The sequence below is a fragment of the Pseudochaenichthys georgianus genome, chromosome 12 (assembly GCF_902827115.2).
Source record: "Pseudochaenichthys georgianus chromosome 12, fPseGeo1.2, whole genome shotgun sequence".
Taxonomy (NCBI): Eukaryota; Metazoa; Chordata; class Actinopteri; order Perciformes; family Channichthyidae; genus Pseudochaenichthys; species Pseudochaenichthys georgianus.
Genome location: NC_047514.1, coordinates 14,560,613 through 14,621,560, shown reverse-complemented (window position 1 = coordinate 14,621,560; position 60,948 = coordinate 14,560,613). Strand labels below are relative to the sequence as shown.

General features: G+C 40.8%; 2 protein-coding genes and 1 long non-coding RNA gene across 5 annotated transcripts in view; 1 reads left to right on the top strand and 2 right to left on the bottom strand.

The window, feature by feature from the left end:
• Positions 1-1,023: 1,023 nt before the first annotated feature.
• Positions 1,024-31,004, bottom strand: gpsm1b (G protein signaling modulator 1b). 2 transcript variants are annotated; one of them, XM_034095443.1, is made up of 14 exons: positions 30,769-31,004; positions 20,324-20,545; positions 19,158-19,293; positions 17,174-17,316; positions 12,232-12,355; positions 11,011-11,126; positions 10,607-10,762; positions 10,404-10,512; positions 10,160-10,274; positions 8,671-8,741; positions 7,320-7,490; positions 2,919-3,081; positions 2,621-2,826; positions 1,024-1,899 (listed from the first exon to the last, which is right to left on the bottom strand). In XM_034095443.1, the coding sequence occupies exons 1-14, from the start codon at positions 30,828-30,830 to the stop codon at positions 1,699-1,701; spliced, it is 1,995 nt and encodes a 664-aa protein (XP_033951334.1). In that variant the 5' UTR covers positions 30,831-31,004; the 3' UTR covers positions 1,024-1,698. The 2 variants fall into 2 exon arrangements, with proteins under 2 accessions (XP_033951334.1, XP_033951335.1); XM_034095444.1 differs by having other exon boundaries at positions 2,919-3,078.
• Positions 31,005-35,219: 4,215 nt separating this feature from the next.
• LOC139434877 (uncharacterized) lies at positions 35,220-35,941 on the bottom strand. The gene is made up of 2 exons (XR_011644182.1): positions 35,884-35,941; positions 35,220-35,311 (listed from the first exon to the last, which is right to left on the bottom strand). It is a non-coding gene; the product is annotated as an uncharacterized lncRNA (long non-coding RNA).
• Positions 35,942-54,129: 18,188 nt separating this feature from the next.
• The window catches only part of lhx3 (LIM homeobox 3), a 9,119-nt gene continuing 2,300 nt past the window's right edge, over positions 54,130-60,948 (top strand). Inside the window, exons 1-3 of one of the 2 annotated variants that reach the window (XM_034096339.1) lie at positions 54,130-54,199; positions 58,984-59,155; positions 59,276-59,478. In XM_034096339.1, the coding sequence (XP_033952230.1) occupies positions 54,130-54,199; positions 58,984-59,155; positions 59,276-59,478 (445 nt within the window). Of the gene's footprint in view, positions 54,200-56,801; positions 56,899-58,983; positions 59,156-59,275; positions 59,479-60,948 lie in introns of those variants that run through there. The other variant, XM_034096338.1, reaches the window with a different exon arrangement.

The following is a 60,948-nucleotide window of genomic DNA, read 5'->3' as shown; positions in this document are numbered from 1 at the left end:
GTACAAGTTATGGCAAAGACAAATAGATGCATACAAGGTACTTTCTAGAAATGTTAATTCACAAAAAAACATTAAATATGCACTCCCAATGCGTTATTTATCAAAGATAGATGAATCAAACCACTATGACCCTGGAACATGATACATCCTAGTTCAGCACTTAAATCTCTAAAGTTCATGAGCTTTGAGCTACAAAAATGAGGTATGCACTACTTTTGAATAAAAAGCTAGCCCATATGGTCAAAAACTGTTCTTACAGTACCGTTACACAGATGCTCTGTACAGCAAAAGGTTTCAAAACCTCAGCCGGTTAAAAATATCTCTCGGCAGTTTGTACCTTTTGCTGAGTTTTTTATGGCAACAAAGGGATAGAAATGTTCACTGACGTGACACAAAACACTGTATTCTTAATGAAAATAATTGCAAAAATCTCCAAATTTAAGTTAAAAGTTGAAAACATTTTGGCTCCACACCAAAGGGAGCGTTCCTCAGTGTGGTCATACTTGTACTTTATCACAATATTACTATAATAATGTTGTCCTACAAATATTTAAGAATATGGAACGCCTTTTATCGCCAACAGGTGGTGCTCTGTATTTCACAGAGGTAGTACCAGGTTTTGACCACAGGGAGGCAGCAGAAACTAGAATTAGTGTTTTAACATTGTTCATGGTGTTCGACTCATCAAAGTATGACACATTCGTCTGCTTCTATTCCTATGTTAGGTCATAATAATAATAATAATAATAATAATAATAATAATGGCAGTAAGCAGTAGTATGCTTATGCTATCAGAAGTTGAAAATGTCATGGCCAGCAGATAACATTACAGCCGAAAATAAGCGGAAACATGTACTTGGAGACAGAATCAAACTCTATTCTCCAATCTATAAAAGAAGCTTTGAATTGTTTGCTCAGTCACCTTGGTTACTGTGTGAAGAGATGCATTTTTATAAATGCAGAAATGCACATAAATAACACTTCAGATCCAATCAGTCCGCTAATTTAGAAAAAGAAAATGAGTTTCTAAAAAACAAATAATTAAGCATGGTTATCAAGGAGTGGAATGTTTAAACTGACCAAAGCAGTTTATTTGACACTAGATGACGATCCTCTAATACTGTTACTGCGCACATAATACCCATTTCTCTGAGCAGTGGGAACCACAGAGATTGAATGATAAAAACATTATTGATCAGAGTCGAATGAATAGATATATTTTGCTGAAAAAGTGACAATATTATGTCTTTATAAAACCAGTCATATCTCTGATGTTCTTATCAACTGTTTTCCTATCATTGAATCTTTGTGATTCCAACAACCACAGCTGTAGGTCTCACATTAACTCTGTATGCCCATCGCGTGCTTCTACAAAACACATCTGACACCAGGGAATACAATCTTGGGTCTGAAAAAAAAATGCTGATTAAGGCATTATATTGAGTCCATATCTGTTTCATGTTACCCCCAGCGAGCTTAAACTCTGCTTGTTTCCCCGTTATATTACCACACACATTTAGAACATAATACATCGAGCAACATTTGACAGGGCACCAACTATTGCACATGAAATTTGTCTTGTTACTAAAAAAATCTTGTTAGTTCACCCTTCAGTGCCGTTTTTAAATGTTGCCTCATCCCTCTTTAATTTCTTCTGCTTTCTTTGACAGGAAGTATTGCAGCATTATTCAACAAGTCCTAGCTGGGAAAACCACCAGGGGGCTCCGGGTCAGGAGACGGGGGGTCGTCCTGGTCGTCTGAAGGCAGATGGACACGCTGCTCGTCCATACGCTTGGCCTGCACCCTCTGGATTAGACTGAAGAAGTCTTCATCAGGCACTGTGGGGGCGTGGGGGCCTCCTTCTGGTGGGGAGCAGCGCTGATCATCAATCCTGGAGGACTACAGGAAAATATTGGAGTGTTGAAGCAAGTGTGACACAATGGGGTTTAATTTAAGCTAATTATATTGGCAACCTCTTCTATTCCCCATACAGCAATCTTACGGATTCATAATACTTATAACTAAGGATCTATGGCAGGGGTGTCCAAACTACAGCCCGCCAACCACTTTGAATCGGCTCTCAGCAAATTAAAAAAGTATGACTTAAGTACAATAAACTTCTGCTTGTCTTATATTGTACTTCTTAAATATATATGTTTAAATATATTACACAGTAGTCATGTGTTAATAAGTTTTCAGATAAATTCAGTCCATTAAAGTTAAAAACATGTTCTAACAAATCTAAGTTGATAATAAAAAATCCCAATAACAAATATACTGTACATAACAAACTTGAAATATACCCTTGATATTTCCTCGTATTATAAGCAATCTGAAGCTTCTGTTTTAAGGAATGAGCTGCTAACAAAATAAATGAAACCCTATGGAGAGCTGTGATGTGTAGGCTTACATCATTTCCCGTATCAAGACAAATGTACCTACATTGGGTTGATCTTTCCAACTTATAACTGAACTTAAGAGGCAATATACCTCACCCCTAGGGAGTGGCCCAGCCCTTCGTATATTTTTCTGTATGTGTCCCTCGTGAAAAAAGTGTGGACATCCCTGATCTATGGGGATTTAAATTTGAGTTCTAGTCATGTTTGAATTGTGGCCTTACCTGGCACTTGATGAGCATGTTGAAGAAGTCATCGCTGGGTTCTTGATGATCTCCCTCACCCACAAGGTGCCCCATGTTGTTATGGGTAATCCTCAGGCCTGGGAGGTTACCAACATTAACCCGCTGGTCATCTAGCCGGCGGCTCTGGGAGTTAGCGATCAAATCGAACAGCTCCTCCGTCTGTGGGGAGGTGGTGATTGACGGATCTAGGAGAACAGAGAAGAGAGCAGTTATTAAACAAGAGGTCATTCATTCTTAAAAATATAAAACAGGTATGCAAACGCTTTCTTTCACTGACCTTTCATCTCATTCAGGGATGCCACGGAGTTGGCAGCGTCTTCTCCATTGTCTCCGTTCTCAGGCTCATCAAAATGGCAACGCTGGTCATCCATGCGGCTGCTTTGGAACTTGCTGAGGAGGTCAAAGAAGCAGTCTTCATCGGAGGGGTCCCGGCCCAGCTTCTGAGGGAGAAGATGTGATTTACATTATGTTCTACCGTTATGCTGAACCGTTACCTAGATCAGAGAAGTGCGATCTGTAGATGACTAAACTCGGTGACAGGAGTGGCGTGAGGGAGAGCATTTTTAAGGTGGCCGGCATGTGAAATCATGGGAGAACTCACATGGGATGGCATTCCTGGTGAGAATACCTTGGCCCAGATACTGAAGGGGTTACAATGTAATAAAATGTCATGTAAAAATAAACATCCCATTTGTATTAAAGTTAAATGGCCCACATAGTGGTGCCTTGTAAGAGCAGATAATCATTTCAACAGATATAGATGAAGCCGCTGATCATGTTATAACTTTAATGGGATAGAATATAAAGGTAACATAATGTATGTACAGAAGTGTCTTTGTTATATTTGTACTGTTTGTTTAAATCTCTGGTTTGTATAGTTGGTCTAATAAAACAAACGTGACTAGGTAACTAAGTAGTCACTGGTTTAAATGTAAACGTCAACTGTTTTGGTTTAAGATTCTGCTAGCAGCTCTGGAAATGAGCATACAGCTCAAATCAATCAGCTGATCAATAATGCAATCACTGGCTGACGGAATGAACTTCCTCACGGCTAGTCATGTCTCGTAGAGCTGCTCTCTGAAAGACGCTCCCTCGAGTGTCACAGTCTGGCTGTGTGTTTAAGCTTTGCAACTGAAGTGGATAACATTATGCATGGAACTGTGTTGAGCTACAAATACACTGAGCCTACAGAGCAGATGTTTGACCAGCGCTACAGAGACATACGGGCAGTCAGACTGAGATGTTTACGATACTGAATGAGAAGAAATCGACTGGACAGCAGCAATGACATTAGTTTTACAAAATAAAAGAGCAAAAATGAACATTTCTGCTAGCTGTTTAAAAAAATCCTTACACTGCGGACTAATTTAATTGTCAGATAACATGAAAACAAAATAATGTAAAAAAAACGTTCATATTTTTTTTTTTTAAATAATAAACTAAAAGTACAGAGAAGTCTGATTTCCTCTATCTTATCCTCACAATTTTAAGGGCTCTGCTTAGAAATGCCTGGGGTCTGTTCCAAAATGGGGTTTAGTAAGAAATCTGTATAACCCTGCAGAGTAAACCCCCCCCCTCAAATCTGAAAAAATAGCAAAGAGTCTTCTTGTGTTTCGACGTTCAACAGAAAACTAAACACATAATTAAATAGTTTCTAAATCCATTTCAAAATAGTTTTCCATTGAGCTTCAAATCTGAGAAAATGAAGAACTTTGAAACCATGAATCTCAAAGCAAGGATAACATCTCCAAAGGTTGTGGCCAAACACTACCTATGCTTAAATTGCAGCACAATAAAGCACGTATTACTTAGTTATCAACGTCTTTACTCTACCCCAACAATATTCACAGTTACATTGTACCATCTGGTCTAGCATATGAAACCTATAACACTAAAAAGTGGATAAAGTTAAAACTCTTACTGTGAAGTAGGTCAGGGTCGACTAACCATTTATTTTACTCAACTCTATTACTATTTCCTCTGCTATGGAGGCTTGTATTGTAAAACCAGACTATGCTTCAGACAAAACAGAACTGACTCTTTCTGAGAAATAAATCCCCATTGCACAAACTACCTGAAAGTAGAGCAACATGTCTATGCGTTGAGAAAAAACAAACAGGTACTTGTTTAATGAAGCCAAAGGAAAATGAAGATAATAACCTGGAGCTTTCCTTGCACTATAGAGTTATTCAAGCGGTAAAACATGGATGAAATATCTTACCAGCAGCACCTCTTCTTTGTCATTTATCAATGGCTCTTTCTCATGTCTCTCTGTGCTCCCTTTCCCCCTCACTGTCCACAAGCCTGACTCACACCTCCTTCTCCCCTACTTTCACCCACCACTTTACTCTCTCTCTTTTTGCTCCCCCGCTGTACTCGACGCCCTCCCTCTAATTTCCTCTCCTCCTGTATCCCTCTATTCCAGCCCCTGTGTGAATCCCTGCCATCCACTCTCTGTCTATCTCTCTTCTCCTGTCTCACTCCCTCTCACTCTCTGTGGCTATGCTGCCGGGCATTTTTGTCCCGTATCGCCCACTGTGGGAAAACAACTCATTATGAGAAGCGGGGGGGTTGACGCTGTGGGGAGGGCAGCAGCTCTGTGATCAAGGTCACGTTATCAACAGGGGGGGGGGGGGAGAGCTGGTCGGCGGACAAATGGGAGGAGGGGAGTGAGTGGGTGGAAAGATGGGTGCAGGGGTACAGTCATGAGGAAATTGCATGCCAACAGTGGCAGCCTGCAGAGATCAACAACCTCCAAATCACAAGAGCTACCAATGTCAGCACTTTAGTGCTTTCTATAGGAAACCATTCACAACGGAGGATATCTCAAAAAGAACCCTTCATGGAGTTATGTTCTCGTTGCACATTAGTCAGCTGTGATTTATAGCAGTTTCTGTCTTTGGCCCCATGCTCTGTGTGTGGATCTGCTCACTTCCCTCTCTGTGTTGTCCAATTAATCAAGTAGGCCAAAGGGGCAGAACAAGAGAGAAAGGAACATGTGATGGTGAGAGAGTGAGAGAGAGAAGGTAGAAAGCGAGTGAGAGAAGTGTGAGGGGGAGTGAGTGTGTGAAAGGAGAGTAAAAGACAGACAGTTTTTTCGACTTTATATCCTAATTGTGCTTTCTAACCTTATACTTTCATATATCTATTACAGATTTAAAAATAAATTAAACTTAAAACCCTTTATCACATGATCGCGTGCTATCCCAATCACCTGCTCAAGCAGTCGTGTAATTAAAAAGTATTACCTATTGTAGCGGTACTTTGTAATGCTTTTTTCAACTGGTGAGTTTGCCGACTTGTTGCCTTACACAAGCAACTTTTTGTCTTAAAGCATGATATCATGCATGTTGCCATTCACTGCATATTTAAGAACCTTTCCCAGAGTTGGTTTCATGCAAAGCAGCATACCTTTGTTTACCAATAAGATGTTTAGGGTTGTTGCACCCTAACATGAACGTGAACTGTGAAAAATGATTTGATGGTTCTAAATCATTGGTGCGTCAATTCATACGTCAATTCCAACTTTCCCTGACGATGTTTTCTTAAAGAAATCACAAGTTCTAGATTTAGGAAAGAGTGGCCCAACAGCACCGACATACAGCTGGCTTCAAAAGATTGACATAGTTGAAAAAGGGTACGCTTTAGTGTCATCAGGATTACCACCATTTAGCTCTCTAGTCCCTCGTGATGATCTATCATCATGCAGCCCGTAATCTCCGCTCATGTGAGCTTGCTGATAACAACAATTAACATTGTCACAGAAGCAATGCATGATTAGGCGCCGTGGGGGAACAGAACTTTAAGGATATAACAGCTGTGAAAAGGTTTATTCATTAAGAAACTAGTTCACATAAAGTGGACCACTGTTTACATTTAATGAGAAGAAACCTTTTATACTGCATCTGACTCCTAACAAAACCTCCTGGGAAATCAAGAGGAATGTGCCTAATTTAATCTCTCTAATTCCTCTCATTTTCTCTTTAAAGCAGAAGCCCTGAAGACATGTTGACAGGGGATGGACAGAACAAACAAAAAGGGACAAAGTAGTAATTCAGCAGTCAGCATTTTAAATCCCTGTGATGCTTTCTAGCAGAAAGATTAAAACCTATTTTCTCAGGCGGGCTCTCAGGGCTGCTGTGAGTGAATTAAAAGACTAGCATATCTTACATTCATGGGAAATGTGAACTGGGGCTGTTATCACATAATTGTGGTGGGCTGCTTAATACTCTGAGACATGAAATAGAATGTAGAGATCAGCAGTCTTTTCAAACACTGACTCAAAGTAGTACTTGAGTTGTGATAATATTGGAACCTGGTCTCAGTGTTATGAGGAATGCTCAAACCTTACATTTCATTATCATGATTATATCCGTTTCAAATTATTTGACAATATGCAAAAAACGTTTTACAGTACAGATAAAAAGGTAGTATGACGGTATTCTGATTGTGATATAATAAGATAATAATAACTAAACTAGAGTGTTAAAAAAAGAGAGATATTGCTAAAGCCAAAAATAGATTTGAAACAAAAAAATTCTGAAATAGTTTTACATCTTGGATTGAATTTAGAGACAGCTACCAGTCAGTTAGCTTATCTATGCACAACGACTGGAAACACCATAAGGAACACACTTGGGTCCGAATAGGAAGCAAATTAGAAAATAAAGCTACTCACTGCCACTGGAGGCGGGACTTGCACTGTGATGTCATCAGTGTCTACGGGAGAGTCCAACCACAGCCTTTCATCTGATGACTGGCTGTCAGGATAGCCTTTTCTCTTGCCTGGCTGCGACAGCTGACTCTTGGATCTCGCGGGTAAACTTTCCAAGTCTTGGTTCTCACCATTCTGCAGTAAAAGAACATATTGTTGGAGCTGCTTCCATCACTCTTTGGGGAGAGGGTGTGTGTGTGTGTGTGTGTGTGTGTGTGTGTGTGGTGTGTGTGTGTGTGTGTGTGTGTGTGGTCTAGCATTACTATACTTGTGGGGACCTACATCTGTTTACATAGTCACGTGTGGGGACTGGCTTCCCTTATGGGGACAAATTGGAGGTCCCCATAAGGGGAATCATTAATTTTAGGGTGAAGACTTGGTTAGGTTTAGGATTAGGGTAAGAGTAAAGGTTAGGGTTAGGCATGTGTTGGTTATGGTTAAGATAAGTGTCCAGGAAATGCATGTAAGTCAATGTAATGTCCCCTGAAGTGATGTATACATGGTGTGTGTGTGTGTGTGTGTGTGTGTGTGTGTGTGTGTGTGTGTGTGTGTGTGTGTGTGTGTGTGTGTGTGTGTGTGTGTGTGTGTGTGTGTGTGTGTGTGTGTGTGTGTGTGTGTGTGTGTGTGCGTGTGTGTGTGTGTGTGTGTCATTTGCTGGGGGGTTTAACACTGCGGGAGTGCAGCGGACAGTTACATTGTCCCAGTTACAACGATTCAATGGAAGCACTGGGTGTAATGAAGACACAATGGCTAAGCTTCATGAGTGCGTGTGTGTGTGTGTGTGTGTGTGTGTGTGTGTGTGTGTGTGTGTGTGTGTGTGTGTGTGTGTGTGTGTGTGTGTGTGTGTGTGTGTGTGTGTGTGTGTGTGTGTGTGGTCTAGCATTACTATACTTGTGGGGACCTACATCTGTTTACATAGTCACGTGTGGGGACTGGCTTCCCTTATGGGGACAAATTGGAGGTCCCCATAAGGGGAATCATTAATTTTAGGGTGAAGACTTGGTTAGGTTTAGGATTAGGGTAAGGGTAAGAGTAAAGGTTAGGGTTAGGCATGTGTTGGTTATGGTTAAGATAAGTGTCCAGGAAATGCATGTAAGTCAATGTAATGTCCCCTGAAGTGATGTATACATGGTGTGTGTGTGTGTGTGTGTGTGTGTGTGTGTGTGTGTGTGTGTGTGTGTGTGTGTGTGTGTGTGTGTGTGTGTGTGTGTGTGTGTGTGTGTGTGTGTGTGTGTGTGTGTGTGTGTGTGTGTGTGTGTGTGTGTGTGTGTGTGTGTGTGTGTGTGTGTGTGTGTGTGTGTGAGCGATAAATCACCTTATCTGAAGAGTACTTCCACAGCTCCACACTGTCCATGCTGTTCCTTTTGGTGAATTTGGGTCTTGCTCCTACAGACAAAATGCATAAGAAAAATAAACATAGCTTATTACATAGCGTTAAAATAACTTGTCTCACAGCTGTAGAGACTCTGAAGTCTTAAATGAAATCACGGATGCAAGGCGCTCTTTGTCTTTTATCATGACAGCACTGGTCCCATGATGTTCAGAAAGGATAATGAGGTTTTAGGCAGACAACCAAACAATCTGTTGAGTTCATTGGACTCAGTTTTGATTGGTTGAATAAGAGTCTGTTTGCCAGCTCCGCACCAGACAGGGAAATGTAGGACACGGGTGTGAGTTTCGCCCCGGAGGAGGGTTCACTCCTGAAAGCAAACATCACACAAAAGCCAGGCTGACGTACCGATAAAGATTATACAGTTCATTCATTCTATGCATTTCAATCATGCAAGTTGGAGGGAATCTATTATAATAGTAATAATGAATCCATGTTATTATGTGAGGATAGTGTTGACAACAGGCTGCTTGAGAATCAAGAAAACATCTTCCTGAGACTGGGGGTTAGGTCAGGAATGTTCTTCTTACCCCAAAAATGTGTACACACCCATCGCTTTCTCTCACATTTAGCCTCAGTTCAGACATTAGAGACCAAAGGTGTCTGTGTTATGTCTGCACTCACCTTAAGTTGGTTTTACATCTAAATGGCCACCATATGTACACAGACAGTACTCCAGTTAGCTTACAAGCCCACATATGTTATTTATGTTAAATATGAACTTAAAAGACCAGAATCTAAATACTAGTGTATGTTGTTTGAACATCTGTTATCATAGGGTTTTGGAGTTTCTTATAGTTGCCAATTTACTAAACCCCTCAGTCAAGTTTTTACATTTGAAATTCCTGATATAAACAATTTCCTAGAGCTCAATGGCTGTTATTTTCTGATCCTATATCTGCGAGATGGGTGAGACAGCTTTGCTTAACCACAGTGTGCAGAGTGCAAACTGGTCAATTTTTTTTTATGTGAATGCAAAACCTAACTGACCGAAAAACACAAATACAAGCACACACAAAGCGTCAGGCTTTTTCCACTGACACACCCTCTCTCTTGAATAACTTGCCTACCAAATCATTTTATGAGAACTTGGAGGAGAGTCAAAAACATATATTATTATTACAGTAATAAATGTTCATTCATTCTCAAATCAGTGGCCCTTTAAAACCAGATTAAAGTCTTATGTCAAAATGGTAGTATTGCTTTAAAAGGTAATGTACTTGTACGTATTGCAGGTACAATTATTGCACTCATATAATTGTCTGCTAAATATGAAGCTGCATCTAATTAAGACTTGAAACATGGGGCAAAAGCTAGTTTGGCGCCATTTGGAGGAAACATTTGCCTTTCAACACCTTTTAAAGCTCAAGACATTTCACTCCTTTCAAATGGAAAAAATGACTTCAAGGGTCACCTTGCATCTCAAACTCTGAACTGGAGGGTGAAAGGTCGCTCTCGTTGACCCCCAGAGACTCCATGAGCTGCTCCACATTCATTCTGGCAGTCAGTTCGCCGTTTCTGTCTCCAATCTGAGGAAGAAATGAAGAGCAGGGACAAAGAAAAACAGATTCAGATGGGGAAAATTAGGTTGATGCTCTTTTGTTTGTTTTTTAGAATAACTGCGAGTGCAAAAACAAACGTCTAAAATAATGCCTCACCTCGTTAGAAATGTCCAGGTGCTTTCGGGCGAAGTGGAGAGCTTGTTTGTGGTTCCCTAAAGACACGTATGCATTTCCTAGACTCCAGCAGGCACGGCCCTCACCAACTCTAATGAGACATGCATACAGACATATGTTAAAAGCCACTCCTGTGCTTATGCTTGTCTGTTTATAAGCATTATACTGTATATTGCTCATTGTACCTATCAGTAAGCTCCTCGGCTATGTACAGGTGTTTCAGGTGGTAGTCTATTGCCTTCTCATACTGCTGCAAAAGAGTGTAGGTGTTCCCAAGGCTATAACAGGCCTGAGCCTCCATCACCTGGTCCCTCAGCTGCCTGGACAGCTGCAGAGTTTTCCTATTGAAAAAGAAAAAAGGAACACATGGATAAAGTGAGAAAAGAAACCTTAAAGATGAAAAAGGTATCAAATAAGTTATTGAGATTAATAACATACATTTTGAGGTGTGTGGGAGTGTTTTGATCATGCATCAGAATTGTGTTTTTTTTCATTTTCTATTTGTACTTGATCAACGTTTTCACTTTGTGCATAATTTGGTTCACTTCAACTTCCCTCCACTAGATGTCAGACTCCCCACTTTCCTCACCTGTAGTATTCTGTGGCTGTGTTGAACTGGCCCAGGAATATCAGGGCATTGCCAAGGTTACTGTAGGCTCTCCGTTCTGCAGCTTTGTCTCCGAATTCTTTGGCTATTGATAATCGCTGTGAATGACAGAACAGAAATGTCAAGTCGAAACAAATTAGCTAAATATATTTCAAACTGGCTCTTAATTTTATGAGGTACATACCAAAAACCATACATCTCATGTAACCGTGCTTTGCCTTGTGTACAAGCAGAGCCGATAAGACAAGTCCAAGATGTGCTGCTGCAGTGCTGCATCAAATCAGCTTCTCTGATTTCATTTAAAAGAAGTGCAACCTCTCCAAGGCACAATGATAGATGTGTAATGGGGAAGCGAGGAGAGCCTGGCTTCTCGAATAAGAAAACAAGTGGTTTACAATGGAGAGAGTGACAGAAAACAAGGGGCGAGAGAGTTTAAAGTCCTGCTTTCCAGTGATTCAACAAGAAACCAATTTCCTCCAATTTTTTTTCCAATAAGATGTCATCAATCTCTACACAATGTGGTCAAGGGAAAAGAGGATTGTGGTCCACTGAAAAACCCACCATGTAGCAGGACTAGCTATATATACACATGACAATACATGAAAGAAGTACTCAAAATGGCTGTGTGTTAGTGAGTCTTGTATTTTGCATGTAATGAATCTGTGCAGGGCAAACCAGGTAACATCTTTCTCAAAAAGAAGTCCTTCAACTGAAATGAACAGCCGTGTAGTCTGACTGCACCTCTGAGCTATTAGCTATGCAAGATGTTTGAACAAGCAACAGTAAATCAAATTGTGTGGTAACCACTTGTTTGCTTATGGGCTTCACATGGCAGACGTGCACACAACAATGCCAAATGTATCCTGGGCTTCAGGGAGGACACTCAGAGATCCCTGGCTAGGACGTCATAGAGCACAGAGCACACACAGAAGCCAACAAAACACCCCAGACCATATTTTAGCGAGCATGTTAATGGGATTGATAAGAAAACCAAATATGAAGAACCTAAAACAGGGACATGGGTTTATATCTGTGAAATTATATTAAGAGGAGATGAAAAATGTTGAATGACCTTGTGTCAAAAAACAATGTTAGGCTGTTCCCTTGGCAACGCAAGGTCACTGTTCCTGCACATCAACATGGCTGATAACTCTTATCGGTGCACTTTAAATATGATGCAGGTAAACACCTTGAATTTCTCACCTGACGATGGAACTTGATAGCTTCGACAAAGTTTCCCAGCAGGTAGTGGGTGTTGCCTAGGTTACCATAAGCCCTCCCCTGAGCAGCTCGGTCTCCAAGTTCTTTGACCAAACACAAGTTCATCCTACAGAGAGAAGTAAAACATAAGAAACTAAGTTGCAGCATGTCAATTATGTTAAAGTAAATGTTATTATATATGTTAACATTAGACAATAGCTTAATATACAACCCAGTCTCACGGCATTTCGTGTTATAGTCACGAAATACATTTTCACCAACACGATTTTCCCCTTTTTTTTTTTCGTGTCACACAGAACGATTTTAAAAGCAATGTATTTCTATTGGTAGTATGTTTTGTGCCTGCACCACGTCTTTTTGTCCAGTCGGGTCTTGGAAGACTGGAAGCTGTGTGGTTCATAAAAACATTTTCTTACTCAATATCAAGCCACGATTATTGTTTTTATTTTAAATCGTATAATGTCGGCCTTTTTTTGCCATCCGTGAGGAAAAATAAATGGGGCTCAGAATACTGAAATCTTTATTTTTTAAATATTTGTTTCCTTCTAATTTCTTATTATTTGGTGCAGGCACGAAACATACTACCAATAGAAATACATTGCTTCTAAAATCATTCTGTGTGACACGAATAAAATGGGAAAATCGTGTTGGTGAACACGAATCAATAGATTACATTGCGTGACTATAACTATAGGTTACTTACGTAACCCCAGTCCTCAGAGTAACATGAAGTGAGATGTCTCACTATGGGATGCGCCTCATCGCGGAGCAAACAGAAGCATTAATCTCATTACGCCAATCCTGATTGGTGATCTTGACGTCAGCGTCAGGGGAAATCACCCCCTATAACAGGGGTGTCAAACTCAATTTCTTCGGGGGCCACATTAGCATTATTGTTGCACTCAAAGGGCCAGTTGTAACTTTAAGACTATATATAAATACATATATAAATATTTAATATATATAAAATAATGTATTATATATTACATTATTGCCTCTGCATTGGATTATTATCGGATAGGGTAATAACTTCATAATTAACTATACGTCTGAAAGCAGAAGTCTAGGGCAAATCATCGCAAGTCTCTTCACTGAGAATGTCACAAAATGATTTAAAAAAAAAAGAATATTTTGAAGAAAAAAAGTCAAATTCTGAGAAAAAAGTCAAATTTGAGATGCATTGTGGGATATGTAGTTTATGGGCAACGTGCTTCTGTAAATCGGCATGTAACCGTATAATAAAAATATTATATCCTTTGCAAGCTCTTGTGGGGCCATATTAAATGAAGTCGCGGGCCGGATTTGGCCCCCGGGCCTTGAGTTTGACACCCCTGCCCTATAAGTAGCTTGCGCCACAACGCATGCGTCATTCAAAATAAGCACCTCTTCTCACATCTCACAGACATCTCACTTCATGTTACTCTGAGCACTGGGGTTACGTAAGTAACCTATAGTTCTCATTCATAACACTCCGTTCGATGTCTCACTATGGGAAATTGTAGCTCCCGTATTGCCAGACGAGCTTATCTCGAAAATCGCCAACCGATCAGAATTTTAACAGGTAGGACTCCGACTCAACCAGGTGCCCAGCACTGCTTGAGTCAACCTGGGAGTAGAACGCCCAGACTGTTAAAAGGCGGACACAAGTGAGAAGCGAGTAACAGCTCGCCGCTTGCACCAATGTCTTGAAAGGGAGACATCCTGAACAGAGACCAGGATGCCGCCAGACCCTGAGTCAAGAGAAAAACTTGCGAACCCGAGGGTGCCTGCGAGCACTGACTTGTACGGGCCCCACAGCAATTGCCTCCACAATCCAGTGGGAGAGCCGTTGCTTAGTAACAGGCTTACCCTTGTGAGGGTTAGCCCAGGACACGAAGAGTTGGTCATTAAGACGAAGCTCTTTTGATCTGTCCATATATGTGTGTAAAGCCCGGACTGGACACAACAGATCCTGCTGCTGCCCCCCGGAGGAAACCAGTGGCGGAGGAAATGCCTCAATGTCAATTGGGGTACACGAACCAACCACCTTTGGTGTAAAGGCAGGGTTGGGCTTCAACAACACTCTCGTTTGCCCTGGGGCGAACTGAGTGCATGGGGGATGTACAGTATGAATATCGCTGACCCGCTTGGCGGATGCCAGGGCCAGTAACGGAGCGTCCACACTCCAGCTTCAAATAAAGCTTGGAGCTGGGCGTGTCTGGAGCTTGGAGATTTTATTCAAGCAACACGACGAACAACCAATCACATGAATCTCCCGCCCCCGACATACAAAGCAAAAAACCCCGGGGATTTTATGCGAGCAATATATATATAAACTCCCCAAACAGGCGAAAACCTACCAGTTTCCCCCACTGTCTCTGCCACCTCCCTCCATGCCTGGTTCCTCCGGTTTGTATCCCGGTAGCTGAAGAGGGTCTGGTCATACAAAACCGGGTGATTTGCTACGGCGATAGTTAGTTTCTCCTCCAACTTTTTTTGAAATATAGAAATGAACGGCGGGATATCTCTCCCAGCTTAGACGCGGTTTGATTGGCTACGGCTTCAGCTGTCAGATTTTGCGAAACGGGATTTGATTGGCTGGCGCTGGCTACTCCGGCGTCAGAAGTTAAACATTGTTCAACTTCTGACGCCGGAGACGGACCGCTCTGCTACCCACAATTCAGTTCGGCGAAAAAGCGAGGCAACGTGACGTCACCCCATTGAAAGTGAATGGGCAGATTGGAGTTGTCGACGCTTCCGACGCTGTCGACGCTGTAGTGTGGACGGGCCGTGACAGCACTGTCTTGAGTGACAGATGTTTCATGTCAGCTCCTTCCAGGGGTTCAAATGGGGTCATTTTGAGCCCATTTAAAACCACTGCCAGGTCCCATAAGGGCACCAGCGACCTGGAGACAGGGAGGAGCCTGCGAGCTCCCTTCATAAAATGGCAAACCAAAGGATGTTGGCTAGCCGTCTTACCCTCAAAGCCCACATGGCATGCAGCAATAGCAGCCAGGTACACCTTGATCGTGGAGAAAGCTCTGTGTTTATCGATCAAGTCCTGTAGGAATGATAAAATCACCCGGACAGGACATTGAAAAGAGATGTGTCCTTCTTGAAGGCACCACTCCTCAAACACCCTAAACTTACAGTCGTAAAAAGACCTGGTGGAGGAAGCTCTCGCACTCTGAATAGTGTTTATCACCTTCTGAGGGAGTCCCACTGTATTCAGATTGTACCACTCACGGGTCAGGCTCTGGGCGTGGGTGAAGGATCACCCCCCCCCCCCCCCCCGCCTGAGACAATCTGTCCCTGCGTGGTGGGGGCTGCCATGGCTGCCCGCACAACAGCTGATATATCTCCGCCAGCCCGTACGTTGCGGGCTAGGGCGGAAACATCAGAGTAAGTGTGTGGCGTTGCTCCTTCACTCTGGCCAGAGTTGGGGGTAACGGAGCCAGGGGTGGGAACGCGTACAGAGGACCCGGAGGTCAATCGTGTACGAGTGCGTCCCCGCCTAACAGTGCGTTTAAATCGTGCATTAAAGAGAACAGCTGTCATTGAGCATTTTTTCTTTATGCGAACAGATTTAACGCGGCTCCGCCGTAACGCACCCACAGCGGACTCACGATCCTTGGATGAGGAGTCCAGTCTGCATAGAGTGGTGCACCTCTGGACAGTAGTTCTGTCCCGAGGTGCATCACTCCCGGTACCTGTGTCGCTCTCAGAGAGAGGAGACGTCTGCCGATCCAAGGGATCAGTTTGTGTTCCAGTGTGTGTGACTGGGGACCACGCAACCTCCCTTGGTGGTTCATACACGATATCGTGTTGTCTGTCCTCACGAGGACATGGTGTCGTCTGAGACGGCAGGAAGCGTTTTAGGGTGGGGAACACCGCTAAAAGCTCCGGGTAATTTACGTGCGCCCGCTGGAGGTCTCTGCTCTAGAGACCTCTCACCGGGCGACCTTCGTAAATACCCTATCAGCCTGTCCTGGTGTGTGTCTGTGCCCGATATCTCTCAACCCGCAGCCGCAGAGTCGAGCCACCGAGTCCCTGACTCCTCTGGTGTGAGGGAGAGGGGCGTCCATCTTGGCCGCCTCGTGGCATGGAGAGGGCCCGCTCTCGACAGGTGGGACGGGAGAAAAGATAAAACCACCTTGTCCTTAATCCGGAGAAAAGGACAGTGTGGGTCTTTTATTCCCAGAGAATACTGACTGGTGTGGCAGTATGCTCCTTTTTAATCCTTTTCCCCTCCGTGGAGGAGAGAAAAGAAAATACTTCCTCGCAACCGTGGTGTCGGTAGAGAGGGAGCGAGCTAGCAACAGGTGTGCTGCTAGCTTAAAAAAATCGGACCTACCTTACTTTCCGGGGAAGAGAAGGGCGAGGTCGATTTTAATACTAACTGGCGTTAGTACTACCGTCTTCCTGCGAAGCAGAAGAAGTAGCCGGCGAGCGCCCGGCGACCGAAATGGGTATTTGGGTTCAGTCTGTGGACAGTGAAGCTTGCCCGGCTACTGTAGACATGTGCTCTGAAGCGAGAAGAGGTGTTTGAATGACGCATGCGTTGTGGCGCAAGCTACTTATAGGGGGTGATTTCCCCTGACGTCAAGATCACCAGCCAATCAGGATTGGCGTAATGAGATTGATGCTTCTGTTTGCTCCGCGATGAGGCGCATCCCATAGTGAGACATCGAACGGAGTGTTATGAATGAGAACACGAAATGCCGTGAGACTGGGTAGTAATATAAGTATACAATGTTTTTCTAAATGCTATTATTCCCCCAAAATGACACTATATATTTCTCAATGTTCTGAAGTTTCCTGCATTAATTGCATTTTGACAAATAAAACACATTTACTCTCACTAGCCTAGGCTACCACTGTGATTTAGATGTTTCTGTTGTAAACATTCGCCTGTTGTTTAAGTTCATTACCAAACAATACATACTCATAAAAGCCAGTAGCCTTCTGCAGTGTGTCTCTGACATCAGGAGGAAGGTCCCCTGGTTCCTGGGTGCAGCCCCATAACTGCTGCTTTCCCTTTGCATGAAACACGTTCCCTATGTTATACAGCGCCCTGGCCTCTCCAACCTGCAATCACATAATAGTCACAAAAAAGAAAGATTAGAGCAAAAAGGAAATGCTGAAAATCTCTCTCTGCAGATATCAAGATATATGGTTGTATCAATTACAAAAATAAAACTATATGGATGGCTATTACAATAATATGCTTAAACATTATAATTAAAAACACATATATAGTTCACAATGATCAGAAAAAAACTGAAGGTATTACAATTTAGCAAATAGATATAAAACAAATTTCTTAAATATGAAATAAAAATCTGTAGGACTAGGACAGTGTTGTTTTAAAAAAATATCACTCATCACCGGCTTGAGCTTCAATAGCAGGATACATTTATTTATTATCCTTGCAAGAATGGAAGTAGTCATCACATACGGAGCATATGGTACAACTAGTTCACAGTCTTTCACATGCTTTATATACAAGAGAGGGAGTATCACAGTCACACGATGGAGGAATACCGGTTCAAAGCAGTATACAATGTTTTGTTTAGATTAGCTAAAACCCACGTCAGAAATGATCATGCTTGTCATATGTCTATCTCCATAGAGGCTGAATCATCATGTTAATCGTTGTCACATAGCTATCATATTCCTAAAAGAGTGTTTCCTGACGCTCTTCCAGGTAATCATAACATCCTGTCATGTAGTGCTGAGGGGAAACGATTATTTCGAAAACGATTAATCGGGCGATTATTTGATCGATTAGTCGACTAATCTAACGATTATTTTTCTGTTGTTCAATTCATAAAAAACGTAATGTAAAAAAAACGTAATGTAAAAATAAAAATGTTCACGATACTGTGTCTCATGGGATCTTAATATTTAACAAACTATTAATGTGTTATACCAGATTAACGGAAATAATCTCAGCTAATTGACGATACAAACCATGTTTACCAAAACAAAACACAAGTCTCATAAGAAGCATCTAAATGACCCATGAGCGAAAAATGCTAACGGACATTGGCACATAACTCAAGATAAAAGTACCCTTATTACTTATCGTAGCTGCACATACAAGATATCCGATTAAAGATGAGACTCCACAGATTATGTAGGTATATAGTATCATCACTGAGTGATCCGGACTCGCGACAGGGGAAGCAAATACAGTCATCACAACACGTACCTTTACAGAGCTTCTAGGGAGATCGTCTCACCACCGTAGCTGTCAATCTGATCAAAAGACGTGTTCAATGGCATTAAAATGAGAAAAAAACGCGGCTGAATCGGTTAATCCATAGGTTTTTAACGTCTATGTATAAAAAAAGGATTGAATTTATAATCCATAATTCCATTTTTATGTAAAAATCGGAGAGCAAATGCTAGCTGCCGCTTTAAATGTTCCAACATAGCCGTTGTGCTTGTGTGATATGCCAACTCCATTTGGCAAAGACTGCAAATGACAATATCTTTGCGTTTTGGACTAACTTTAAAATATTCCCATGCTTTTGAAGACCTAGGGCGAGATGTTTTCGTTCGAGGGCTTCGTGCGCAATCCTGTGAGGAGGAGGTGGTAGCCGTTTCAGTCTCCATTGTGTTTGAAGTGCGATTGCGAACTGCTTGTTGCTTTGGGTGACCCACGTGTGTGTAGCGACGCGTCGACGCGGAAATATGTCGTCGACGATATTTTGAAGTCGACGACTACAGCACTACTGACATGTACGCAGTTACAGTTGGGTCTTTGTTATCACGTGCTACTCTGATATTGGAAGAGTACATTCAGTATTTTTCCCAACATGGTTGCAGGACCAAATAAACAATAGAGGCAGCAAACTGAAAGTATAACATCTCTTTCCGCACTTTTAAGAACATGCTATAATTGAAATAAATGTGCACGTTACCTTGTCGCCCTGTTCTTGAGAAATATCCAGGTGTCTTTGGCAGCACACGACGGCCTCATCAAAGCGTGCTAACACTTTTAGCGTGTTACCGAGGTTGCCACTGGCCTTTCCCTCTCCAATTCTGTCTCCTATTGTTCTAAAATAGCAAAGAAACACATATGTTTAGTGGTGGGAGCGATACAGCACTACAGTTATCTATGTTAATATGATTTAGTGAAACAATATCCATTAAGGTTTTGCAAGAAGATTTAATTGGGAGGTTTTTAAAACCAACATTTTTAATTGGTTACTTCCTAGGATCCGGTCCCAGTGGCTCTTGTGAGACTGTACTAACGCAGCAAGGTAAAGCTCCCTGGGGTCTTTTATCAGTTCCCTGCTGAAGGACCAGCTGCACTCACTGCAGGGGGCCGGATTACTCATAGAAGCTAAATATCCAGCTGGTAGTTGTCGAGTGTTACTATATGAAAGTCCCCTCACTTTTTGAGAAATGTCTCAACGTCAACATAGTAAAATCTCTGACACTCATCTCGTAAATTATAAAAAAACATATTTCAGCAATGGTAAACTGAATCCTTTTTTTCTGAGACCATCTGTACATGAAATAACTATTTTTCCTACTAATTAAACAGAGCTCCTGCATGAATGACAGGAATGAAGTGATATAGCCCAGCTTCAAACCTTTTTTTGCCTGGATTATTAACCCATTATCCGACCACAATGAAATATTTCTTATGTATTGAATAGCATTTAGGCTTCAGAGATAGCTACAACCGAATAGCTGTTTGTTTTACATTGTATGTTCTGCTACCGTCTACGATGTAACAAGCACATTGCAAATTGTTACTGTTTTCTCAGATATGCGATATGAGTGTCAATTAAATAAGCAACAAAAAATGGATAAGAAATACTATCTTCTACTACTATGACTATCTGGCGGGTGATGATTTACAAAATAAAGTCCCATCATTGCATTTTTGTGTACAGACAAATTATAGGCACATTAATTACCTTTTTTTATATTTCAATGAACACAGTGGTTAGTAAATTGTGTCACGCACTTACTCAAGCACCTATTGTAACAAAACTCCAGCTCATTGCAAGTATTTGCAACCTATCCAACTTGAACTGTGCAGCATGCAGCACCTACTAAGAGAAACATTGCTCACCTGGCCAGAGTCAGGTCATGTTTGTGGTATTCCAGGGCTTTGCCATACTCTTTGAGGTAGAAGTAGGCGTTGCCCAGCTGGCTGTAGATGGCACTGAGGGTCTTCAGGTCATCTGTGCCGACCTGCACGGCTGCCTCAAAAAACGCTGTTCCTCCTTTAAAGTCCCCAGCTTTGCACAACCGCTCCCCTTCCAACGCCAACTCCAAGCAAGAGGCCTCCATCCTAAAAGGTGCAGCAACACAGACACATAGAGAGGAAGACAGAAACAGGGTTAGCACATGAGCACTATCAGAGAGAGAACTTATGGTAGCAAGTGCAATATCGTCTCAGGATGAGAACACATTGCCATTATCTCCAAGACAACAAGGTTTGTAACCATATTGACTGTTGCCTTAGCAACTGAGTCTTAGGCTCATGGATGAGCACCTTGAAAAAGGTGTTGCCTTTTTACTCATTACTGCTCAAATCAGCTTGATTTGAGTCTGATATATGATGTACAGATGTTTTGCTTAATTTGTTGAAGAACTATATTTGTTAGCCGAAATTAAATGTACAAATTTGATAAATCCATTAAATTACATCGGTCCATGTGAATACTGAAAAATGTACATAAATGATATAGGTCATTCTATGTCAACATGTGACAATCCAAGTAGTTCTCTTCACTTTTCACAAACATAATAGAAGCAACACTTTTCAGAAAAAACTAACAAAAGCCAAGTCAAGAAGAGACTTCCTCGTTCTTTACAATGTATTGGTTACCATGACAACTGTTGGATCAATTGGGTGACTCAGGGAGGGTAAAATAAATGTTAACTTTGTGTATATAGATCATTTCCTGATCGGGTAGTAAATAAAACAAATACATCCTGTTTGTTTCTTAAATCTTTCTCCAGAAGGTCCTTAAAAAGACGTGAAAGAGTGAATTGTATCCAGGGAGTAAACACCCCAGATTCATTGTATAATCCAGGATAAACTAAAGACCAGCCGATTAGGTTGCAGCTCCAAATTCCAGATACGGTACTAGAATGTAGAGCTAAACAAGGATTATCCTCCAATCTAATCTGTTTCACAAAGGCCACCAAAATCACAATGGTAGGCAGTTCCAATGCCAAAAGGATGTCATGTTACAGTTTACTACTTTTTTCAGTTTGTTTTCATTACAAACATGATCTTCTTTTCAAAATGCCTCAGCTTTTTCTGATCTAGAATCAGAGTGCTCACCAACAGTGCTATACAAGAACTGGTCCTTTCCAGTGTGCAAACAGTACCTGTGTTTTTTCTTGGTTCGGGTTCTGTCCACATACACCTGTAGCTCCAAGTGCAATGGCCTTAGCAAAGCTTTAGGTCGAGGTCCACGGTGGACCAGTCTACACACAGCTCTCTCGGCTCCAGTCAAAGGGCAAGGTTCATATGCCATCACAGAAAGGGCTATGTCCAAAACATTTGGGAAATGAGGAACTCCTAACAGAGAGCTTAGAGTTCATTAAAGCAATACACTTAGTGAGAGGACAGCTCCAGCTAATAGTTTTTACAGAATCAAGTCCATATTGTCCACTGACTGACTCAATAAAAATCCAAATTGTCAGCCATGTTGCAGCATACCTGGAAACAATCCATCTAGACGTTTTACACACAGTACCATACCAGCCAAGAATCACATCTGCTTTTTAAGTCCATGAGATCGTTCTCAGCGATGAACTCTCTCCTCAGACAGCCGAGCCAGTCAAGAAGGAATTGTAGAAAATTCCACCAAATAGCATTTCCAGTTACAACTGTATTTTTTAGAAAGGAAATGTTGATTTAAGAGTTGACAGAGGGCATGTTCCCCTAATCCAACTGAATTTGAGTTGTCCTTTGCGCTCTTGTCATTCAGTACTTACTATCCCATAAAAAATCAAACCTATACTTCCATCTTCTTCAACCTGTCCTCAGCTGTGATCCATTGTTCTGCCTTCCCACTACAAGCCACAGTTAGAAATGAAGAAGTGTGTAATGTAGGGAAACAATTTGGGTGAGAGCAGAAGTACAGTCAGGGACGACAATGTGTGTTTAATACTGCTTAGCTTGACCATCGCTCCAATGAGAGACAGAGAGAAAGGAAAGAGACAATTGCTAATCCAGTGAGCTGCACGTCCTTGGTAGAGACTACGTAGTGTACTGATTGGCCAAGACTAATCCAACTATCTGCTGACACTGGCAGTAACACTAACAGGTCACCAGCCAAGACAAATACAATTGTGTAAAGAGGAGGTAAGGGACCTTTAAGTTTCCAACTGTGGTTGCATAGTATACCTTCGATTACTTTGACTGAAAATAAAGGAATCTATGGCAGAGAATCTTATTCGTCTATGTTTTTGGTAAATATATTACAAAGCTGTATTTTGATCCATCACAAAACAAATAATGTAGCAACTATGACAAGACTTACACGAGTTCTTGTTTAACGTAATTACCTGTGTTCACTTCCAAATAATTAAAGATTGTAACAAAGAGGTTAAAATAGTTCATGCAGATGAGAGATCAGTAACTGGGTAACTTTTACTCATGCAATGTGCCATGCAAGATGCCACCCTAAGTGTTTACGCAGCCAATATGCTGTGACCTACACTTAATGCGTACTAGAACATATCCTGCGTGTAACTAATACAATTAACACAGGCTCTGTTCCATTCAGTTATGTCAGCAAGTCAAGACAGCACACCTGTGGTTCCTGTCAGGACATGAAAAGTCATACCAGGTAAAAGGTCTATAAACCTTCAAATGCGAAAATCGAGACTTATGTGAAAAAATACATTATAATTACAACATTCTATTCTATGAGGTTACCCCATTATTACAGTTTTTATTTGTATTCCTCTTCCTCCATCCATGTTTTGCCTGCTTTTAGGTATATTCTTGTGTCTCAACAACTCTGTGACCATTCTCACAGCAGACATTTTGAAAAAAGCACAGGTGTTACTAATAACATTAAAGATGGACCACATTAAGCCATGACAGTGAGCCAGGACCCAGAAATCAAAGCAGCTACATAGAAAACATCCATAATTCATTTTTATTATATACACCTGGGCTTTTGAAACTGTGGCACATTAAAATGTCCTTTGTGAAATAGGTTTATGTGCCGACCTCTCCAAAACAGATGCTAATACCGCAGAGAGACATATCCTCTCTGATCTTATGGAAAGTGTTTAACCATAGGTGTTACTCACCATGGAAGTGTTCACCAGGTGGTCTTTTGTTTGTATGCCCTTTCACTTATACCATCTTTTCGCATTGAGGATATGGAAATAAACTAGTGTACTTTTATATTTGGGTACAATATACTGTATATTGTTGTAATGTAAAACATAGTGTGAAAAATCTGTTGAGAATCTCTGATGCTAGTCAAAATGTTGCAGTACATTATACATACATGTTATATTGCCGGAACCTAAATGTCCTTCTATTTGTAATGGTTTGATATTATTAGTCTGGCTTGGACAAAGCTTAACACTTAACAAAAAGCTTTAACATGTTTAAAACTACTGTGGCTGTTTATTGAAGCAAGAAAACACATTGTTGCCATTAGAACGATACATCACCCTCACTCAAAGGCAGATCTGAAGTGACCAAACTGTCTTTCCCAATAACAAACAGACAATTGCCGTTTTTGGTTCAACACAACCTAGCCCTAGGGGGATAATTGTCTAAACATCTTTTAGTTTGGCTGGCAATAACAAATGGAAAGTCACCCTTTGCAAAGTGGAAAGACCTGGTTATCACCGCCCTGTCAAATGTGTACGGTCATATCCTTGGCGTTAAATACAACAGACTTCAAATAGAAACAACAACAATGAGTAAAAACATCCAGCTCTAAAAACATTCAGTGAGACAGCCCAAACATTTTGATTATTCCAATAACCACATCTGAACAAGTCACCAAAGGAGGGCCCACTAAGTTGTAGATTGCACCAAGGTTACTCTTCAGTGCAAACAGGAAAGTGGAGCAGGCACTAGCCAGAGAGATGAAAGTTACAGGGTCTATGCAATGTCAAAAGACAAACAAAGGAAATATGTTCATAATCTAGTAATTACTTCCATGGTGTAGAAGACAGGAAGTTTAGTTAACCAATCGGCTAAAGACTTTCTCTTCAGCTTCCCCAAAGGATGGCACTGAGCAGGTCTAAATAGTTTCAGCATGTGTTCAGGAAGCTCACAGACAGTAGAGACAAAGAAGATTATGCTTTCCTTTGCAATCCACTTTGGGACGGTTAATGATTGGCAAAGGCTCCGTCTTGCTTGCGCTGTGCCTTTTGGAAGTAATACGAGGTGGAACTTCATACAATACACGAGGCATTGGTCTCCATCTCTAACAAGATTTCACACAAGTATGATATTAAACAAGCATCTATCCAATTGAAGGTGGATGCTGAGGCCTTGAAAGGACATGAATGCAGTAGCGATAAGGAGTCACGTTTACGGAGGAAATTCCAAAGGTGCTGTTGAAGTGGAAAAACAAAGATGAGAAGGAAGACATACGGATTCAGTGTCAAGCAACAGATGGTGAAGGGGGCCTCTGTAAACCACGACCAAATTGTAAAACTTGGAATTGTAAAAACAGATTGTGGGAAGAGGGTGTCGCCTTTGGAGTGCCTGGCGACATGTTTAACTAACTGAAGCTGTGCAGCTGTAAAGTTAGAGGCCAATATATCATCACTCATCTTGATCTAACTGGCAGACAGAAAGAAGGATAGAATAAAAAGAGACAAAGAGTGAGAGAGAGAAATGTATGGGCATTATAAAAAAAAAGGCAAAGCCAAGAGACAATAAGACAAAGGAAAGGATTATTCTCCATGAGAGGATTTTCACAGTGACTTCCATTCTTGTCATCTTTGTGGTTGGAGTAAGAATGGATCTGTGTGGTTTAGCCTGCTACTCCCTCCTCTGATTACCACTCTAATTGGTCAGTTTGGGAGACACTCATCCCATAATCGCCTGCCTGTGGTCTACGAGAGACAGTCTCCCAGGGTGCCATCGCCATTGCAGCACGGGGTACGAACATATTGGACAGGTTTCAGGAAGTTAAAGTAAGGAACGTGTGTATATTTACAGTGGATTCGTGGATTGTCCTTAGAGCGAAAAACATCATGTTTTTTTAGTAACAGCAAACTGAATACTAATTGGCTTTTAAGCTGTAGGTCCAACAAGCTATCAAATAGGTCATGAGAATAGTCCTAAATTAAAGCCCTAAATAGTCAACTTAATTTATTTGGGTTTTGGACAAAACAAGAAATTGACACCTTTTGCTTTCGGAAACAATGGTGGGATTTGACAGACATATTTGTGATAAAGACCATAAACTAAATCAGTAAAGCAAAAAGCAGATTGTTTGGTTACGAAAATAATCATTGATCGAAGCCCTAGATAAAACATTTACAACCTGTTGTAAACAAATGCTGCACAAATTGTACACCAGCTCTTCCAATATATTTTATAAGATTACAAATCTAAGTCTGATAAAAGGTATATCGATTCGGCAGAGGTGGGAGTAAGTCCTACATGTGCAAGTCATAGGGGTGTAACGGTTCACAAACATTTCGGTTCGGTACGTACCTCGGTTTTTTGGTCACGGTTCGGTTCGGTACGTTTTCGGTACAGCAGAATTTTTTTTCACAAAAACATATATATATATATATATATATTGTTTTTTATTATTATTAAACTGTGAATAATGTATTCACTCAAATAAATACAAAATATAATAAAATAAACATTAAGGTGCAGCATTTCGATGAACTGAAATAATCTGTATTTGAACTTTACTGTACTAGTACTCACAAAACATAAACTATTAGTTTTGGTTTTTTAATTATTATTAAACTGTGAATATTCACTCAAATACAAAATATAATAAAATGAACATTAAGGTGCAGCATTTCGATGAACTGAAATAATCTGTATTTGAACTGTACTGTACTAGCACCTAAGCAGCCAGTTTGACATTAGGACTTGCTTGTCATTGTATTTTCATGTTTTTTTAAAGAAAAATGAACTTGTCCACATTGCTTGCCGAAAGGGCAGATCTGCTGGCACTAACAATGTCTCCTGCTGTGGAGAACACACTCTCGCTAGGGACAGAGGTAGCAGATACAGCCAGGTAGCGCTTTGCTAACATGGCAACATAAGGATATTTGGCGTTTGTAATAGCTTTGGCTCGGTCTGAACTTTTTGCGAGTGGTGGAGGCTTAAATGCTAGTGGGAGTTGGGTTTGCACTTCAGTCTTTTTTCTTTTGGTACCGGTGATATTCACGATCGGGTGATGCCTTTTCAAGAGTGTACAAGTTTGATGTATTGCTAGCCGCGTAACTAATTTTAGTTGAACAATGCCGACAAACAGCTTTGGTTCGGTCCACCTGTCTTTGTCCGTCATCCTTGTACGTAACTGCGAAACCAAAATGTTCCCAAACCGGAGACTTCAATGATGCTGGAGGATTTTCGAGCTCAACTTTATCTGCGTTCGCCATTAATTTTCGACAGTTCCTCAAATTACTGACTACATTTGAACGCATCCCTCTGACCAGCTCTCATAGTATGCCTCTCATCTAATTAAATGACTTGCTCGCTCTATGACGCGTTGAACCCAATGTGAGCAAATTACTCTGAATGCTGCGACGCAGCACCTGAGATTACTTCCAAAAAGTTGTTCACGTTCTCAATTTTTTACGTTTAACGTTATATTCGTTCAGTACACACCTGTACCGAACCGAAGGGCCCGTACCGAATAATTTCGGTACGGGTACGTGTACCGTTACACCCCTAGCAAGTCATGAGCAAAGTCTTGACCTACAAGTATCAAGCAAGTCCCAAGTCAATTGCTCAGGTCAAACAAGTCAAGTCATTGCTCAGGTCAAACAAGTCAAGTCAAGTCATTGCTCAGGTCAAACAAGTCAAGTCAAGTCATTGCTCAGGTCAAACAAGTCAAGTCAAGTCAAGTCATTTCTCAGGTCAAACAAGTCAAGTCAAGTCATTGCTCAGGTCAAACAAGTCAAGTCATACAACATTCTGATGAATAAGCCCAGTTTCCGGATTTCCGCATCAGTTAAAAGACAATGGTTATGAAAATGGATTCAACCCACACTATGATCTTCATTACACACAGTTAGTCATTTGAAATCTAATTTAGACTGATAACAATCATATTAGATGAATATTAACCCTAGAACTGCAGACAATATAGCTTGGACTCAATCAAAAAGTATTTTCAAAAAGGCAGAATTCCAGGTAAGAAAATCATATATGGAATTTGCCATTACACATATTTCATTTAAAATAATGTATGTTAAAACTAGAACCGCCAACAGCACCTACATACAGTAGATATCATTTTCAAATCATGTAATGTGTTCCTCTTCATAATTTCCTTATAAACTAAGTAGGACGATTTAAAACTCACTTAATTGGGTTCATTTAGAAATTGCTTCAGTTTATCATCATAACAGATCAAAAAGTTCAGATTCATTTTACAATAAATCAAGGAATGATGCACTTCTACAAACAAAAACAACATAATTGAAACATTTAAATTAAAAAATTAAAAAGTTAACAGAGTACGAAGAGTATACAAGGATAGTTAGTACACATCAGTTTATTACAGCAGTTAAAATGTTCGAATTACATTGAACCAGAATTGTCCCCCCTTTTTCTTTAGCAGTAAAGAAAATTGGATATGTTAATGATATATTGACCGCAAAACTCAAAACGTCCCCGGTTTTAATTTTGAAAATCTGGTCACCTTAACGTAGCCTACCTTTCTCTGTGGGTTTTTTTGTAGTGACGAATGAAGTTGGATGTTGTGGTGGTCGTGTCACTGATCTTTATGCTGCAGACCCTGCTGCATACCGCTGTTTTCTTATTATTAGCGTCATCGACAAAATAATCCTTGAATCCAAACTTGACTATTTGTGGAGTAACGCTAGCCGCTGCCATGTTAACTGACACTCCTGCCTTCTAGTGGGTTGCCAGGTTTGCGCGCACGGCGCTATAATCACCCAATCACATTTCGAAAAAACTAAATGTAATATCTCAATACAAAAACAAACGCAAATATTTAATTTTAAAAAGTCAAGTCCTTTCAAGTCATCTGTCTCAAGCTTAAGTCAAGTCTCAAGTCATGAATACCAAGTCAAAGTCAAGTCAAGTCTTTTATCAATGTTAGTCAAGCAAGTCTCAAGGCCACATGCGACTCGAGTCAAGTCATGTGACTCGAGTCCCCACCTCTGCAATACCTAATAAATTAATAATACATATATAACTGTTGAAATATGCAGCGACAACATGTTATTTTATTGAAATATATGAGAATAATATTGTATATATTAATAAAAAATAAGCCAAATATTCTTCTTACATTTTTTTGAAGCTCTTCATTAATTCATGAATTTCTATTCCATATTCAGGGATCTACATTTCTGCCCCCATTATTCTTGGCTTAGCTAAGAAACTCTGTGCTCAGAGTAGTAATCCAGCCATAATTACAGAGTGCCACGGTTAGTTGTCAGGGAAACCAAAGAGAAACTCTCTCGGAATGTTTTTTTCCTCTTGCAGCGCATGTCTCTTTCAGTTTGTGCAGAGCTGTCTCCTTCTGAATTGTTGTGTCTGATTTGCTTGTTCCTGTTTATTAATAGTGATATGAATTGAGAATGATCATATAATATGGACCTTGAGAGAACACAACATAACATGACATTTAGGGAAGAATAATTGGAGATACAGCTTCGCTATAACACAGGTTATATAAAGAAGCAATCTGACCAAATCTGATTTAATTAAGTACATAGAAGCAGTTTGCTTTGAAAAATGCTTCTGTATATATGAGTTGCTATCCATAGATTGACACAGTTTCATTGAATTATCCAATAAAAAACATTTTAGTTTGGAACAAAATACTGTTTCTTATTGAAAGCATTTTACAGGACTGCAGATGATATCATTTGTTGTCTCATTTGTGTTTCCTTAGAAGCTATGGACAAGCATACACAGACCCACATATCCACCACCCTCATGTTAGAAAGGTCATGTATTCAATGTACCCGTTTGTAAAATAGAGAGGGTAGACCCGGCACTGAGACTCTGCGTTCTTATCTTGTGTGTATGTGTGTTTGTCAGGGACATAGACAACCTTCAAAAGGTTCATGAATGTCACTTCAAACTTTCAACAGGCATTAACATTCCCAGCTTCCTGCTCTTTGTTACAGACACTGTCTGGGCTTCAAATAAAGGGAGTGTGTAATGTCAAAAACTAAAATACGTAGTGAAAGTCTGGTCTGTAGTTTAGTAATAGATCAAATGTCAGGGCAGAACATGTGCTTGCTGAAAGTATATTTCACAGTCAAACAAATACTGTCTTAATTTGACTTGAAGCCCTCTCCTCCAAAGTTTCCTATGGAAAATGGTACCATGCAGATATAACATAGACAGTTATTTGCATAATCTGTGGGTGGTACATCTGACACTTTATACATGGCTGACATGGTGTGGAGGCCCTTTTACACAGGGTAATCAGTGTTATGGTCATTAATCATTTCCAAAGTGTCAAAAAAAGGAAACAGAAGCGCATCATTCTGAGAAGTTCTACCAAAATTGGATCAGTGGTGTCTAAGATAAGAGTTGACACACAATGTCCCACTGATGTAATACATAGGGTTGATGTTTTTATTTTAAATAAATAATCAGTTTTCAGCTTCTCAAAAAGGTGCGATTTTGATGCTATTCTTTGTAAAGCTCTTTTTTCTGACAGTGTGTCTGCAAAATATTGATATATCTCAATTAGCACTGCCATTGCATGACAGTTAAAAGCTGTTTGAAGCCATGCAAATAAGGCTATCACACAGCTAGTGAGGCAGGTTATAATGGCATGTATATCAAATATGTAAATAAGGGGTGAAACTGACAAGTTGAGCAACACAAATCCATCTTCCTACACAGTTACTATGAGCATCTATGTTCAGGTTTCAGACATGTGATCTCCTGACTGTACATAATATGATGGCTCTGCACCCACATGGCACTTTAAAACCAAAGCCATGTGCACTGTCAACAAATACAGCCCTTGCTATATTCCTTCAACATCCACATCTTATGAGGCTCCGTTCAGTCTGCACATTCCAGCCACAGCAGCTCAATGACCCGAGCCAGGAATGAGGCTTGGAAGCGGGCTCTGGCTGCAGCTGTGGCTGGTCTGGAGCTTTAAACCGGGGGAAGCTGGCCGGTCAAGTTCCGCCTGCCCAACTCCTCCTTGGTAAGAAAGCCCTGAGCTGGCATCCTCTATAATTCCCCCTAATTTCTGTTCCTTCAGCCGCTCCCTCTTGTCTGTCTTTTCTCTTTCTCCTGACAGCCATTCACGGACAGACTACAAGACTGACCCCCCCCCCCCCGTTTGCCGGTGTACCCCCCCAGGGTCCTACCTTGAGTGCAGCCTCTTGCTGGCCAGATCCTGGTCCACACCGTTAGCAGCCGACTGAGCCATAGAGCCGCTGCTTCCTGCCTCCTAGCTTGCTTCCACCCACTATGAGGCCCCCCTCACAATTATTTCCTCCAGAGGCAGCTACCCTTTTTCTTCTTTCTGTCGTTTCGCTTCTCTGTCACTCCCTCCCCCCCCTTTTTCTGTCGTTGTTCACCACTGTCTATCACCCTCCCCTCTTTCCTCATTCGCCACAGCAATGGCAGCTGCTGAGGAAGTGAGGTATTGTGCAAGTAAACCATGAAAACACAAAGCCCCGCCTCCAAATTACGTCACAGGCCGGGGAGTTGCTTATGCGTGGAAGTGTTGAATGTGCTGGCTGGTGAGCAAGGGTTTTCCAACACATTTCATGCTTACTATTCAGTATGTTATTTTCTCAATGTTGTATTTTTTCTGCAGGTGCTTTTATCCTTTTTGAAATAGTAGCCTGTAGCCAGCTTTAACTTTGATAATACAACAAATTGATATGTGTGGGTGTGGTCAGAAGTGAAGTTGGCTTCACCTAAGGATCACAGCAGAAAGGTGTACAACTAAACCACTGGAGATTAGAAAAACAAGATTTTTTTAAGCAGGTGTTAAAAAGGTTTTATTTACATTAGTCATGCAGTGTATTTACTATCATAAACCAAATTAAATAAATACTTCCAGTTTCCTTTTCCCTTACGAGTGTCTCACAACTTTTATTTTACTTTTAAGTTGAAATATTCCATAAAGTAACCTTGTATTAGGATGAGTCAACACTTTAGAAATAATGAGAGATTTGGATTTTTCCCAATTTCCAAATGGACTTTATTGTCTACCTTGTACATCCCAATAGGACAATGTAAAGGATGCTACTCCTCCACACTATCATGCATTACTTTTCATTTTATTATTTGCTTTTAAATGGTGCATTGTCAAAATATGTACTTCTCAATAAATCAATGTGTCAAGCTTTTAGTTTTTTAACATATTCATATTTTCCTGTTTTATTTAGAAATATTCACCTGTCTCTCATTTCAGACTAACCTGCGGGAACCGGTTTCCGGCATTTTCCATCACCTGACCTTCCGTGACCACTTACTCACCTTTTTCTCATTTACCCTGGTTTACCCTGTAAATATAGCAGTTAATTTCCACTGGTATACTCTAACTTTCCAGCCTTGATATCGCTGCCTGTCTGAACCTGCCGGCCTGTTTCCCATATTGGTGATTCATATAGCCTGCAACTGCCTGCAACCTGCATGTCCAAATGTGCCTTTTTGGAATGGTCTCTCTATGTTTCTTGATTCAAACTTGAAATACATTTCTGTCTGTTATATGCCAAAATTACCTGGGGAATGATTCCTGATTGTGTTATTCTTTTTAATATAGCTGAAAATGTTGTTCTCTTGGCCGCACCTATTGGGATAAACAACAATTAAGGGTGTGTTTTTTTCCTCCCAGAGATCCAAATGAGTTGCCTTTCCTGGGAAGGTAACAACAGACACTCAGGTTTGGTACAGCAATTTGAAGGACTTGCATCAGGGGGCCAGGGTCAATCCCTAGCTTAATTAATATGGCGATAGATAGTCTAATGACCTTTGTGTTGTGTTCAAAAGCTGTTACCGTTCATGGTGTTCGCGGGTCAATTTGACCCATGATTTATCTCAGTCCAAAACACTCAAAAAGAATGACTATCATCCAATATTGTTTTAACTGCATGATAACTAACTTATTATGCATTCAAAACCGTACAATCCTGTCGTAATTGTATGGCCCCAAAAAACATTACACACATATTTAAGTAAAACCTGTGATTCAATTCACTCATTATATTTCCTAAAGCTCATTACATTATCTGACTATAATAGACTAATATTAGAATACAATCTCCCCCCAAAACGTTTTAAATTATTGTTACAGTGGATGAAGGGGGTTGGGGGTGGGGTCTTTTTATTTTAGAGACGTCCAGACTTGGCTTTTTTAGTGTTACAATAGCTGTTGTGGAGGATATCATGAAGCATTGTTCCGTTAAAAAAAACTAGAGCGTAGTTATTATATAATTTTAACTTGGAACGGATCACAGGAGACCCGAACACAACATAAGGGCTAATCCAATATGCTGATTGTAAAATTCACAAAATATCTCCTGCCGTTGTGCTAGTCGACAACGAAAAAGTCGTCAACAACTGTACACACACTGTACATCTATGAATCAACTTGTTTTAAATGATTCTTACCAACCTTGTGTCATTTAAGAAAAAATGCAATCTGCAATGTGCACATTATCCCGCTTATTACACATGGCCACATTCTCAACAAAGTAACGACATGACTCCCAATATTAATTGAAATGTTTTTATGGATTTAGAAAATGATTTTATTGATTTAAAAAATAGTTTTATGTATTGATTTAAATTGACATGCATCCGCTAAGAAAAGTAGTCCGTTGTTACTGTTTGAACTAACGTAACAAAGGCAGGAACTGCTTCGATAGTGTTTTTGAGGAGCTTTTTGATTACAGATTTGAAAACATCGTTGCTTGCACAATGTGCACAAAGTAGCACAATTGCTGCAGCCTAGCAGCTGATCTCAGAGCACGCTCCCCTCTCCTGCAGGGGGGCGTGGTCAGCTGCAGCTCACAGAATCAGCCCCCTGCAAAAACAGCGCTGGAAAGAGCAAATGGAGCGAAATGAGGCATGGCATTTGATTTAATTATAAAAGGTATAATATGTGGTAAACTGAAGAGCCCTTTGGGAGCCGAAAGAGCCGGCTCTTCTTGGTGAGCCGAGCCAAATGATCCGGCTCACCAAGAAGAGCCGGAATTCCCATCACTTGACTGATGTTATATCGCTTTGCATTCTGGGTTAACAGACTGGAAAGCGATAGGTCGCTTTTTCTGTCAATCAAGTAAACTCCTGAATTAAGTGGCAGGGAGGACAAGGGAGGAGGGATCAAAACCTGTTTTGTCTATTTTAACGGAGCTTGATTTTTTTTATTTTAATGAATGACTCGCGGTCGACCAGCATTTCCCCCGCGGGCGACCGGTCGCCCGCGGTCGACGTACTGGGCACCTCTGACTATATATATATAAATGGACGTAGGGTCCGTGACGTCACCCATAGGATTCTGCAGAGTTGGCGTGAAGCCCTTAGTAGGCGGAGTCGGCCACTAACGGCTCAACCGTGACGTCAGAGTTCAACTCCCGCCATCTCCAAATAAGGGCAAATAGGCGGAGCCGAGGCGGGACCTGCTGCCACCCAGCTGGAAGTTCCAGAGCTAGCTGAAGCTACCAAGCTAAGCTAACATGCTCCCCATCTGCACGCTGCCGTCGCATTTTACGTTTCTAAGGTAAGCGGCCATGAAACTATTCAGCAAAACTATACATAATAATCTAAGTTATTGAGTTTTTAACATAATACTTCAGAATCTTAAAACCCCTTAACATTTGTATGCAATTGTGCTAAATTCAACACTGGAATCAAGCACATATTAATATGTTTGCATGACATTAGTTATTTATATTTTGATATCACTTAACCATACGTTTAATACATTTAAGTCAAGCTAAGGTACATGTGATGGTAGCTAGTTAGTGCTCTTACCTGTGAGGCCAACAGCATAATAACCAGACTGTATCATTAAAAATAAGTACCAGTTCTAGATCCTTGACTTTAGACAAACAATTCAAAAGACAAAATGTATTTAAAGACCAATCTTTATTTGAATGTGCCTCTTAACCTGAGATATTAGTTATACAGTAATAGTATTGACAATCTAAAAAAACTCAGCAACTCAACAGTCAACTTTATGTTTCTTATTGTCTAAAGCATTTATTATTTTCATTTCCCCCCTCTCATATTCAGTGTGGACGGATTGAGACAGCATGGTGTCCAGAGAGCTGCTGAGACTTCAGGGAGAAACCTCCGTGTGATGGACGTCCAGTTTGTTGGTGTGGAGAGGACTGAGGGTCTTTCCTCTGCGAGGAGGACCAGGGCTGATGAAGGAGCCAATGCTGGGCAAAGCTGATACCAACTGCACAGGCCTAGTCTGTCACTTTATTTGACTAAATGTGTTTACTTATACATTTAATAGGTTTACACCTTCTGTCCATATATGCTTTTTAATTAAAACATTTGATTACGTTTTGGTTCACATTTCAATAAATTGTATTTGTATTTGCTCTCCTTTTGTCCATTATTCTTACTGAAAATGTTAGATTACACATTCACATCTGACTGAAGATTGGCCCCATTTATTTGTGACGTTGCAAACTCTGCGGTACAAGGCACAAGTGATGTGAAGCTCATAAAGTGAGGCAAATAGAAATAATCAGCTGATGGAGTGGCGATGTGGAAATAGCTGCATTCGATCAGCTGACTGTTTTTACAATAAAAGTAGTTTCTTAGTGAATGTCCTGTACTGGTCTTAAAATCTCATAACATCAGCTTTTAATGTTCCTCTTGGATGTTCTTCTTGACCCTCAGAGAAGGAGAAAATGTCGTGTCTTTCAGGCATGTCCTTTCCTAACAAAAATGACAGGAAACATAAAACATATTATTGCAGAACAAGTGTGTTATTTATGAAAGCGGTGTGTTTGTGTGTTTAGGGGCTGTAGATATAATTATTTTGTAATGTTTTTTTTTTATTTCAACAATGAGCTACAAAGACAATCAGATTATGAATGAACAGTATGAAGTTCATCAACATTGAAATATATGTTATTATCAAAATAATATTGAACTGTTATCAAAACGTAGTGCAACTGTAGAAGCTTGCTCTGTTATCTCACTGAAAGAATAACTTTTACCATGTTTTTTTACAGACAATATTGAGAGATAAATAGTAGCAGTTCTCACTATGTGTTAAATATCTTTGCCTTCAATACATTAAATTAGAAAGCTGACAAAGTCATATTGCTAAACATCTAAATGTAACTTTTTGCATGGAAAAAACCCTCAACTTAACTGATGTGTAGGTGATCTAGTATTTAGTATTGTTTAATGGAATGTATATCAGTGTATTCAAGTCAATACTTCATTCATTTAAACCAATATCTTTCTTGATTCTTTGTACAGTAAGAAAATAGTCTTTGTACCTGAGCTGAAGTTTACTGCTGTGAGGAGTCCAGTTCTGTCTCTCACTCTCTGGTCCAGCCTTGTCTGCATCACCTGGACACCTTAAACAAACAGATATATATATATATATATATGTAAAGTACCATGTGTACAAACAATATAACTGATTCTCTTCTGTTGGACATGTTGGATTGTGTATTGTCCGAGTCAGGGTCCTTTTTATTTTACTGTAACTTTGGAAGTTGTGTTACCAATGCTTACTGTTTATTTGATACCCATTTGGTAATGCAATGAATAAAAACAACAAGGTTTGGGTTCGTTCTTCAGATGACTGACGTTAACGTGTAAGCTCAATAATGAACTCCAGCTCAACCAACCATATTGTAATATCTAAGTAATCATCTTGAAATATGACATTAATAATTGTAATATACACACATCTTATTGTGAGGTTGATTTCACATAACTACTTCGACATTAACTTGTCTACATACTTGAGCATAGCCAATTTAAATTAACCTTAGCGATGCATACAGTTCCTCCTACATAATAAAATATCTCTAAGTTACAAGGATGTAACCTTATTTTATCAACCTCAAACAGAAGCCGTTTGTTCAACAGTATTATCCCACTTAACACTTGTCTATTTCGTTTTAACCTTTATATATACAGTCTATGATTTTAACTTGGAGGGTACGATTACAATCGTTAGCACCGATGTAGCTACCACTAGCTTACATGCTAACCCAAGCCTTACCATTCATTACGTAGCTGATTAAAATCATTAACACATAAATAAAGCACTCGAATTTCACTTACCGCATTCATGCACCGTCTGTTTTAACGGTAGAGCGAGTCACAATAGTCCGATATATAAGCATGAAGAACAAACAACCACGGCCGGCTTCAAGTTGTGTTCCCTGGATGAGCTGAGCAGGCAGAGTCCCTGTAGCTAGCTTCACGGAGCAGCTAGCAGAGAGACAAGAAGCTAACAGCGGCAGGCACTTGACAGAGCCGTCACTCAATGTGACCACGCCCTAATTTATGCACACTTTAAGACCTAATATAAATAAAAGGGTCGCGTTAGAAAACAATTCACTCACAGATCCATAATCATGAAGGTGGAATCTAACTATATCGATAATAAAATGTATGGAGCCAGGGGTAGAAACATGTTTTTTTCTGCTGTAAAGTTGGGCATTTTAACATGGGGGTCTATGGAAATTGCTCCTTTCTGCAGCCATCGCCTATCGGCCAATGTATGAACTGCAGTGTGTGGCACTTCCGTATTGGCTTCACGGCTCTACCCCACAGTTTGCCGCTTGGGGGAGACGCAATTCTGGCCAACACTTGTCACATGCAAGTAGACTAAATACAATGTTTGTGAAAATGTATGTCTATATTGTAGTGCCGAGAGATATGGAGTCAGAGGCGGTGCATCGAAGGTGCAAAAGGGAACTTTAATGACAAGCTGCAAAGGACATGTTGTCGGGTCGCAGCCCGGGTCGACAAGAGAGAGAAGCCAGGAGGGCACACAACATATATAGACAACACCTAACATGTCCGTGTGGAAACAAAACCCCAACTGTAGTTCCATGTGTGAATTATGATCCCCAGTGTATTAATGAGTGGTCACCACACAAGCCCCCCCAGAATTCAAACATGGCAAAAAAAAAAAAATATATATATATATCCCCACGTCCGTGGAGGAAACATCACAAGGGCAGAGGAGGGTGGGGCCGCAGGTGAGGACCGGGCCATGGAACGGGCCACGAAAGGGGGCCGCAGGAGAGGGCAGGGGCCCTAACGAGGGCGAGGGCACCCACACCGGGCCGTCGTAAGGGGGCCGCACTAGGTGTTGCGGAGAACCCAGCAGGAAAGAGGGCAACCCGGCCGCAGGCAGACGCACAACGGCGGCGGGCATGAAGTCCTCAGCAGGCGTCGAGGTATCCCCGGAAGAGAGGGCAACCCGGCCGCAGGCAGACGCACAACGGCGGCAGGCATGAAGTCCTCGGCAGGCATCGAGGTATCCCCGGAAGAGAGGGCAACCCGGCCGCAGGCAGACGCACAACGGCGGCGGGCATGAAGTCCTCGGCAGGCGTCGAGGTATCCCCGGAAGAGAGGGCAACCCGGCCGCAGGCAGACGCACAACGGCGGCGGGCATGAAGTCCTCGGCAGGCGTCGAGGTATCCCCGGAAGAGAGGAGCAGTCCCCCCGGGAGGAAGGAGCACAACCCGGCCGCAGGCAGACGTGCCGCGGCGGCGGGCATGAAGTCCTCAGCAGGTGCTGAGGCATCACCGGGAAGCAGGAGAGGCCAGACAGGGTCCCGGAGCGCGCCACCCATGGGCCGATGGAGCATGGGCGACGTCCGGAACTGTCGAGGCGAGAGGGGGTCCAGGAGTGCGCCACCCAGGCGTCGATGAACGTGAGTGGCGTCTGGATATCCCCGGAAGGCAGGAGAGGCCAAACAGGCTCCGGAGCGCGCCACCCACGGGCCGATGGCAGCATGGGCGACGTCCAAAACCGTTGAGGCGAGACGGGGTCCAGGAGTGCACCACCCAAGCGTCGATGACACCGTGAGTGGCGTCTGGAACCGCCGTCGAGGTGGTGAAAAAAATGAGAGTGTCCACATGAGGTCAACCGGCTGGTCGAACCTCCTCTCCGGCACCGGAAAAAAAATTGTTAACAGTCAGATGTCAACACGTCGTTAGTTGCTAGCCGTTAGCTGCTAGCCGTCGTTAGCCGTTAGCTGTTGTTGCTAGCCGTTAGCTGCCACTGCTAGTTGTCGTTAGCTGTTAGCCGTTGTTAGCTGTTAGCTGTCGTCGGTAGCTGCTAGCCGTTATCCCCTCGTGGTTAGCCGCTAGTCGCCGTCAGCTAGCGCAGCCAGGACGTGCAGCCGCACGCCCCGAAGAAACAAGCCCACGAGGTAGCAATGGGGTTGCTGGTCGACCCAGCAGGTCGTGCATCGTCCCCCCGTTGGATAGAAAGCCGATGCGGGAACGGCGAGCAAAGTCTCCAGCCTTCTGCGGAGCGCGCACCGAGCCTCAGTCCGCGTGCCGGTGGCAGCCACGGACGTCTCCAATCAAACCCCGGCATTTCGAGAAAGGAACTCGAGTTCCTTTTGCCGTGTTCGGCTCCGTCCCGGAAACTTCTCAAGACGTATCAGGGTCACCAGTGTAGTGCCGAGAGATATGGAGTCAGAGGCGGTGCATCGAAGGTGCAAAAGGGAACTTTAATGACAAGCTGCAAAGGACATGTTGTCGGGTCGCAGCCCGGGTCGACAAGAGAGAGAAGCCAGGAGGGCACACAAAATATATAGACAACACCTAACATGTCCGTGTGGAAACAAAACCCCAACTGTAGTTCCATGTGTGAATTATGATCCCCAGTGTATTAATGAGTGGTCACCACAATATAGAGTTAAAGCTGCGTGAACCCGTGGTCGTTCTGTGAAATAAAGAAAGATATTACCGATGTTTGTTTACTCTGCTACTCAGTGGCGGCGCCAGAGTATTTTTGTTGGGTAATCTATGGTAGGGCTAACCCATACAGTGGTGGGGCTCAAGTCAGTATTTGTAATGTAATTACATACACGCTATATCGCACCCCTTGACAGTGAAACGCACGCGTGAGGCTTTTATTAGCTTTTATTAGTCTCCTTTTATCAGCTAAATTACATCGAGAGCAACAGGTGTGAGTTAAACAATACAATAGCCTATTCTGCTAATTCCACGTTGTTACAACATGCTACGCAGCGGCAGAAACAAAAAAAGTTGGCATATAGAATTGACACAGAGAGGGAGAGAGAGAGAGAGAGAGAGAGAGAGAGAGAGAGAGAGAGAGAGAGAGAGAGAGAGAGAGAGAGAGAGAGGGAGACAGAGGGAGAGATACACAGGTAAACAGAGAGAGACAGACACAGCACACAACAGGTAGCCTGTATCTCTATTGTCATACAAAACACTTTTTCAAATGACCCATTATTACAAAATATATTCAAAACTCACTATTCTCTCTTCAGGTGGGTCGTGTGACTCTGGCACCTGTTCGACTTGTACCTCAATGCGAGGGCGTTTAAGAACAAATCTATCCATCCGAAATATACAATTAATCCTAGAAATTCGGCTGTCTGTCTGCAATTTACTCGGCGCGAGTTTGGGGACTGTGAACGTGACGTATCGACATATCAGTAATGCATGACGCAGCAGACCCAACGTTTCGTTGCTCTGATTGGCTGCCTGTAGGTCTATTCAAATTGCATTCGGAGGCATTTTGATCTGACCGCGGCCGCGCTGATATTATAACGCCAGAGAATGTTCACCCCTTTAGTGTATAAAACTCCCCCACTACTTAGACTATTCCTGGCACCCCTCTAGCATAAGCCCGAATGGTCTCAACCATATTGCGTCAGTAACGTGCACTTGTTGTTACAGCTGAGCAGGATCAGTTTGTGTGTTGTGGACACGACCGGTAGATTTTCGCAATCCGTGTTCTCAACATGCTTACTTTAACATAATTTGTCATGGTCGGGCTAAGGTAGGGCTAAGCCATTTCTTGGTATGGCTGTAGCCTACCCCAGCCATACCCTGGCGCCGCCACTGCTGCTACTTAACCAGAGCCTGTAACAGTCTGGCGTTTACATTGTTTGCTTTTATGCATCCGCATAGCAATTGTGTTTAATTGCTCATGTAAAGTTCATGTTTTTACTTTAGTTGTACACAGAGTTGGGAAGTAATTTAGTACATGTACTCAAGTACTTTAATTAAGTACATTTTTGAGTTTTGAGATACTAGTACTTTACTTGAGTATTTAAATGTTTCTACTCCACTACAATTCAGAGGGGAATCGTCTACATCTATGTAATACCTTTAGTTACTTTACAGATTTGGATTAATGATGTGAAATATAATCAACAGTCAAGAAGGACTTGAGTTATACCTGGAGTATAATTCACAAGCTACCCTGCCTGCAGTATACAAAGTCATTACATCTATTTCCAGCTTTGATCAACACATTAATGTACAGTAATTATAATCAAAACGTATAATATTCTTATTCTGATAATGGTCCAATCTGCATAACGAGTACTTTTACTTTTGGTACTTTCAATATACTCTGATGTTAATACTTTTCTGCTTTTACTTGAGTAACATTTTGAATACATTACTTTGACTTGTAACAGATTATTCTTCACTCTGGTACTTTTACCTTACACAATCTGAGTACTTCACCTCACCACCTCTGGTTGTCCATGGAATTGAGGATTTAACAAAAGCATTGTATCTTATCTGCAGTACCTGAGGTTCACCATAGGAGAGCAGCATAGCACTAGTGAATGACAAACGTTTTCTATATGGGAGACAAAAGAGTATATGATAGGATCTACATGGTATGACCACTTAATAGAATATCAAACAAAATGATGACCTTGCAAAAATAGAACCTTTGCAATTCCTTTTTTTCCTCAATTCCTTGTGTTGCTTTTTAAATGGGCTTTAAAGTCAATTAAGCTTGTTTTTCTGCTTCATCCGTATTTCTAAATGTCCTAATCTTGTTTTGTCTTCCAATCTTCTAATGGTTTATTCATTGCTATTGTTTGTGTGGTTTATTTCCAGAGTTGCTCTTTTTTTTTTACCTTTTTATGTATATTTGTAACCCTTGCATTCACAAGATGGTTTCTATTATTTTTTATAACTAATCAAATCTGTAATTTGTCATTGGGTTCCATGTGAACACGGTTGTTTGTAAAATACAGAATTTGTAGGCGATATCACATTTTTGTTTTGACTATCAATGCATTTTCAGTCAAAGTGAGATAAAGGACATAAGCTATCCTAGAATTGGCTTTTAAATGTTGCAATGTTTACAATCCTGTTGATTTTGGTTGCAGTGTATCAAGTCTTGTGTGCTCCTTCTATGGCATATTATGCTGGTAGCAACATGAACAGGTTTAATGAGATTCACATACCGTATTTGAAAATGCTGTTAACGTATAGAGTCCCACATCTTTCACCTCCCTGTCTCCTTAACCCACCACAACAGGAAATGAAAGTTACAAACATTACATATGTCTAATATGCTTTAAGGACTATCCCCATCAATAAATGCATGATCCAAGGTGAATTTTTGAATTTGGTGCAAGAAACATTCAAAAACATGTAATCCTCATAAACATCTTAATGCCTTTTATAGAATTGTAGAATTTGGAGGGATGAAACCCTCTTTTAATGGTCACACATGCAGAGCACACAGCACACACATTGAAGTCTAGTACTAGGAGCAGTGGGCAGCTATTGTACAGCGCCCGGGGAGCAATGGGAGTGAGGGGGGAAGGTGGTGTCCGGTGCCTTGCTCAAGGGCACCACGGCAGGGCAGGAGGTGAACTGGGACCTCTCCAAGAAGTAGCAGTACACACTCCACATTTTAGGTCTGGTCGGGGACTTGAACCGGCGACCCTACAGCTCCCAGTCCAAGCCCCTACTGACTGAGCCACTGTTAGGATGCTATGTTGCTGTTCTAAATAAATTTGCTGTTATGAGTTGTATTTTCCTCACACTGATCATATCACTATCATAAACTATTTGCATATTAAGGGTATGGTATCATATACTATTAGACTATGATTTTAACAGTCTTGTCAGTTTTAATGGTATGTCAAATGGCCCTATTATTCAGAGGTTGTGCTTTCACAAACTAGGGATTATAAGAAAAATGTTCCTAGAGGACAAACTGTCATCCGCTAATCTTCAGAGTATGTTTATACTGTATTTGTTTTTGTCAGCCATTATATTATTGCAATGGAAACCAGTTATTCTGATGAAACTCAACTTGTACAATTGAAATAATAAGCCTCTAAAATCAGCTACTTCATTCTCCTATATGCTCTTTTCTAAAATAAAACTGTTTTGATTCTTTCTCTACGTTTTGTTGTGCGTTTGCCTTAATCCTCCAGTCGTATATCTGGGGGATCTTGTGCCTGGCAGCAGCTCATTACAGACAACAAGGAGCAACAAAAGCAAAAGGAGATTGAGGTAAGCTGATTTCAGATTTAAACTGAGCAACTCAAATTTGTTTCTCATTTGTGAGCCAGCCCATTTTACAAAAACAAAACCATCTGCCTGCATCTATTAGGTGCTCTTAAAATGTTTTGTTTTTCAGGGTTATTGTAAGTTCAGTCAATATGAATATATAAAGGGAACATGTTTGTGAATGAAGGAACGCATTCCTTACTATAAATGGATATTAGTGCACATATGGCTTCAAAAATGAAAATACATTGTAGTATTGTTTTGTCATTTTTCAACGGCGCTAAAGATTGGATGGGTGGGTACAAATAAATCCTTGATCATGAGTACACATTTGTTGTCCTTATATTTTTTCTATTTTGACACTGAAAATAAGGTGTTTTATAGGTATAAGTAGGTCGTTGTCTTCCATTTCTGCCCATTGTGATGGATCCACATTCCCAACTCAGTAAAAACACAATCCTAAATATATTAATAAAATAGAATTACCTGTTTCTGATTGGTTGTTATCATTGAGAGCCGTACAATATGGTGTTCCTCAGCTGGGGATTTGTTTGTGCTTGCTTCTCTTTTGAAACTAAGCAACTTTCTGCTGCTGTCCCTGAGCGACCGAACAATCCTCATTCTGCTGTCGCTCATAATGCAGAGGAGGGAACATCCTTATCACAGCTCCAACTGCACAAACACTGCCATTTAAAAACTCCTGTTGATCATGGCATGAACCCCTCTATTCTAGTGAAAAACATATTAAAGATTGCTTTTAGAGGAAAAAGGTGCACTGATTAGGAAGAGAAAGTACTCCCTTAAATGATAAATACAGTAAGACAATAGTGTGCCCCATGGGAAAGTGGAAAACATGGGAATTCTGCACATATATTATAACGTTTTAACAGAAAGCTATTCATTTTGGGGAATGTGATGAAGGTAACTGGACTGACGGCTTCAGGCCGGGTAATAGGGCACTTTATTAGCGTGATTGCACAGTTTATGTTGTCTGTGTCTGATGATTGTGTGCACCTGGTGTCCTGTGTTGTCTCCTCCCCCCTCACCTGTGTTTTGTTGTGATGATTGGAGTGTGGGTATTTAGGCTCTGTTGCCCTGTCTGTTGAGAGGGCTGGGTGTGTGTGTGAGATCCTTGTGGCTGCAGGATGTGGACAAAGAGAACAGCAGGATTAAGGCTGTGAACTTTGTGCCCATGTTTTTAATAAATGCCCACGTCGGGTTATATTTTTGGACGTTCTGCCTCCTTGCTTGTTCTGGGCCGCTCAACGGTCAGCGTCACAGGGAATGATAGCAATCCTTAAAAACTATCATTTTGCTTTTGTTTATCTTACAGAAAACTGGTATTATTAGGTTGTTCTGCTTCTTCTTTCTCTGATTAGAGTGTGAGATCATGTCAGAAAACTAAATAACTGTAAGAAGTATTGAAAAGCATTAGTCAGACGCTGCTATTGATCTCTGCTGCCGTTTCAAAGGTATAAGGAAGCATTACTAAATTGCACACAATTTATTACAGAATACTGGAAATGTCCTTTCAATGAAATGAAGGTATGCGTTAAGTAGTTAACGGGAAGCGGAAATGTTAGGATTCTTTTTCCAAACAAATTCATCACAACATGGGGCTCCAATAGCCCCCATATACAATACATAAAAAATTGGGTGATATACAGACCCCACGTTTTTGATGAGACCGGGTTAAAAGGTGCTTTAAAAACAAGTAATAGGAGGTGTGGCAGCATGCAGTTAACACAATACCTACATAATTTGTCTCTGCCCTGTATGTGAGTTCCAAATGCAGCTTATTTTACTGGTAAATAGGGTCGGTCTTCAGCCTGCTAAATATGTAAAGCTTTGGTTTATCATATGGCCTATGCTTATAGCCTGTTTAAGAACACTTGACCTCATGTGTGGCAGTATGAAGATTATTTTCAATCTGTGACCGTGCTGATTTAATCAGTGGGATTTACAAGACATGCATATAAACCTTTTTTAAGATTATGTAATTTTACATTTTTTATATTTCTTTTACATTCTATATTTCAAAAATATGTACCAATGTAGTAAACTTCTATAGAATTCAAAGGGATTTAAGAAAAGTGGAGTTTATGCCTCATATTATTTATGGTCAAATATAAATACATATATGCAACATATGTATGATCTGTCGGTGCAACAATATGTATCAGATTTATCAAAATAACACCTTTTCTCTTACATTGTTTTGTTTTTTCAGGCAGTGTCAATCAAACATCTGGACGTTATAATTTCTGAAAGATGGACAAAAGGCGCTTGTTATAATGCACCACACAAAAAAAAGGCTATTTTGTGTGCTGTTTGGTAATATCGATAGAGCCATCTATCAACAAAACGAAGTGATGACAGGGGCTAGGACAGGGAAAACAATTTGCATAATGGAAAAATCAGACCTAATCTACTCCAGAACTCGGCCTGCATGAGAGCTTTGTGAGACGATGAAGAGAGGGAGGGTGGGAAGAGAAAAGCAGTGGATGAGCCTTTAAATCTGAGAATCCAACCGCTGCTCAAGTCTTTCAGCTCAAGTCTCTCAGCTCTAGTCTCTCAGCTCTAGCTATAAACCTCTTTGAACGCCCGTTATCTTGCAGCAATCCCCAAGACAATGCTCTGGCCTCCAACAATCCCCTAAGAATAGAATCATCTTGTTGAATCCAGTGTTTCTCAGTTTTCTGTAATTTTATGCAGGCTTGTGATTTCCAGCAAATCCTGGAACCATCCTCTGTCAACTTGTCTGTATGGTTGGATTTTCTCTTGGTGACCAAAGGGTGGCAGTGTTGTTTACTCCTGTGGCATGAGATCACTCAAGATGAACAATTGTTAAGGTGAATATTATAAAGCAAGTTACAATAGTTTGGTTACTGACACAATAAAATCACACAAAAACTACTATTGCAACTGAATCTCAGCTAAAGTCCCCAAAAGAGTCTAAACGTATTCTCTGCTTTGTACCCAGTTTGCATTTTAACATGGCCCTTTCTGCAACACTTTGCACATGTTTCTCTTTATAAAACTTAAGGAATCAGTCACTTTAAAACACTGCATTTCATAACGACTCATCAATCAAGTTCAAAACATCATACATTTTTGTCTCGAGAAATTATTTTCTGTACTTTGCAGTAATATTCAATTTAGAACATGTTCTGTTCTGGTTTCATGCAATAATGCAACCTTTTGAAATGCATTGCTGTATTGACTGATTTTCTAATGTAAAGAGAATTTTTTTTTTTAATCAATATATACATGAATATATTAACCAAACACAGCAAACTACTCAACATTGATTTAAATATACATTCATCTTCACATCGTGAAAACAGTAAATATATCAATACATTTCCGAAGGTTGCATTTAGCTTATAATTCTGGGGGAAATGAAAACACAAAACTTCGCAAATGTATGTCGTCATTTGTCTTTGTTTTATGACGGAACGTTTTTTTACTTTGCTTTTAATCAGTGGTTTTGCTTTGCATGATAAACCATTTGTCTGAGAATGCAATATTCCCCCAATAATTGAGTGACTATGTCTAAAGATAAATAAATACAAGAGTTTAACATATTTACAAAGTTGTTATTATTTCTGATTAGGGACGGGTCACATTCAGCAGTATCTTTTCGTATTTGAGGGAACTACTTTGCCATGACTTCATCCGTAGGAGGTGTGTCTTTAGTTACCTCTTATAATGGCTTGTGCCTCCTAAAGAGGCTTCTATGTCGCTATATGTGAAGCAATACTGTCCACCAAGCATTTGAAATGGGGCCTTTTATGTGTTCCTCCACAGATCTTTGAGCCAGGGTATTATCTGCTCAAGCTCACAGGTTGCTTAAAACAGCATATGGGGATTTGATTTAGAAAATTATTGATTTGTGTTCACAGCTTATACTCGGCCCCTCCGGCCAAACTGAAAACAGGGCGTCACACCCATTAGGCCCCTGTACACTGAAAGAAAGTTATTAACTAATCAGGAGAAATGGGTCTAAATAAATGTGTTCCCTTCCGGTGGCCATGACGAGCCTTGGAAGGTGTTTTCTAACTAACAGGAAAACAGGAGATGACATAAGAAGAGTCCAGCTGTACAGTTGGTGTGGGTGTCTCAGCATTTTGTAAGGAAGAAACCATGGAAGCAAGTGTGTCTAATTTTCAGGTTAGCATCTGGGTGTGTCAGCTTGTCTTTACTGTTCTGAATACCAGCTTATACGTCATCTGTCCATGGGTCCGTCTGTGTGTGTATGCCAACGCGTGTGTCACTCTTGTCTGTGTGTCTAGCAGCATGATAACGCTTAGCCCCTCGTGAAGCCGCTTGCCTCTCTGTTGTGGCTCCTTGTTCTTGGCCTACTTTGGTCGAGGTGAATTTAGGGCAACTCGAGTCTATGGGTAAGGGGATTAGGTCTCCAAACACGCTCCTCTCCAGTTTGGGATTTTGCCCTGATGCCAGACACTTAAAGTCTGCCAGGGATTAAGATAAAGAGAGAAGTAAGAGCGGCGTGTATTGTGGTGCGTGTGGGGAGATGTTTTCAACAACAAAAATATAAGAGGAGGGGCAGGTGGTGGTTAATAAAAAAAATAAGATATGCAGAATGGTGTTGATATGATCTAATACATCAAGGTATTATGACCTATTTGGAGGTGGCGCGTGCCATGATTTCGGTCAGTATGTTTTCAAGGGATAAGACACAATAATGAAGAAGCTGTTCTTTTAATTTCCTTTGTAATAATGGATGATCTCTGCTCAATTTAGTGGTTTAATCAGGAAATGGCTCGGATGTTTGCATATTGTTATTGGTCTCGGTTTAGGAAACAAAAGAGTCATTTTATCTCACAAGAGCATTAAGTGTTGGGATGCATCCCAAAGAGAATCATAGTCCGTCTGACATGAAGGTCAAAGTAATGAAGTAGGCATGTTTGCAACTTTGCACCAATGACTAGATATTGAATCTTCACTTAAAGTTGGACATCATCTGCATGCAATTATATATTTCCTGATAAGTCTGCTGGACTACTTTTGAGGACTCTAAAGCACATGTGAAAGAATAAGACACCTCCAACAAGTTTGCACGGAGAACAAAGTGGCACATCCTCTGAATTATTTATTAGATAGAATGATAAGAGCATCAGGTTGAGGTATTAGTATTCCTGAACCTCTTATTTGGCTTTCAGGAGTCTTCACAAGTGTCTGTCTTTTCCTTTGTCTTGACAGAGTAGGAGGGGGGGGTCCCCTCCACCCCTCCGCCCTGCGTCTGGAGGCTCCTCCTGGGTAAGAGGCTGCTGCTCCATCACGCTCCTCCAAGAAAGTGGGTCATGAGTCTGAGACTGTGGGATTAGCGACCGTCAGGCAGGCGTGTGCCGGGCCGCCTCTTATCCGTAATGTTAAGAACCCCACCCACTCCCCCTCCCTTCAGTAAAAAAGAAAGGCACAAAAAAAACACATGCCCTCCACCACCCTAACCCTAACCCTATACAAACAACCATCTTTAGCCATAAGCCTGTCAGCCTGAGACAATTCAAAACTGACTCCCAATGCAGCGTGGCCACCCGGGAGTGTTTAAGGGGAAAAGTACATCATGTTACAAACATGACAACAAACTGCTTAACCTCTCAAAATTCATGGACATGCACATTCTCAACAATAACATCAAGGTATTATTACTACAAATAAATAAACCCCAGTAGATGTGATATATACGCTGTTCCTAACTCTGTTTCCTAATTTACCGAAACAGAAACCAGCTCAGCAATAATGACATAATAGCGACACCATGATAAATGCTACCTTTTAAACTGCTGACCCTGTGATACTCATGGCAAGCTGGCTGTCTGGTTCCATGCTTGGACATGGTATATGATTAATTAGCAAATAAATTGCTAATAATAAATACATTCATTTTCCAGTTGAATCCGTCATTGAAGGTGAGTGTTCCCCAGTGCAGTCGCTAATCACTCTTACTCTTGACTTTGCACCTACTGAGGGGTAAAGAAAGGGATGGATCAATGAGGGACTGTGGAAACTTTAAAAGGTTGATACGGAGTAGCGATGGGATTGGGATAGTGGTAAACGTAAGTTGAGTTAAAAAACAAAACTATAGTAGTGGCTGTTTTATGCTGCACAGAGGGAGCTATAACTTATCTGCTCAGCTCATAGTTTTGATCCAGATCGGAGGTCTAGCTCTAGAGTTCAATTATAAGCACACTGCCCCTCGTGACCTCCTTAAAAATCAAAACACAACATTAAATTGAGCCATGGGGTGTCATTCCAAGGTTTGCTTGTATTGCAAAGAAATAGTAAGTTCTTTAAAATACCTCTGTTAGATCGTAATATTTTTTTGTCAGGAAGTTGGTTTAAACTTTAGTCATTCTGATATTTAGAGATTCAGTGAGTAAACCTGTTTAAACCTTTTCTAGTTACCCTAACCCTAACTGTAACAATAATATTTTTTTTTATTTCCCCAAAGCCTGTTTTCAAAGACTTACCCCACACTTAAACAGGAATAACATATTTGCATAGGAGAAATGTTATAAACAAGTGTGTATTCTGCCTTTTTTTTATTGAACATTATAAACGTACATTACCAGAGACATTAGAGGACATCAGTTATATTTTAAACATCTAAGTACTGTAGGTATGTGGGAATATTCAATTGTGTTAGCTGAGCATTAAGAGCAGTTGAATACAATATGAACTTAAATAAGGAAAGATCAAGTTAAAAAATGTGCCACTGTTTTTAATTGAATGTGTTGCACCAGTTACCATTGGCCCTGTGCAGCATCCTTTGTCACAATTAAGCTTTTTTTTAAATCAAAACATGCCACAACATAAATAGATAGTCTATCCTATCAAACCTTCTAAAGCTGATCTACATAACTGACTTTAAATCAGCCTATAGATGTAAATCTCATATCGCTGTTAAGCTCTTTAAGAATATTTATTTTCTATATACGCTATTTCTACCAACAAATACCACCTGCAAACCCGATAGACCCCACAGCAGGCCAACATCTGTAATGACAAGCTAGGTCAAGCCTCAGCTCTGCCTGAAAGGTTTGACCCTTGACCCCCCAGGCATTATGTCTTCCTCTGGGGTGGTGGCTTATCATTGCTCCAAAAAGCTGATATTTCCCACCCAGGACAAAGACTGGTAAAACACAACGTAACCAGTCGGGTCCTCAGACAGTGCGTCGGAACAGAGGAACAGCATCCCCCCATTTAAATGGTTGGACAGTTGTTGGCCTTTTATTGTCTGAGCATGAAACCGGGGACACATGTTGGGTGGTAAAAGTGTCAAGGCCTGACTGAAGGGCCATTGTGTCGCTTTCCAGTGGTAGCAGTCAGGCTTTGTTCCCTGTGTTGTTCATCATTAGCATATCAATATTCAAAGGGGCTGATGCCGGGCAGAGGTGGCAGCCTTTTTAGCCTAGAGTAGACCCTCATGCACAAATAAAGAAACCTGCATTCGACTCTGAATGACCAGCTGTTGAGCCCATAAAGATAAGAAGTATAGGGGATTCATAGAGCTGACTTTGAGTGTTTGTCCATTTTCTATTTTCTTTAAGTTCCCAAATATCCTTTCCAATGTACGGTACATTTGAAGCACTATTGAAACATTTCTCCCATTCTCGTGGGTGAATAACAAAGGGCTAAATGGTGTCACCCATTCCACCCCTCACCACCCCTCCAGCAGGCCTCCCTCCCCTTCCTCTCCTCCAGCCAGCTGACCCCACGACTGGTAGGCCGGAGGACAGTTAACCTTGTGTGTTATTGTGTGTGTGCGTGCGTGCGTGCGTGCGTGCCTGCGTGTGTGAGTGTGTGTGTGTGTGTGTGTGTGTGTGTGTCCGTGCGTGTGCGTGCGTGCGTGCGTGTGTGTGTGTGTGTGTGTGTGTGTGTGTGTGTGTGTGTGTGTGTGTGTGTGTGTGTGTGTGTGTGTGTGTGTGTGTGTGTGTGTGTGTGTGTGTGTGTGTGTGTGCGTGTGTGTTGGAGGGGCAAAGCCACCAGATAGTGTCGGTTACTCCGAGGGCCAAGCGGAAAAGCGGTTGGGCAGTTTAGCCAGCTGCTGGGGGAGCGAGCCACGGCAGGCCTGGTCAGTGAAACCTTGCCAGATGGAGCCATTTCAAAACAATGAGAGCTGCTTGCTAGGGTTGAAAACTAGAGGCTGGTTGCTCAGGGGACGCAGAGGGCGAGCCTTTATCTACAGTATCTACACCCTGTGCTTTGGTTTGCATTATCGGAAAACTTGTCTTTTGGTCAGGAACTTATTCCAGTAGAAATTTTGTATTTTTAAGTTTCACAACAGATGTTGTTGATTTATTTCTCTTGCAGCAAGTGATCCGATTTACCCATATTAGTCTTCCACTGTTGAGGTTTGTTGTTCAGATGCACAAGTCATTCTCTTGCCGTCTTTGACATCATCTTGCTAATTATTTATTTCTCCGAATATGTTCTCTCTCTCTCTCTCACTGTTATACACACAAGTTTGCTCTCCTCATCTCTATCTCCAGACAGCAACAGGCTGAGTGTCCTGGGACTACTCCGCTTAGGAGTAACCAAGCCTGGGTAATGAGGCGTGTGATTGGTCCCCTCCCTCTTGAACAAGGCCAGTCTTAGCAGCACATGATTGATCATGACAGCAGCACAATGGTAGCCTGGTGTCAGAGGGGTGGCATGGGTGCACATGGACCCCCCGTAGCAACACTCAGTCACCCAAATCAGTTACACACACATGCGCACACACACATATTCACATGTATGTGCATAATTCAGGACAGCACAGAGGCACTTGTTGACTTATGCACAATTTAAAATGACAAGTAAAAAAAAAACAAGATCATGTGCCCCAATATGTTTATTATAATGCATAAAAGGCCACGCCGGCAGACTGATCAATTTAAATAAATTCTGTTCGGATCTGAGAAACCTCCCTCTCGAGACAGGCAGTGTATTATGGGCTTGTAATCAATGTATTACATTCGTCTACTCAAACTTTTGTCATGAGTTAAGGCCTTTGATGGTAACATTTCTCTCTTCTTAAAAATTGCCTTTGCAGTTCATCTCTTCTGAGTGCAAAAATACAAACATAAGCTGAGATAAATGCAATACATGAAAAACAACAGTTCTCCGTAAAGATTTGTATTCGTAAATCCATTGTCTTTTCAGGTGAGTGCCCTCACTTGAAAACAGAGCTTTCATGTGCTGCATCCCATTTGTTCTTTTCAAGAGACCCTTAAGGGCCGAGGCTTGTCTCATCCACTTGAGAACCTTTTGATCCTGCTCATATTCAAGGATATAAAATCAAGTTCCAATAGTTGCAAATGCTGAATATGAATAGAGGATCCTTACTGGCTGATTGCAGCCGCTTTCTCAAGTAGTTCCCAGGTGTTTTAAATCTTTACCAATTTTCTGTGATGATGCTCTAGGTTTTGCAGAGGACAAACACAACAGGATAAAAGCCTTGGCATGTTTTCAGGGTTGGCTCATCATGATATTCATGCAGGGGAGCTGAGGATACAGGGAAATACAATGTTTGTTGGCAGTGGCAGTATCTGCATATACAAAACAACTTCACATTTGTATTGTTAATTGCTGATTAGTTTATCCCTAAAATGTCTTCTTAAGCTAATAGTGTCTTTTAATAAGCAATAGGTTTGTTGTTAATGTTTATCAAGATAATATTGATTATGATTCCAACATTTTCAGTGAGGGTTATTTGAGATTTGTATTTGATAAGGTTTTAAATGTGCATGAGACACTACTGCCCATCTTAACCACGCACTGCGTTAAATTGCAAAGACTCTCTCCTCAAAGCAGGCTTGTTGTTGTTCATGTAGTCTAATCTTATTTGCTACAGTGGCTTTAGGTTACTCTGTACATCTCCTTCCAGATTTACAAACAGTTTTCACTTAATCTGCGTAAAGATCCACACTGACTTGTTGACCAGAGATTACTGCTCATGAAAACACCCAAAATGTGCTTGTTATCCTTGAAAACAAATATCCATAGATATCGTTTTTTTTTTTAAAACCATGTGTTTGTTGTGGAATTTCTGGAATGAGGGAGAGAGGATGTTGAAGTACAATGACTAAAGAATGATTTATTTCCAACTTTGTGAGGCTAATTGCCCTGAATGGACTAATGAACAGCACCGATCTAATTGGCTTACAGCTCTTGTGGCCTGGCGTGCTGGGCGAGTAAAATTGAATCAAAGCTGTCGGACTCCGTCAGAGTAGTTTTGTGCGCTGTGGTGGTAATTGGTGCAGTGTCAAAGGCATGTATATGGCACTGAGCCAAAATGCACCCCAGCTCTGCACAAGCGAGTGAATTCAAATATTGTAAGAATGCATTGTTTTTAAGAAAGAACAAAATAATTTAAAATTTTTAATAATTTCAACTCATTTTTTCCACTTGCACCTAACCGTAATCATATAGGTCATTTTTTCAAAAACAAGGGTATTTAATTTAGTTAGGTAAAACTAGTACGTGTCAATCATTGAAAACTATTCCCAACAGTTAAGATGCGCAGCTAATATAACATATGTATGCTATACCTTACAACAGTAATGATATACGGTCTATTTTTTAACAAACAAAAGAAAAACGCAGCGATACAAATGCAACAATGTCCCAAACACTGCCCAATTGCCCCATTGTGCCCCGTGAAAGACAGACACGTGCACCAAAACATAGATAAGGAGAGAAGAGGGAGGAGGGGGGGCAAGTGTTTGTGTCTGTGCGTGCGCGTGTGCGAGTTCTTAAAGATAGCCACGGGGGATGTGGGAGCACACACGTCTTCAGCCTGTAGAGAAACTCCCCCTTCAGCACCCTGGACAGAGGCAGCGCTGCCCGCCGGGTACTTGAGTATTTCAGTAAGGTCTCAGGCAGCCGGGCTCACAGTCAGGTCAGCTGCTAATGGTCAGACACTTTTCCACTGCCACACGCCCCTTGTTTTCACCCCACCTCGAGCTTATCCACGCGGAATCAAAGAGCAACTTGATGAATATTCACAGTTTACGTCCTCGGTGGCTGACGAACCGTGAAAGGTCGAGTGGTTTTCTTTTTAAATTTTTTTTAGAAATCGAGCTGCCTTCGAATCGATCTCAACTCCAGAGGATACATCTCCAGGAAACTGCCGGTTTGAGTCCATCGTCGCAGTAGTTTGATTTAATTTTTGACCACAGACGTTTCGACGCTACTGTTCTTCTGTTTGGACATCGGAACATCTTCAAAATGTTGCTTGAACACCCGGGGTCAAGCTGTCAAAGCACCGGCAATTTCTCCCGGTACAGTTCAGGACAAGGTAAGAAAACCATTTTAACTAATCACACTGTGCACATGCATTAAAATGTGGGTTTAGGGGAAGAGCCAGGCAGAGATTAATATTAATTTAAGATTAAATGTCCTGGGGTCAGTTAATGAGTTTAAATTGGCGTGAAAATGGAGGATAATACATCAGATCAGCACAGCAGGCTCTCTGAAGGCGGCCCTTGTTTTGCTCAGCGAACTCTGACAAGCGTGAAATAGACCTTGTTAACTGGTTTTATCCTGTTTTGGAAAGGCACTCACTTCAGCTTTTGATAATTTCTTTATTCCAAATATTATTTTTGTAAACATTAAAAAAGTGCGAACAAAATACAAAGAGTTGAAGAAAACAGTCTGGTATCCACCAACCCATGTTGATGTATACAGAATATTTAGAGGCGCTTTCTTTTGCGCTGCGTGTGGGAGACGTTATGAATCTGTAATGAGTCTTCATTGTTGGAGAATCACACGAACAGATGTTATGCGCGTGCTGTCATTTCACGCCACCGCTTGTGGTTGTAACGGGAGTGCAGGCTGGTTGCAGGGAGCAGATACGGAGACCACCGGACCCCCCTGGCTCTATCTGCCAGCAGGCGCGGAGCGGCTCCCCCCCCCCCCCCCCCCCCCCCCCGTAATCCACCGACCCGAAATGCTCAACAGGTGTCACATTCCTGCCCTGACAGGTGGGACACCTGAAGTTGGAAATGAAGGTGATGATGCTTCACGGAAAAAGTTAAATTATTGGAGACTTATGGAGAATTATTTACTGTCGTCCAAAGCTGGAAAATACCTGTTTTATTTATTTAGGCGTGTCACTCGAATTATCTTCTTTGTTATTGTAAGGCTGCATTCATAAGGCAACACAAAACATTCATTTGATTTAAAATATAGATTATGGAGAATAAAACTCAAACATATTTTTTAAGCGTGTTATCTAATTTATTTGAGCCGAATACAAAAATGTAAATTGAGACAAGAAAAAATAAAAAAAATAAAACGTGAATTTACCTGATCATTCTTGTGTCTTTCTCTAACTGACTGACCCTTTCTTTGATGGTCATTTTATCGCTTTGTTGTTGCATTACTGCCGGGCTCACCCCCTCAAAAGTGAGCGATCAATATGACATAAAAATATTACAAAGCTGAAAGTAAGAGGGGCACCCATGAACCCCGCACCTTTCTCCAAAACGTCTTTCATATACTTCTAAAATGCAGGCAAATAGGACATTGATTTTGGATTCATCAGCGGCCCGGCTGCTGTGGCACTACCTGTGATTTCCCAAGGCGCTCTTTTGTGCCAAAGATCAGTGTCAATAAAATTCATTGGGGTGTTGGCCCGATCAACATGTTATTGAACAGCCAATCTCTCCCCTAAATAAACACTTGTCTTTGAGCACATGAGATGAAGATTGTGTGTGCGTGAGGCCGTGTATGTGTATTGTGTGTGTACCATATTCGAAATTACATTGTTACATCTGATCAGAGCATCTGATTTATGCATTGCTTTATTAGCAAGTATAACAGTTGTATACTGTTATTGAAATGTTGTGTAATCATATTAATAATAATATAGACAAATAAAACCATGTATTTTGTATCTTCTTCCAAGGTAGAAATAATGTTACCCGTTTGTTAAATAGAGCGATTATTTGAGAACAATTGTTTGTTTTATGTTCTGCAGGAAATAATATTAATTAATGAAAAAGGCAAAGGTTTTTAAAAGACCTCTCCCATCAGGGCCCAATCTTTCCTTTGCACATGGCAGAGCTGGAATCCGAATTAAAAACGGAAAGCCCAGGCGAGTCCTCTCCACACTCACATTATGAGTCAACAACATAATGGTGTCTAGTTCCCTGGATTTTGTGAGGCTGTGGATCGAGTTCGTTTTGTTGTTTTTAAGTGTTCATTTGTATCAGTTCTAAGTAGGGATCATTAACATTTTAAGTATCTATCTTAACTAATGCCATGTTGGGCTTCTAACTGAAAACAGTTAAAAAATATATCGCATTTACTCCATATCGTTATCAATTACATAATATTACCATTTTACCTTTTCAAAGTGGTATTTGCATGCATTATGTAACTCTCATAGCATGATCACTGTTTAAAAGCCTTAACCTTTTGTATTTATCATTTTATATATTATCGAAAAAAGGGCAATCATGTCGTCCAATCTGGTGAAAATGCATTGATAGATCTCTTGAGTTTCAAAGTGGATGTTACTATTTCAGTTGCAGTTTGGTAACAAAATAAAAATAACAGACATGATTCTATATATTTTTTTCATCATTTTGGCGAGTTATAATAGTATATATCTATACCACAACAGTAAAACTATTGGTTATTCCTCTCACCTCCTGCATGTGTATTCCTCTTCCGGGTAGGGTAGTCGGTAGGTGATGTTAATCTATCTGCCTGTCGCCCAGGAAACGGCGCAGCGTAATCCAGCACAGGCTTCAACTCAGTGAAGCATAAAAGCATCTCCACTGCGCGCTCGTGTTCGCTTTTGGGCTCCTGGTACACCCATTTGACAACACTTGATTCCTGCATATGCGTGTGGATATAAACCAGATATATTTGATTTAATATAATCATGAGCTATGGATGGACATGGTGATCGCAACTCTCTAAAAGAGACACCAAAAAACACGGAGATGCTCATTGCTTTGCTGTCGCACAGCGAGGAGCTACTGAAAGGTAACCGGAAGCCAACATGTAATCAATTTGTTCGTTTTTGCATTGTTTTGCTTGCATATGTTGTAGCCTACTGTAGCGTATTTGGGCCTTTGCTATTGGCTGTAGTTGCAGTTTGTTGATAATATTTCCATCATGATAAATTAGTGTTTACTATCATGGATAATGAATGCTGTGCAGTGGCTTTAATTCCGGCAAATTGTCCTGTCGAGCGAAACAGTTTTACAGCTGGTGAGACAGAGGACAGACATGTGCCATTTGAGTTGCTCCAGATCTTTTACGCATCAGGCTTTTATTTGACCTTTGATTTATCTGAATGATCGTTCAAATGTACATGTATCATATTTTATATTTAGTGCTCTTTTTTGGAGACTTACTCCAGGGAAATTGTTTTTACGCATTGTTGAGTCTAACGTAAAGCTTTTTGGTCACGGTCCAGACGGTTTTATTGAAGAATACAGTTCTTGCTAATACGTTTCTGTATACTATACGTTTTTCTAGGAGCTTTGGTTGAATGGTGGTATGTTTAATATTAAGAGACCCCAATGTGTTCATTTACACAGGCCCATTCTCAGCACGACATTATTATGTGACTCATCGAACCTCACCTGCTCCAACGTTACATAATGTACATTTACGCACGAAATTGCCATTTGGATATGCATGCATGTTTATTTTTAATCTTCCAAGTGGGCCCACTAAGGCGAACAATTTGCGTGGACACCTTATTGGTTTTACCTATAGGCCGCAGCTTTCTAGTTTTACAGCGCGCACTGAATAAATGATGGCGTGTACACCTGTTCTTGACGGGGCTCCCAGCACACTTGTGCAGTGTTTCACTGGTGATGCCAGAAGAAATGGTTCATTAATGTGCCATGAATTGTCTACAACAGAACAATAGGAACAAGACTCCTTGCACGGATAGAATATAAAGTGCTTGAGCATTATTCAATTAATAATGAGGAGGACTGATAACGTCACTTGGCATACAGATTTCTCTTTTTTTTCTTTAATACAGCGTTTCTCTTAAGCACTCGTTATTGTGTTCAAATATCTCAAATGGAGATTATTTTGTATATATTGTAGGATTCTCTGTCTGAAACTGACCTTGCAAAAATATCCTGCTGCTTGTTAAAGATGATGACACGTGACAAAATAAAAAACAGCCGATCACCACTCGATTAACGAGCTATTAATTCCCAAGATGATCCTGAAGCTTACTCCTCATTTATGGATATCAAATGCCTTTTCTTTAAATAATCCTGCTAACTTTGATCTGTGCTGTTGGATTTATGTGAATTTATTTTTATTCTAGTAAAATCGTTTGACAGAATAAGCACATTTCGATATAAATCTCAGAAAGTGTGGTCTGCTATCGCTACAATATTCTCTGATGTACATATGTATTCAGAATCATTCTAAAGCATGTTTCAAACACATGAAACGTTTTTTGCCACAAAAATGTCAAATTAAAAAATAAGATGATACGTTTAAATCATAGACTTAAGTTTTTTTTCTTTTTCGATCACCGTTTATTATAACCGAATAGCATAGGTATGTGTATTATGTAGTTGATAAAGTCCCTGCTCAAACACTTTTGTTTGACGGACGTTACAAATATCTGTATGTTTTCAGTTGTTTAATGTTGGCTGGCGTTTGACTGTGCAATACAATTATGATTATGATTTGTTATAATGGTACTTAGTTGTTTTTGATTGATTTGGTAGATTAATTGATTTTGGATATTTGTAATTTATCAAATACAAGTTGATATCATTTAATTTATACATTAAAAAAATACTACCAAACAACCAAATATTTCAAACATAAAAAAGAGACAAGAAGGTGAGTCATTGTTTAGATATATTCATATTAATTTCTGATTTGAAGGGTGACGTCACATTTTTGAGCCTCCGTCTTGCACAATTAAACGTGTGTACATTAACAGATAATTACTTTAAGTACGCGTAGACATATTAAGGACAATAAGCTGGATCAGATGTCACTCAGTAAAATGTTTCCCCATGCAAGTAACTGTATCTAATATAAATTGAATTAACCAAAACGATTCCATCATGTCTCCTGCAGAAATCCCAGTATGTGCAGGATGCAATCAACACATCGTGGACCGCTTTATCCTCAAAGTGCTGGATCGCCACTGGCACAGCAAGTGCCTGAAATGCAGCGACTGTCAGGCGCAACTATCCGAGAAGTGCTTCAGCAGGGGCGAGAGCGTCTACTGCAAAGAGGATTTCTTCAAGTGAGTAGAAAAACTATTAAACACTTTTTTTCCTTCTTTTTTTTAAATACATCTTTTACTATTTAGAATGAATTGATCGAAGGTTATTATGTATTGATGAAAACGTCTAATTTCCAAAAGGAGATTCGGGACCAAGTGCGCAGCCTGTCAACAGGGCATACCGCCCACACAGGTGGTGAGGAGAGCGCAGGACTTCGTGTACCACCTGCACTGCTTCGCCTGCATCGTGTGCAAAAGGCAACTGGCCACAGGTGACGAGTACTATCTGATGGAGGACAGCAGGCTCGTGTGCAAAGCCGACTACGAGACCGCCAAACAGAGAGGTGAGGAACAAAATGCACATCTTCACATTTCTGTTTGTGGCCTGAAAATTGCGTCATTTTCAGACCAAACCCCGATGCGTTTGTATGCACACTTGTTTTGTAAGTACCTGCTCTGAGTTGTGAGTCAGACGTGACAATGAGGTCACCCATAAAGCCTGACCCACCTGCGCTAATTGCGTCATTGCCTGCAACCCAATCGATAGCAAACTGCGTAAAGTGGAGGCCTGGAGGCTTCCACTTGCACTCTGCGCTGCAAGGAATCAGCTTTCAATAACTCTTATTACAGTATTGTGTGTGCCTTCCGGAGTAAGGACAGAGCTAGAAATGTAAGCCTGTATGTGTATATGAGAATCTAAAATTAAGAAACAATGTATTATTATGTTTAATTATGTTAATGGTGCTAGCATTGTTTGAGCTATTATAAATATCGAAATACTTTTAAATGAAATGTGCAATTTAGCTCAATTAAAATGTATACTTTAATAGTTTTTTCTCTTAAAATATACAGTTGCAGTACATTCACCCTGTATGCTTTTATTAATGTATAGGAACTCTCTCTAAATATTAAATGCATTTTCATATTAACTCATATTAATACTTTCTTTTCAAATATAATAAATGTTCCTTAAAGCAACATTGCACACAAGTTGTGAACAATCAAGTGGCAAAAAGTTCCATTAAGCCATTTTCATCAAAAACATATTTTTACCCCAAAAATTACATACCATTGTATCAATATACAGCAGTCATTTGAACCTCAATGAGCAAATAAATAACAATTATATCAAGTGTTTAAACCAATTTATGATCACTTCTTTATGCATAGAGATAGTTAATTTGTGGAAGTTAAATACTCACATGTGTTGAGAAATAGTTAATAACATTTCAGATTTTCTTCCAAAGTTATTAAATGCACAACATTTTTCTTTAAAACCCTGACCAAACAACCAATACCACAGTATCTTCCCAGCAGGCTGTGGTCCTGATAGGGCAGAGTTTTTATCTCCCCATCTGTTTGTTTGAATTTACTGCCCAGCACCAAGTGTTGATTTACGCAGTGAGTTAACGCAAGTTTTCACTAAAAACACACACGTTTATTTTACTAATGAGAGGGCGCAATTACTTGGGCAGCATCCATTTGGATGATGGTTTTGCATTTTGCTGTGCTGGCCAACAGATGTGCAGACATGATGCAATTATGCACAGGAGGCCAGAGTGTTGGTTTATAGGCAGTGCAGAATTTATCCTTTTTTATGATAAATTATAAAGTTTATGATACGGGGCATTTATGCTATGGGTTACTGTGAATGTGTGTTTCTATACAAATGTAAGGTCACTTTAATGATCCAAAAATAGATACAAATCAAGAGTTTATCCCAGGCAATATGGAAAGTTGATAGTAATATTTGTCTTATCATAATTTTACATGGTGTTGCATTTAATTGAAAGTATTAGATGGATTTATTTCAT

What these genes read in the sequence shown, in the direction of transcription:
- gpsm1b (XM_034095443.1), bottom strand. Translation starts at nt 30,830, where the DNA reads ATGGCTCAGTCGGCTGCTAACGGTGTGGACCAGGATCTGGCCAGCAAG. An exon ending in ACAGCCACAGAATACTACAG is followed by an intron (nt 10,763 to 11,010) that starts GTGAGGAAAGTG and finishes CTTTTTCAATAG; the next exon opens with GAAAACTCTGCAGCTGTCCA. An exon ending in AAGTCCCGCCTCCAGTGGCA is followed by an intron (nt 3,082 to 7,319) that starts GTGAGTAGCTTT and finishes CTTCTCCCTCAG; the next exon opens with AAGCTGGGCCGGGACCCCTC.